This window comes from Lampetra fluviatilis, chromosome 38 (genome assembly GCF_964198595.1).
Source record: "Lampetra fluviatilis chromosome 38, kcLamFluv1.1, whole genome shotgun sequence".
In the NCBI taxonomy this organism is placed as follows: Eukaryota; Metazoa; Chordata; class Hyperoartia; order Petromyzontiformes; family Petromyzontidae; genus Lampetra; species Lampetra fluviatilis.
The window spans coordinates 4,113,658-4,185,746 of record NC_136312.1 but is presented as its reverse complement, the minus strand read 5'-3'; the positions used below and the strand labels follow the sequence as shown (position 1 = coordinate 4,185,746).

Here is a 72,089-nt window from a genome sequence, read left to right as displayed (position 1 = left end):
GTTCAGAGGTACGGGGGAAGGACAACAAACTAAGCACAAGCAGCAGTTCTAAAGAAGTGAGTTTGTCAATCTAGATAATGATTTAAAAGTGCAAAGCCCCAGTGAATTCCTACTATTGGGAGGAAGAGCGTTCCAGACGGCCGCAGAAGCTCATCTGAAAAGTGCCCGGCGCGGTGACCGCCGCCTTTGCTCGATGGCCGGCCAAAAGCCGCCGCTGCTTTTACCCGGCCAGCGACAAGCCGAGGGCGCAGGCGGTGAGCGAGGTCGTGGGTGGGAGCAGGCGCGTGCTGGCCACTCACTCGGCTAGGCGCGGCCCCACGGTGACGCAGGTGGCGTGCGTGTGGCACGCCAGGCCGGAGGTGCACATGTCCACGAGGGTGCACACGCTCGCCCCACGCGGCCCATCAAAGCCGTCCCGGCACTCGCAGTGAGACTGGGGGGGGGGGGGGGGGCACAAAGGGGGGGGGGCGAGGGGGGTGCTCAATGGCATCGTCGGTAGCAGCGTTTTAGTGTCATGGGAGCAAAGGGAGGGGCAAATGAGTAAGGTATGGGACTGCCTGAGCAGTGGGTGGAGCTACCTAAGTAGTGGGTGGGGCTACTCGAATAGTGGGCAGGGCTACCTGAGTAGTGGGCGGGGCTACTCGAATAGTGGGCAGGGCTACCTGAGTAGTTGGTGGACCGACCTAAGTGGGGCTTAGTAGAGGGTGGGGCTACCTGAGTAGTAGGCAGGGCGGTGGGGCTACTTGAATAGTGGGCGGGGCTACCTGAGTAGTGGGCGGGGCTACCTGAGTAGTGGGTGGAGCTACCTGAGTAGTGGGTGGAGCTACCTGTGTAGTGGGTGGAGCTACCTGAGTAGTGGGTGGGGCTACCAGAGTAGTGGGTGGAGCTACCTGAGTAGTGGGCGGGGCTACCCGGGTAGTGGGCGGGGCTACCCGAGTAGTGGGCGGGGCTACCTGAGTAGTGGGCGGGGCTACCTCAGTAGTGAGCGGGGCTACCCGAGTAGTGGGCGGGGCTATCTGCTGCCTATCTGCTGATTCCAGGCAGCAGCGTAGCCACCACCACAGATGATTATGACGACGACGACGAGGAGGAGGAGCATCCCCACCTTTCCGGGCCCGTCGTAGACGCACAGGGTGGAGTTGTCGGCGCAGCCCCCGTAGCCGTTGGCGCAGGGGTCCACGGGCACGCAGACGCGGCCGTCGCCCCGGAACCCCGGCAGGCAGAGGCACGTGTGGCGGCCGGGACCTGTGAAACTGCAGCGGGCGTAGGGGTCGCACGGCGGGGCCCCGTCCATGCAGGGGTTCACGACTGTGGGGGGTGCAGGGGGTGCGGGAGGGATACGCGGGGCACTGGGTTAGGCCATGTGGTGGAGGTGGGTGAGGGAGGTCACGTGGTGGAGGTGGGTGAGGGAGGTCACGTGGTGGAGGTGGGTGAGGGAGGTCACGTGGTGGAGGTGGGTGAGCAAGGTCACGTGGTGGAGGTGGATGAGGGAGGTCACGTGGTGGAGGTGGGTGAGGGAGGTCACGTGGTGGAGGTGGGTGAGGGAGGCCACGTTGTGGAGGTGGGTGAGGGAGGTCACGTGGTGGAGGTGGGTGAGGGAGGTCACGTGGTGGAGGTGGGTGAGCGAGGCCACGTGGTGGAGGTCACGTGACGGACGGCCGTGCCGGTGCTCACCCTGGCACGCGGTGCCGTTTCCCCGGTATCCCTGCTGGCAGCTGCACTCGAGTTTCCCGCTGGGCGCCCGCACGCACCGGGCCAGCTTGTGGCAGCCCAGGGCGCGGCACTCGGGGATCGCTGAGCCCGGCCACAACCACAGAGAGGGACACGGTCACGGGAATCCGATGAGCTGTGAAGCTCTTTCTCACAGATGTTCAGTCGGGGTGCACGGGGTGAGAACGTCACAACAAACGAACGCTGGTGGTGGGTGGGGGGTAGTGGTGGGTGAGTGGGGGGCTAGTGGTGGTGGGTGGGGGGGGTGGTGGTGGGTGGGGAGGTCTCACGCTGGTCACAGTGCTGCCCCTCGTAGGCGGAGGAGCAGGAGCAGACGCCCGTCCCGTTCACTCCGCGGTCGCAGTCCCCGTGCACACAGAGGCACCCTGCTCGCATCGCACACACACAGACAAAGGTCCCCCGTGTAGCCTTCAACAGACTGTGGGGGCAAGTGCTGTCGGCGAGTAGCAGCGCCACCTATGAAGACCGGCACGGTACACGGTGGCGACGATGGCGTCTGGACCTTCCCGATGAATATTGGGTCGGCCAAACGTTGACCCAACGTTGGGTCAACGTTGGCATATTCACTGGAACGTTCCAGACGTCATCATGGCCAGAGCCATGGGATGACGACTCTAGTTGTCATCGTTACTAGGTCTGCTTGTTGTTCGCCGAGGAAAGCCTCACGGAGTCTCACGGCTCTATTGCCAGGAGGGTCCTGCCGAGTGTTCGCAGTAGGGGGACGGATGGGGAGAGGGGGGGAGGGGTGATGACGGCTGCCCTGTCGATCCCAACGAAGTCATTTTTAAATCCTTTATATTAACTTCACTTGCTTGCGGGCTTACGACCGTGCAAATCTTTCGGTCGTTTTTTAACCCACTTCCCGTGATCCAATCGAGCTGACATTTTGCACACAGACTCGTTGTGCGTGACAATTTCTTTTCGTGATAAATTTTTTCCAAAATTTTACACTTTTTAGGTAAAAAAAACATGATATTTAATTACCAATTGCTTAATGGTGGCAGGCAATCATCTGACCCATAGGTGGCAGCCATCTCAAGCCAGAGGACGAGAGGACTCTAGCCGCCCGTTTCAAAGACCAATGTGGGCTGGGTTGTGGCCCATTGAACACGCATATAAAGGATTTATAGTGAAAAACTTTGTTTTTACGGGTTAATTTTTTTAATTTGTACATGCTCAAATCTTGTAACTCAATTTTAACCCATTTCCCAATGTGGTATGGACTGCAAACTTGGTATACTTGTGTCTTACTGATGAAAATACTATATTCTATCATAAAAATATATTTTTAAACAATCTTTTTACACACTTTTATTTAACTCACTCTGTCTGTTGTTGTTGTTGTTGTTGTCGTATCCTCAAATATTGTAACTCTATTTTAACCCACTTCCCAAAGTGGTATCGACTGCAAACTTGGTATAATTATGTCATTCTGATGACAATACTATATTCTATCATAAAAAACTATCTCTTTTACATGTTGTGTTTCGGCTTGGGTCTAATTGTCCGTGGTCAACTAACGTTGGCTGTAATTGGCCACGGTCCCTTACGCAGAGGTGTGGACTCGAGTCATGTGACTTGGACTCGAGTCAGACTCGAGTCATGAATTTGATGACTTGCGACTCGACTTGGACTTGCAAAACAATGACTTTGTCCCACCTCTGCCCTTACGTTATGTCAAGCTTCGGGGCCACTTACTGGAGTCGTGGAGTTCTTCCGTTACTAGTACGGTACATTTAATAAAATCGTGTTTTTAAAAAAGTTTTTAAAAATACTACTTATTCCAGAAGCTACCTGGTTCTCACAAATGATAGCTCAACGAAGTGTCGTCGGGTTCTCATCGTCATCATCACCACCACCACGTGGACATTCATAACAGCGGTCATCTACTCTAAACGGGTGACATTGCAGGACCCGGAGAAAAAATCCACGCGATCATGGGTGGAGAAAAATTAAGAGAGACACGCAAACTCAACATACACAGCAGCAGGCGTCAGGGTCGAGATCGAACCCACGACCTCCTGCGTACCAGGCGAGATAGTTAACATCCGGGCCTCTTATTTAATGCCGAGTTGACCTAGGGGAGTGCGCTCACTCTGAGTGCAGTTTGGTGAGAAGGCGTGGAGATCCTCGCAGTCCTCGCAGGCCGTGCCCGTGAACCCGTGCTGCCATCACCACCACCACCATCACCATCGTCAACATCACAAACATCAACATCATCACCATCAACATCATCAACATCACCACAACCATCGTCAACAACATCATCACCATCAACATCATCACCATCACCACCACAACCATCGTCATCAACATCATCACCATCAACATCATCATCATCACCACAACCATCGTCAACATCACAACCATCAACATCATCACCATCACCACAATCACCATCACAACCATCAACATCATCACCATCACCACAACCATCGTCAACATCACAACCATCAACATCATCACCATCATCAACATCATCACCACCACCACAACCATCAACATCATCAACATCACCACAACCATCGTCAACAACATCATCACCATCATCACCATCATCACCACAACCATCGTCAACATCACAACCATCAACATCATCAACATCACCACAACCATCGTCAACAACATCATCACCATCACATCACCATCACCACAACCATCGTCAACATCACCATCAACATCGTCCTCACACTCGCCTCACCCTCACCTGACACTCACCTGACACTCACCTCACACTCACCTGACTCTCACCTCACTCTCACCTCACTCTCACCTGACACTCACCTGACTCACACTCACCTCACACTCACCTGTCACTCACCTGTCACTCACCTCACACTCACCTCACTCTCACCTGTCACTCACCTGTCACTCACCTCACACTCACCTCACTCTCACCTGTCACTCACCTGTCACTCACCTCACACTCACCTCACTCTCACCTGTCACTCACCTGTCACTCACCTCACTCTCACCTCACTCTCACCTGTCACTCACCTGTCACTCACCTCACACTCACCTCACTCTCACCTGTCACTCACCTGTCACTCACCTCACACTCACCTCACTCTCACCTGTCACTCACCTGTCACTCACCTCACACTCACCTCACTCTCACCTGTCACTCACCTGTCACTCACCTCACACTCACCTCACTCTCACCTGTCACTCACCTGTCACTCACCTCACACTCACCTCACTCTCACCTGTCACTCACCTGTCACTCACCTCACACCTGCCACTCACCTGACACTCGCAGCTGCCGTTGTTCTGTATTCCGTCGAGGCACTGGCCGTGTCGCGAGCACGGCGACCCTGCCCCGCCCGGGCACTCTGCGTGCACACAAAGACAAAGGTCCCCCGTGTAGCCCCAACACACCGGGGGTAGAGACGCACCGCGTGGGTACAGACGCACGCGACTGTGATGACAGCGATGACGACGCCTCGTCACGATGTTGATGATGGTGATAATGGTGGTGGTGATGGTGATGATGGTGGTGGTGATAGTGGTGGTGGTGATAGTGGTGGTGGTGATGATGGTGTTGGTGATGGTGGTGATGGTGGTGGTGATGGTGGTGGTGATGGTGGTGTTGGTGACGATGGTGGTGATGGTGGTGATGGTGGTGTTGATGGTGGTGGTGATGGTGGTGGTGACAATGTTGATGATGGTGATAATGGTGGTGGTGATAATGGTGATGGTGGTGATGGTGGTGGTGGTGGTGATGATGGTGGTGTTGGTGACGATGGTGGTGATGGTGGTGTTGATGGTGGTGGTGATGGTGGTGGTGACAATGTTGATGATGGTGATAATGGTGGTGGTGGTGATAATGGTGATGGTGGTGATGGTGGTGATGATGGTGATGGTGGTGATGATGGTGATGATGGTGATGATGGTGATGGTGATGATGGTGACGGTGGTGATGTTGGTGATGGTGGTGGTGATGGTGGTGATAATGGTGGTGGTGATGATGGTGATGATGGTAGTGGTGGTGATGATGGTGGTAATGGTGGTGGTAATGGTGGTGGTGATGATGGTGGTGGTGGTGATGATGGTGATGGTGGTGATGATGATGGTGGTGATGATGGTGTTGGTATCTGCCCTGGCCACCGACCCAGGCAGTCGGGTCCCCAGAATCCGGGGCAGCAGTTTGGCTCCATCACCGTCTTCTTGCAGGTCTGGCGGCAGCCGGGCAACGACGTCGGCATGCGGAGAGACTTGATTTGGTAGCTGCGCGCACACACATCACGGTGGTGGTGGTGGTGGTGATGGTGGTGATGGTGACGGTGGTGGTGACGGTGGTGGTGGTGATGGTGGTGGTGATGGTGGTGGTGATGGTGGTGATGGTGGTGGTGACGGTGGTGGTGGTGATGGTGGTGGTGATGGTGGTGGTGATGGTGGTGATGATGGTGGTGGTGATGGTGATAGTGGTGATGGTGGTGGTGGTGGTGATGGTAGTGGTGGTGGTGGTGATGGTGGTGGTGGTGATGGTGGTGATGATGGTGGTGATGGTGATGATGATGATGACGATGGTGATGATGGTGGTGGTGATGGTGATAGTGGTGATAGTGGTGGTGGTGGTGATGGTGATAGTGGTGATGGTGGTGGTGGTGGTGGTGATGGTGGTGGTGATGGTGGTGGTGGTGATGGTGGTGATAGTGGTGGTGGTGGTGATGGTGGTGGTGGTGGTGATGGTGGTGGTGACGGTGGTGGTGGTGATGGTGGTGGTGGTGATGGTGGTGGTGACGGTGGTGGTGGTGGTGATGGTGGTGGTGGTGATGGTGGTGGTGATGGTGGTGATGATGGTGGTGGTGATGGTGATAGTGGTGATGGTGGTGGTGGTGGTGATGGTAGTGGTGGTGATGGTGGTGGTGATGGTGGTGATGATGGTGGTGATGGTGATGATGATGGTGACGATGGTGATGATGGTGGTGGTGATGGTGGTGGTGATGGTGGTGGTGATGGTGGTGGTGATGGTGGTGGTGGTGATGATGGTGATAGTGGTGGTGGTGATGGTGGTGATGGTGGTGGTGGTGATGGTGGTGATAGTGGTGGTGGTGGTGGTGATGGTGGTGATGGTGGTGACGATGGTGATAGTGGTGGTGGTGGTGGTGATGGTGGTGGTGATGGTGGTGGTGGTGATGATGATGATGGTGATGCGCCACCTGCAGTCACGTGTGCGCTCCCTGCGCCCCTCTGGGCGGTAGCCACGTGGGCAGCGCACGCGGTCTGCCGGGGAGCACGGGCGGCACGCGGTCTTGGTGCGCTCCACGGTGGGCACGTCGCAACGCCTCCTCGTCGCCGCCGTCGTCTGCTCGTGGTGATGACAACATCATCATCATCGCCATCATCGCCATCATCATCATCGCCATTATCATCATCGCCATTATCATCATCGCCACATCATGGCCATCATCATCATCATCATCGCCATCATCATCATCATCATCGCCATCATCATCATCATCACCGCCATCATCATCATGTGCACCATCATCATCATCTAGACCGTCATCATCATCGTCATCTGCATCGTCATCATCGCCATCATCATCATCATCATCGCCATCATCATCATCATCGCCATCATCATCATCGCCATCATCATCATCGCCATCATCATCATCGCCATCATCATCGCCATCATCATCATCATGTGCACCATCATCATCATCTAGACCGTCATCATCATCATCGCCATCATCATCATCGCCATCATCATCATCATCGCCATCATCATCATCATCATCGCCATCATCATCATCATCATCGCCATCATCATCATCGCCATCATCATCATCGCCATCGCCATCATCGCCATCATCATCATCGTCATCATTGCCATCATCATCATCGCCATCATCGTCATCATCGCCATCATCATCATGTGCACCGTCATCACCATCACGTGCACCATCATCACCTTGTGCACCATCATCATCATCATCGCCATCATCGCCATCATCATCATCATCATCGCCATCATCATCATCATCATCGCCATCATCATTTAGACCGTCATCATCATCATCATCATCGTGTGCACCATCATCATCATCGTCATCTGCACCGTCATCATCATCATCACCACCATCATCATGTGCATCACCATCATCATCACCATCATCATTGTGTGCGTCATATGCATGTGCACCATCATCGTTATCATTTCCACCACCATCAGCATCATAATATGTACCACCATCACCAACATCATGGGCATCATCAGCATCATCATCATCAGCAACATCATGTGCACCATCACCATTATCGTTATGATTATCATCATGTGGATCATAATCATCAGCATCATTGGCATCTGTCTAATCATAATCCCCATCTGTGTAACCATCGTCGTCGTCATCATGGACACAGTATTATTATCATATGTTCTTATGATTCAACGCATCATCGATGTTTTTTTTAATTTTACCGGGTAAGGCCCCACTGAGCTACTTTGTAACTCTGTTTCAGAAGCGAACTGGCTATCACAGACGACAGCTCAATGAAAGTGGCTCATAGCAGCAGCCGACTGCGCTGAACGAATGTTGATTCTAAATGTGGGAGGATGGACCCAGAGAAAAATCTACGCGACCACGTGGAGAGAGAGAGACACGCAAACTTCAAATATACAGCAGCAGGCGTCAGGGTCGGGATCGAACCCATGACCTCCTGTGTACCAGGCGAGGTAGTTAACATATCCTAGCCACCGTGATGATGATGATGAGAGAGACACGCAAACTCCAAATATACAGGCTTTGTCATGGTCGGGATCGAACCCATGACCTCCTGTGTACCAGGCGAGGTAGTTAACATCTTCTAGCCACCGTGATTACGATGATGATGAGAGAGAGACACGTAAACTCCAAATATTCAGGCGTTGTCATGGTCGGGATCGAACCTACGACCTCCTGTGTACCAGGCGAGGTAGTTAACATCTCCTAGCCACCGTGATGATGATGATGATAAGAGAGACACGCAAACTCCAAATATACAGGCTTTGTCATGGTCGGGATCGAACCCATGACCTCCTGTGTACCAGGCGAGGTAGTTAACATCTTCTAGCCACCGTGATTACGATGATGATGAGAGAGAGACACGTAAACTCCAAATATTCAGGCGTTGTCATGGTCGGGATCGAACCTACGACCTCCTGTGTACCAGGCGAGGTAGTTAACATCTCCTAGCCACCGTGATGATGATGATGATAAGAGAGACACGCAAACTCCAAATATACAGGCTTTGTCATGGTCGGGATCGAACCCATGACCTCCTGTGTACCAGGCAAGGTAGTTAACATCTCCTAGCCACCGTGATGATGATGATGTTGATGAGAGAGACACGCAAACTCCAAATATACAGCAGCAGGCGTAAGGATCGGGATCGAACCCACGACCTCCTGCCTACCAGGCGAGGTAGTTAACATCTCCTAGCCACCGTGATGATGATGATGTTGATGAGAGAGACACGCAAACTCCAAATATACAGCAGCAGGCGTCAGGATCGGGATCGAACCCACGACCTCCTGCCTACCAGGCGAGGTAGTTAACATCTCCTAGCCACCGTGATGATGATGATAAGAGAGACACGCAAACTCCAAATATACAGGCTTTGTCATGGTCGGGATCGAACCCATGACCTCCTGTGTACCAGGCAAGGTAGTTAACATCTCCTAGCCACCGTGATGATGATGATGTTGATGAGAGAGACACGCAAACTCCAAATATACAGCAGCAGGCGTCAGGATCGGGATCGAACCCACGACCTCCTGCCTACCAGGCGAGGTAGTTAACATCTCCTAGCCACCGTGATGATGATGATGTTGATGAGAGAGACACGCAAACTCCAAATATACAGCAGCAGGCGTCAGGGTCGGGATCGAACCCACGACCTCCTGCCTACCAGGCGAGGTAGTTAACATCTCCTAGCCACCGTGATGATGATGATGATGATAAGAGAGACACGCAAACTCCAAATATACAGGCTTTGGCATGGTCGGGATCGAACCCATGACCTCCTGTGTACCAGGCAAGGTAGTTAACATCTCCTAGCCACCGTGATGATGATGATGTTGATGAGAGAGACACGCAAACTCCAAATATACAGCAGCAGGCGTCAGGATCGGGATCGAACCCACGACCTCCTGCCTACCAGGCGAGGTAGTTAACATATCCTAGCCACCGTGATGATGATGATGAGAGAGACACGCAAACTCCAAATATACAGGCTTTGTCATGGTCGGGATCGAACCCATGACCTCCTGTGTACCAGGCGAGGTAGTTAACATCTTCTAGCCACCGTGATTACGATGATGATGAGAGAGAGACACGTAAACTCCAAATATTCAGGCGTTGTCATGGTCGGGATCGAACCTACGACCTCCTGTGTACCAGGCGAGGTAGTTAACATCTCCTAGCCACCGTGATGATGATGATGATAAGAGAGACACGCAAACTCCAAATATACAGGCTTTGTCATGGTCGGGATCGAACCCATGACCTCCTGTGTACCAGGCAAGGTAGTTAACATCTCCTAGCCACCGTGATGATGATGATGTTGATGAGAGAGACACGCAAACTCCAAATATACAGCAGCAGGCGTAAGGATCGGGATCGAACCCACGACCTCCTGCCTACCAGGCGAGGTAGTTAACATCTCCTAGCCACCGTGATGATGATGATGTTGATGAGAGAGACACGCAAACTCCAAATATACAGCAGCAGGCGTCAGGATCGGGATCGAACCCACGACCTCCTGCCTACCAGGCGAGGTAGTTAACATCTCCTAGCCACCGTGATGATGATGATAAGAGAGACACGCAAACTCCAAATATACAGGCTTTGTCATGGTCGGGATCGAACCCATGACCTCCTGTGTACCAGGCAAGGTAGTTAACATCTCCTAGCCACCGTGATGATGATGATGTTGATGAGAGAGACACGCAAACTCCAAATATACAGCAGCAGGCGTCAGGATCGGGATCGAACCCACGACCTCCTGCCTACCAGGCGAGGTAGTTAACATCTCCTAGCCACCGTGATGATGATGATGTTGATGAGAGAGACACGCAAACTCCAAATATACAGCAGCAGGCGTCAGGGTCGGGATCGAACCCACGACCTCCTGCCTACCAGGCGAGGTAGTTAACATCTCCTAGCCACCGTGATGATGATGATGATGATAAGAGAGACACGCAAACTCCAAATATACAGGCTTTGGCATGGTCGGGATCGAACCCATGACCTCCTGTGTACCAGGCAAGGTAGTTAACATCTCCTAGCCACCGTGATGATGATGATGTTGATGAGAGAGACACGCAAACTCCAAATATACAGCAGCAGGCGTCAGGATCGGGATCGAACCCACGACCTCCTGCCTACCAGGCGAGGTAGTTAACATCTCCTAACCACCGTGGCGCGTGGTGATCATCACCACGTGATCATCATTACGTGATCATCATCATCAATCTCCAGCACCGTCATCATGTCACGTCTTTTTTTGCTTTATAATCACCATCATCATCTTCCTACGCCATCGACATAATCTCATCGTCATCATCATGTTCACAGTCTCCCTCCTAACATCCCCCCCAGCGCAACTCAGATTTGCACGGCTGGCCGCGTACGGTGCGAAAGAAATCCAACACATATCTTAGGTTTTTTTCGGTAAAGTCACGTAGGTAAAAAAAATAAAATTAATAAAAGTAAAATAAAAATACAAATCACGACGTTTCGGAGGCAACACAAGCTTCCGTCTTCAGGTGTTTTACCTACGTGACTTTACCGAAAAAACCTAAGAATATGAATCCTTGCAGTCACGAAAGCTTCAAATCTAAAATCCAACACACACACGTCATCATCATCATTGTGCTCAGGCTGCAACCTTCATCATGATCATCACCACCACCTCTTCCTTATAACACCATCACCACCATCATCATCATTGTGCTCAGGCTGCAACCTTCATCATGATCATCACCACCACCTCTTCCTTATAACACCACCACCACCATCATCACCATCATTGTGCCCAGGCTGCAACCTTCATCATGATCATCACCACCACCTCTTCCTTATAACACCACCACCACCACCATCATCACCATCATTGTGCCCAGGCTGCAACCTTCATCATGATCATCACCACCACCTCTTCCTTCTCACACCACCACCACCACCATCGTCATCATTGTGCCCAGGCTGCAACCTTCATCATGATCATCACCACCACCTCTTCCTTATAACACCACCACCATCATCATCATCATCATTGTGCCCAGGCTGCAACCTTCATCATGATCATCACCACCACCTCTTCCTTATAACACCACCACCACCATCATCACCATCATTGTGCCCAGGCTGCAACCTTCATCATGATCATCACCACCACCTCTTCCTTCTCACACCACCACCACCACCACCACCATCGTCATCATTGTGCCCAGGCTGCAACCTTCATCATGATCATCACCACCACCTCTTCCTTATAACACCACCACCATCATCATCATCATTGTGCCCAGGCTGCAACCTTCATCATGATCATCACTACCACCTCTTCCTTCTCACACCACCACCACCATCATCATCATCATTGTGCCCAGGCTGCAACCTTCATCATGATCATCACCACCACCTCTTCCTTCTCACACCACCATCATCATCATCATCATTGTGCCCAGGCTGCAACCTTCATCATGATCATCACCACCACCTCTTCCTTCTCACACCACCACCATCATCATCATCATTGTGCCCAGGCTGCAACCTTCATCATGATCATCACCACCACCTCTTCCTTATAACACCACCACCATCATCATCATCATTGTGCCCAGGCTGCAACCTTCATCATGATCATCACTACCACCTCTTCCTTCTCACACCACCACCACCATCATCATCATCATTGTGCCCAGGCTGCAACCTTCATCATGATCATCACCACCACCTCTTCCTTCTCACACCAGCACCACCACCATCATCATCATTGTGCCCAGGCTGCAACCTTCATCATGATCATCACCACCACCTCTTCTTTATAACACCACCATCATCATCATCATCGTCGTCGTCACCGCCACCTTCACCACAGCTCACCTGCCCACCGCTCACCTGCGTCTGCGGCAAGGACGCGACGATGTGGAGGACGAGGAGGAGGGAGACGAGGAGGAGGAGGAGCCGCGAGGAGGTGAGGGAAGCGCGCCGAGTGGCTCCGCGAGCCATGGCGAGACGGCGGCTCGCGGCTTGCTGCCCGCTGGGCTGGCTCTGTGGGCCTGTTGGTCCGTCTGTGTGTGGCTGTCTGTGTCTGTCTGTGTGTGTGTGTGTCTGTCTGTGTGTGTGTGATGTGTGTGTGTGTCTGTCTGTGTGTGCGTGATGTGTGTGTGTGTCTGTCTGTGTGTGCGTGATGTGTGTGTGTGGCTGTCTGTGTGTGTGTCTGTCTGTGTGTGTGTCTGTCTGTGTGTGTCTGTGTGTGTGTGTCTGTGTGTGTGTCTGTTTGTGTGTGTCTGTGTGTGTGTCTGTGTGTCTCTCTCTGTGTGTGTCTGTGTGTCTCTCTCTGTGTGTGTCTGTGTGTCTGTGTGTCTGTGTGTGTCTATTGGCCTGTTGGTCCGTCTGTGTGTGTCTGTGTGTGTCTCTCTGTGTGTGTCTGTCTGTGTGTGTCTATTGGCCTGTTGGTCCGTCTGTGTGTGTCTGTGTCTGTCTGTCTGTGTCTGTGTCTGTCTGTGTGTGTGTGTCTGTCTGTCTGTCTATCTATCTGTCTGTCTGTCTGTCTGCCTGCCTGAGAGTCTGTCTGTCTGTGTCTCTGTCTGTGTGTGTCTGTCTGTGTCTGTGTGTCTGTCTGTCTGTGTGTGTCTGTGTCTGTCTGAGAGTCTGTCTGTCTCTCCGGTAGTCCGACTCCCTGACGCGAGCGTGCGCGATCTCCTCGGCGTGGACGACGCCGCCGCTGTCGACTGGCGAAGGGGATGGAGGAGGCGGCTCGAGAAGAAGGAGAAACGACGCCACGGACGACCCCCCCACACAGCCCCAGTGACCCCCTCTCAGCTCAGCAGCAGCAGCGAGTGGTGGGACAGAAGTGCGGGAGAGCGAGAGAGATGTGGGGGTCGGGGTGGGTGGGTCGGGGGGGCTGCAGGAGGATATCCTCATAGCCGTGGACACACACACACAGTGACGACACACAGACAAAGATCCCCCGTGTAGCCTGAACAGACTGCCGGGGCAAGTGCTGCGAGTAAGCACAAGACAAAGATCCCCCGTGTAGCCTTCACAGACTGTCGGGGCAAGTTCTGTAAGCGAGTACCTATGAAGGCCGGAACGGCACACGAGGGGATGGGTGGCCAGCGATGTGTTTACACATCGCACCCGGTACTCATTTCAGGCCGAGTCGACCTAGGGGAGGCCCAGGACCGGTTCAGACAATCGTCACCGGTGTTTGCCGTGAGCGGGAATCGAACTTGGGCGGCAGGGTTCGTAGCGCGAGTGCGCTAACCGCTGCCCCACCGCTCCCGCCGTTATTTAATTAATAATGATCGACGTTGTGCAAGATCGATGAGAGCGTGGGACAGTTCTTGAGCTGAGCGACGTCGTCGTTGTAAAGTGTCGAGGTGCAGAGAGACGGTGGTGGTGTTGGTGGTGGTGTTGGTGGTGGTGATGGTGGTGGTGGTGTTGGTGGTGATGTTGGTGGTGGTGATGGTGGTGGTGATGATGGTGGTGTTGGTGGTGATCATGGTGGTGGTGGTGATGATGGTGGTGTTGGTGGTGATGGTGTTGGTGGTGATGATGGTGGTGGTGATGATGGTGGTGTTGGTGGTGATGATGGTAGTGGTGATGATGATGGTGGTGTTGGTGGTGATGGTGGTGGTGTTGGTGGTGGTGATGGTGGTGGTGTTGGTGGTGATGTTGGTGGTGGTGGTGATGATGGTGGTGTTGGTGGTGATGATGGTGGTGGTGGTGATGATGGTGGTGTTGGTGGTGATGGTGGTGGTGGTGGTGTTGGTGGTGATGATGGTGGTGGTGATGATGGTGGTGTTGGTGGTGATGATGGTGGTGGTGATGATGATGGTGGTGGTGATGATGGTGGTGTTGGTGGTGATGATGATGGTGGTGGTGATGATGGTGGTGTTGGTGGTGTTGGTGGTGGTGATGGTGGTGATGGTGATGGTGGTGGTGATGGTGGTGATGGTGGTGGTGGTGGTGGTGATGGTGGTGGTGGTGGTGGTGATGGTGGTGGTGGTGTTGGTGGTGATGGTGGTGTTGGTGATGATGGTGGTGGTGGTGGTGTTGGTGGTGATGGTGATGATGGTGGTGATGGTGGTGATGATGGTGGTGGTGATGGTGGTGGTGATGATGGTGGTGATGGTGGTGATGATGGTGGTGGTGATGGTGGTGGTGATGGTGGTGGTGGTGATGGTGGTGGTGATGGTGGTGATGGTGGTGATGGTGTTTGTGGTGGTGGTGATGATGGTGGTGTTGGTGTTGGTGGTGTTGGTGGTGTTGGTCGTGATGGTGGTGGTGATGGTGGTGGTGATGGTGGTGGTGATGGTGGTGTTGGTGGTGATGGTGATGATGGTGGTGGTGATGGTGGTGGTGATGGTGGTGATGTTGGTGGTGGTGGTGATGTTGGTGGTGATGGTGGTGATGGTGATGGTGGTGATGTTGGTGGTGGTGGTGATGGTGGTGGTGATGGTGGTGGTGATGGTGATGGTGGTGATGGTGGTGTTGGTGGTGTTGGTGGTGGTGATGGTCGTGGTGGTGGTGATGGTGGTGGTGGTGGTGGTGATGGTGGTGGTGGTGGTGGTGGTGATGATGATGGTGGTGTTGGTGTTGGTGGTGTTGGTGGTGATGGTGGTGGTGATGGTGGTGGTGATGGTGGTGGTGATGGTGGTGGTGATGGTGGTGTTGGTGGTGATGGTGATGATGGTGGTGGTGATGGTGGTGGTGATGGTGGTGATGTTGGTGGTGGTGGTGGTGATGTTGGTGGTGATGGTGGTGATGGTGATGGTGGTGATGTTGGTGGTGATGGTGGTGATGTTGGTGGTGGTGGTGATGTTGGTGGTGGTGATGGTGGTGGTGATGGTGGTGGTGGTGGTGTTGGTGTTGGTGGTGGTGGTGGTGATGGTGGTGGTGGTGTTGGTGATGTTGGTGATGGTGGTGGTGGTGGTGATGGTGGTGGTGATGATGTTGGTGGTGATGGTGATGGTGGTGATGGTGGTGTTGGTGGTGTTGGTGGTGGTGGTGATGGTTGTGGTGATGGTGGTGGTGGTGGTGGTGGTGATGGTGGTGGTGGTGATGTTGGTGGTGATGGTGGTGATGGTGGTGTTGGTGGTGGTGATGGTCGTGGTGATGGTGGTGTTGGTGTTGGTGGTGGGAGGAGGGCACACCAGAGTGGAGCAGTGCGAGTGGAGAAGCAGAGAGAGAGAGAAGTTGTGGTGAGTAGGTGGTTGAGTTGCTGTGATGAAGTGTGTGGTGGTGGTGGTGGTTGACCACAGTGGTGGTGGTGGTTGACCAGTGGTGGTGGTGGTTGACCACAGTGGTGGTGGTTGACCACAGTGGTGGTGGTTGACCACAGTGGTGGTGGTGGTGGTGGTTGACCACAGTGGTGGTGGTTGACCACAGTGGTGGTGGTGGTTGACCACAGTGGTGGTGGTGCAGTGGTGGTGGTGGTGGTTGACCACAGTGGTGGTGGTTGACCACAGTGGTGGTGGTTGACCACAGTGGTGGTGGTCGTGGTTGACCACAGTGGTAGTTGTGGTGGTAGTGGTTGACCACAGTGGTGGTGGTGGTTGACCACAGTGGTGGTGGTGGTTGACCACAGTGGTGGTGGTGCAGTGGTGGTGGTGGTGGTTGACCACAGTGGTGGTGGTGGTTGACCACAGTGGTGGTGGTGGTTGACCACAGTGGTGGTGGTGCAGTGGTGGTGGTGGTGGTTGACCACAGTGGTGGTGGTTGACCACAGTGGTGGTGGTGGTTGACCACAGTGGTGGTGGTGGTTGACCACAGTGGTGGTGGTTGACCACAGTGGTGGTGGTTGACCACAGTGGTGGTGGTGGTTGACCACAGTGGTGGTGGTGGTTGACCACAGTGGTGGTGGTTGACCACAGTGGTGGTGGTGGTGGTTGACCACAGTGGTGGTGGTTGACCACAGTGGTGGTGGTGGTTGACCACTGTGGTGGTGGTGCAGTGGTGGTGGTGGTGGTTGACCACAGTGGTGGTGGTTGACCACAGTGGTGGTGGTTGACCACAGTGGTGGTGGTGGTGGTTGACCACAGTGGTGGTGGTTGACCACAGTGGTGGTGGTGGTTGACCACAGTGGTGGTGGTGCAGTGGTGGTGGTGGTGGTTGACCACAGTGGTGGTGGTTGACCACAGTGGTGGTGGTTGACCACAGTGGTGGTGGTGGTGGTTGACCACAGTGGTGGTGGTGGTTGACCACAGTGGTGGTGGTCGTGGTTGACCACAGTGGTAGTGGTGGTGGTAGTGGTTGACCACAGTGGTGGTGGTTGACCACAGTGGTGGTGGTTGACCACAGTGGTGGTGGTGGTGGTTGACCACAGTGGTGGTGGTGGTTGACCACAGTGGTGTTGGTAGTGGTTGACCACAGTGGTGGTGGTGGTTGACCACAGTGGTGGTGGTGGTTGACCACAGTGGTGGTGGTGGTTGTTGACCAGTGGTGGTGGTGGTGGTTGACCACAGTGGTGGTTGTTGACCACAGTGGTGGTGACTGAGACGAACCGAGTCCTCAACACGGGTGGAGGAGTCACCGAGTGAAGTTCACGGGAGCGGCAGCCACCACGGGGGTCGTCGCAGCGACAGAAGCGCGACGAGGAGGCGACTGACTGCCTGTGAGCGAGCGACTGGACCAATCAGTCAACCGCGGTGGCTAGGAGATGTTCACTACCTCGCCTGGTCTACAGGAGGTCGTGGGTTCGATCCCGACTCTGACGCCTGCTGCTGTATATTTGGAGTTTGCGTGTCTCTCTCATCATCATCACGGTGGCTTGGAGATGTTAACTACCTCGCCTGGTGTGCAGGAGGTCGTGGGTTCGATCCCGACCCTGACGCCTGCTGTATATTTGTAGTTTGACAGTCTTTCTCTCTCATCGTCATCACGGTGGCTAGGAGATGTTAACTATCTCGCCTGGTATACAGGTCGTGGGTTCGATCCCGACTCCGATGATGCTTGCCGTACATTTGGAGTTTGCGTGTCTTTTTCTCTCATCGTCATTAAGGTGGCTAGGAGATGTTAACTACCTCGCCTGGTGTGCAGGAGGTCGTGGGTTCACTCCCGACGCTGACGCCTGCTGCTTTGTATTTGGAGTTTGCGTGTCTCTCCCTCTGCCCGTGGCCCCGTGGATTTTTCTCCGGGGTTTCCCTCTCCATTTAGAATCAATATCACGCGTTTGGAGTATTTGGCTGCTAAATATGTCCACGTGATGATGATGATCATAAGCCACGATCATTCGTGATCGCCAGCGTTATAACGAGGAACGGGTGCTCCGCTATAACGCGGTTTGCGAACCGGTCCATGACGGACTTTCTGGGGCTGCGCCACCGAGCGGTGCAGCGATACGGTACGCGGAACGATACACTAACACGGCGGCGTACCCTCAAGTTAGCTGTCCCATCTCACCACGTGTTGTGTGTAGTAGTACGTCACGTCTCATACCACGTGGTGTAGTAGTAGTACGTCACGTCTCACCACGTGGTGTGTAGTAGTAGGTCACGTCTCACCACGTGGTGTGCAGTAGTACGTCACGTCTCACCACGTGGTGTGTAGTAGTAGTACGTCACGTCTCACCACGTGGTGTGTAGTAGTAGGTCACGTCTCACCACGTGGTGTGCAGTAGTACGTCACGTCTCACCACGTGGTGTGTAGTAGTAGTACGTCACGTCTCACCACGTGGTGTGTAGTAGTATTACGTCACGTCTCACCACGTGGTGTGTGGGGGCGATTAGCCCCCAGTGCCCCCCCCCCCTCTCTCGGATGGCCCCCCACTCCCCATCCCATCCTCCAACCTCCTGACCAAGCAGAGGCCACACAGCTCACGGATATTTGCATCGGCTTACATTTTATTTTATCAACGAATACATTCCAGTGCAAAGTGTCCATTCCTTCTGTGCAATACATCACTGTGTTTTTTGATATCGTGTTTGATAAACGTGGCAAAAGGAAAATATACATAATCTTTGAACTCGCCCGTGTATGCGTCTCCTGCTGACGAAACCACGAAAACGGGCTTGTTCCACCTTTACAGAGCATCATCAGCATCATTGGCTGTTGTGTCGGCATTAATAGCAGCAGCAACAGCAATTGAAATCAACAGCAGCATGAGCAGAAGCAGCAGCATTGGCAATTGTGTCGGTTTGGCAGCAGTCGCATCGGCGGCATGAGCAGCAGCACCTGAAAATTATCACGCCGGCATCCGCAGCAGAATTGGCAGCAGCAGCAGTAGCACCGTCAACAACCACCACCACCTCCATCATCATCATCATGAGAAGCATAAGCAGCAGCATCACCACCATCATCAAAAGCATAAGCAGCAGCAGCATCACCACCTCCAACATCAAAAGTATAAGCAGCAGCACCATCACCACTACCATCAATACGCATGAGCAGCAGTAGCAGCGCCATGAGCATCAAGAGTCACTTGGAACTCAGTCTCAAATATTTGTCTTTATATTTGACCAGTTAAGACCGACTGAGCTCTTCGCTAGGCGTGATGTGGCCACAAATGATAGCTCAACGAAGTGGCTTGCCATCAGGTGGACATTCATCGCAGCCAAATACTCTAAAAAGCGTGATGATGTTGATTCTAAATGCGGAGGGAAAAAGCGGAGGACCCAGAGAAAAATCCACGCGACCACGGGGGGCAGAGAGAGACACGCAAACTCTGAATACGCACCAGGCGTCAGGGTCGGGATCGAACCCACGACCTCCTGTGTACCCGGCGAGGTAGTTAACATCTAGCCACCGTGGCACCCCAGAACCTCGTCAGAAGCTGAGAGGGGGGCTCAATGAGGGGGACAAATAGACCCCCTCCAAAAGGGGGGCCTACATTGACCCCAGCAGCCAGGCGACGTAAAGACGCGGGGGGGGGGGGGGGGCTACACACACACACACACAAAAGTCAAAGATCCCCCGTATAGCCTGTAACAGACTATTAGGACAAGTGCTGTTTGCGAGCATCTATGAAGGCCGGCACGGCACACGAGGGGGTGGGTGGTCAACACCACGCCCGGCCGCCTTTGTCTCCCCGGTGGCGATGTTGTTACACACCGCACCAGGTACTCATTTGAGGCCGAGTCGACCAAGGAGAGGCCCAGGACCGGCTCAGATAATCGTCACCGGTGTTGGCCGTGAGTGGGAATCGAACTCGGCCCGCCAGGTTCGTAGCGCAGCGTAGCGCTGACCGCTTCACCACCGCTCCCCGTTACGCACACACAGACAGACACACATAGACACACACAGACACACACACACACAAGACACACACACACACACATAGACACACATAGACACACACAGACACACATACACAGACAGTCACACACATACACAGACAGACACACACACACACACACGACTCATGTACAATTACAGCGCAGAATGCATTTGCACAGCGCAGAGTCTGAACGCGACTGAATTCCAAGAGGCTGCAGGGCCCCGCGGGGCCACTGGGGGCCACTGGGGGCCCCTGGAGGCCCCTGGAGGCCCCTGGAGGCCCCTGGAGGCCTCGAGTGCGGCCCCCGACGACACACAAAGACGATGCCGCTCGTAGCTCATGGCGAAACGTCGTGCTCGGATTGTAAATGTTTGTGGATTTGCTCTCCAACACACAAGCGGTGTGGTGCTGTACTAGTGACGAATTGGCACGTTCTGTTTACGTGACAAACCTTACGGGTTGGCTGCGTCGTGTGGTGGCGGGTTTAACGACACGATTATCCATCAAACAGGTTTCATGGGTGAGATCACCGTAAATATGTAAATGTGTCATTAAACTCGCCACCACCCAACACAGCCAACTAGTAAGGGTTGTCACGTGAACAGAACGTGGCCAATTCGTCGCTAGTACAGCACTAACCGGTGTGTTGGAGAGCCAAGCCGCAACATATACAATTTGACACGTTTATATTTACGTGATCTAACCCAAAAACACCCTGTGTTATGGATGGTATTGGTCGCGAAAGCCCCAGTGCGTGTTAAATACACAAAGAGTGAACACACCACATCATGCTGCTCTCTAACCCCCAACGGTTTCAAATGGTGTGGCGGGCATTTTGGCCGATGTCTTATCGGCGAAAGTGGTGTCCCCCCCCCCTACTCCCCCCTCTGAAAGTGAGTGAAGAACACCGCTGTAGACAACCAGTTCGCACGCGTGCTTTGTAAACACAGAGAGGCAGTCATAGGCAAGGGTAGGAGGGTAAGGCCTTGAGGCTGGACTTGCCAACAGAGGCAGGGAGTGGACAGCACGGATAGCTTGGGAGGGCGGTGGTGGCGGTGGTGGCGGTGGTGGCGGTGGTGGCGATGGGGATCTCCACATCAACGGGGCAGGGGGGGCTACGACAGATGTCTGGTGCGAGAGGTTGGGTCAAAGGCTACGCGGGAGTGTTTCTGGCCCGCGTCTTGATATCCACTGCTACCCTGTCTGACGAATGCCGCTGCCGGGCTTGAAGGTCAAGAGGCCGACGTTTCCGTTCCATCTCCGGGCGCGGGCAGATCAAACCACGTGGGGGGATGGTTGGGGGGGGGAGATTGTTAAATCCGCCGCCTTCCCAAGGACCCCCCCCCCTCCGCCCACCCTCCCCCACAGCGCCTCCGCCGCCCGCCCAGCAGGCGACGCGGGTTCACGCGGCCGGCAGGTGCCGCGTGCCGCCCACGGGGCAAAGAGCGGCCGGCCCCAGCGCGCTGCCGTGGCCTCCGCCTGGCCGGTGGTGCCGCGGGGCTCCAAGGCCGTGTGGACGTGGCCCCGTGGGACGGCCGCAGACAGGAACGACGCCGCGCGCGCCAGTGAGCTGGCGCCGCCGCCGCCAACTCTGGGCGCGCTCCGCACCAAACGCACGCCGCCCTTGCCCTCAAGAAAGGGCCCCCCCCCGCCGCTGACAGTGAACGTCGCTACCCACCGTTGCCCATCGCTCCTTTCCCCCCCTCGAAAATGGCCACGGACAGACGGACGCGGTGGTGGAGTCATCGCGTTGTCGTTGAGAACGCGTCGAGGGTTCGGCGTCGTGGCCTCGGAGAGAACGGAGGAACCACCACCGCTGGGGCTCTCCTCTCTCAGTCACTCTCCTCTCTCTCCTCTCTCTCAGTCTCTCTCAGTCTCTCTCTCCTCTCTCTGTCTCTCTCAGTCTCTCTCCTCTCTCTCAGTGTCTCTCTCTTTTTTTTTTTACAGTTCGACCATTCTTTATTGACAGGCACAGGCAGAGAGAGAGGAGAGGGGTGGGATGGAGTCTTCTCTCCACTCCCCTTCACGCCATGAACTCGTAGGGAATGGGCTCCAGCAGCTCCGGTGTGTTGTTCTTGGTGCTGACGAAGTGAGCCACACGAGGTTGGGCTGGCTGGCGTTTCAGGGTCACCCACTTGCCCGCCAGCTTCGCCTTATCCTCTCTCTCCAACGCAGGCCCCTTCCGCCAGCGGTGGCCCGACCAGGCAGTCGCAGGGCTGCACCTTTAACTTGCTGACACTGCTCCGAGCATCAAACGCGTCGACCCGAAAGCGCCCCCCCCATCCCCCCGCCCCCCCACCCCCACCGCGTGAGTCCGCACCGTAGTCCGGTCGTGAACATCCCTCCCTGCCGGTCCCAGGCACTGTGTGTTTGTTGTTGGTTACCGACACCGCTGGGAACTTTGCCGGGCCGCGGTTGAGACCGGTGTGAGATGGAACTGTGACCCCACTGAGTTTGAAACCCCGGGGGAGTCTGAAAACCAGAGTCTTCAAACTCCCGCGGTACAAATATTATAGCAAATGACTTCCTCCCCTTACCGCTCACCCTCTCCCCGCCGTCACCGGAATTTAGAATTAGCTTTGGCGGTTAAGCTACCCTCGCGGTGGGGTCAAGAGGTGTTCAAGTAACACACAGCACATTCTGTGGGGTTCAAGATGCAATCTCACACTGGCCAATAGCACCGCTAACACCTAAAGCGTCAAACCAGAGTTGTTAAAGACCGTCGGCCGCTGGCGCCCGTGTGAAATTCAGCGTCCGCCTGGCACCAGCGGGGTCAAGTTAGTGGTCAGCACCACCGCCTCCCCCTCCTCCCTCCTCCTCCTCCCTCCTCCTCCGCCACCTCCACCTCCTCCTGCTGCTGCTACTGGCGTCACGAGGGCAGCAGCCGCACGGGCAGTTCGTGCGCGTGCACGTTCCGCCAGTGATGCGCCAGCAGCGACACGAGACGCTCCCTGCCGGCTGTGCTGGGCGCACGCAGCAGCCAACGCTCCTCCTCCCCCTCCTTCGCACCACCACCACCATCGCCACCACCACCACCACCACTCCCGTCGTCATCGTCGTCATTGTCACGGCTTTCTTCTCGTCGTACGCCATCGGGAGTTTTACTCTCCTGCGCGCCGCTTTGTTGTTTGGCAGGCTTCTGCTGCTGTTGCTGCGGCCGATCGTGACTTTTCTTTTGCCGACTCTTTTGCTGCTGCTGCTGCTGTTGCTGCTGCGGCTGCTGCTGCTGCTGCTGCGGCTGCCGCAGCTGCCGCGGCCCCCCCCCGCTGAACACGAGCGCCAGCGTGTGCGCGCAGCCCTCCCGCCCCTCGAGCCGCGCCAGCGCCGCCACCCTCCGCACCGCCACCGCGCCAAAATGCGGGCGCGGTGCGGGCGCCTTGGCGAACGGCGGCAGCGGGTGACCCACGGTGTCCTCGCTGCACAGGCAGAGCAGCGCCGGCGTCAGCACCAGCGACCTCGCCGCCCCCGCCGCCGCCGCTCCCGCCTCCCCGCGCGCGCCGACGTCTTGGAACACGAGCAGGTAGAAGAGGAGGCTCGGGGGCAGCCGCGGAGACGGCGAAGAGGGCGGGCGGGGCGAGGAGGGCGAGGAGGTGGAGGACGAGGACGAGGAGGAGGAGGTGTCGGGGGAGTCGGCCTGGCTCACCGTGAAGAGGAGCTCCCCGATCAACTCTTCGTCGGGGTACACGAAGGAGGTGTGGCTCGCGGGACCGGCGCTCCCCCCGGGACCTGCTGCGGGGCGCGGAGTGACGGGGGAAATGCATCAGAGCAGCGACAACAACAGCAGCAGTGACGACGACGATGTCGACGGCCGTCATTTGTATTCCACCGTAGCACGGGCGCGTGCAGACGCAGACTTAGCGCGGAGAGCCACAGACCTAGGGCATGCGGGAACAGAGAGACGTGGGCGACAACAACGTCAAAGAACAGCCGTTAACCATTCCATTCCGATGACGTCTGTGTCCGATGACGTCCGTGTACGTCACCGGTGGTGTGACAGTCAACTTGCCCGGAGCGTCGTTCTACTCTGGGGATGTTCACAGCTTGCTGGGGCTACCCCACTCACCTATGCCTCTACACTCTGACTGTGTACTCACTGTGTGTACTCACTCTGTGTGTACTCACTGTGACGTCACTGTACTCTGTATGTACTCACTGTGACTCTGTGTGTACTCACTCTGACAGTGCGTGTACTCACTCTGTGTACTCACTGTGACTCTGTATGTACTCACTGTGACTCTGTGTGTACTCACTCTGACAGTGTGTGTACTCACTCTGTATGTACTCACTGTGACTGTGTGTACTCACTCTGACAGTGCGTGTACTCACTCTGTGTACTCACTGTGACTGTGTGTGTACGCAGTGTGTGTACTCACTCTGTGTGTACTCACTGTGACTCTGTGTGTATTCACTGTGACTCTGTGTGTACTCACTGTGACTCTGTGTACTCACTGTGTGTGTATTCACTGTGTGTGTACTCACTGTGACTCTGTGTGTACTCACTCTGACGGTGCGTGTACTCACTCTGTGTACTCACTGTGACTCTGTGGGTACTCACTCTGTGTACTCACTGTGACTCTGTGTGTACTCACTGTGACTCTGTATGCATCGACTGCAATGCATTTTCCAACTCTGTGGCGCAGCCGTTAAATATTGAGGGATCGTCTTTAAACGTGCAGTGCCTACAGGTTAATTCGTAATAATAAAAATAATAAAAATGACGAGGTGTGACCTTGCAAAATAACAACTTGAATTTTTGAGTTGCACCCTAACACGCAGATTCACAAATGCATACCAGGTTCTCGATTGTAGTGGATTCATGGTCTCAGCCCAGCCACAATGGTTTACATAGACCAATACAAATAAATACATCGATTATTTTTAATTTTACCAGGTAAGGCCCACTGACCAACGTAGCTGTTCTTCAGAAGCGACCTGGCTATACAATATGATGGTCCAACAAAGTGGCTTGTCAAAGGGAAACGTATAGCAGGCAAACACTCTAAACGCGTGACGTCGATTCCAAATGTGGAGGGGAAAACCGGAGGACTTGGAGAGAAATCCACACGACCACGACGCGAACACGCAAACATATACAGCAGGCGTCAGGGTCGGGATCGAACCCACGACCTCCTGCGTACCAGGCGAGGTAGTTAACATCTCCTAGCCACCGTGATGATGATGAGAGACACGCAAACTCCACATACACAACAGCAGGCGTCAACGGTCGGGATTGAACCCACGACCTCCTGTATACCAGGCGAGGTAGTTAACATCTCCTAGCCACCGTGATGATGAGAGAGAGAGACACGCAAACTCCAAATATACAGCAGCAGGCGTCAGGGTCGGGATTGAACCCACGACCTCCTGCGTACCAGGCGAGGTAGTTAACATCTCACCACAGAGAGAGAGTGACACGCAAACTCCAAATATACAGCAGCAGGCGACAGGGTCGGGATCGAACCCACAACCTCCTGCATACCGGGCGAGGTAGTTAACATCTCCTAGCCACCGTGATGATGATGACAGAGAGAGACACGCAAACTCCAAATATACAGCAGCAGGCGTCAGGGTCGGGATCGAACCCACGACCTCCTGCATACCGGGCGAGGTAGTTAACATCTCCGAGCCACCGCGTTGCCAGAGACCAACAGGCCTACATAGAAACCCACAGACCGAAGCCTTCACCACACTGGTCAGTGGCGGGGTTAGCGAACGGGGAGTTCCAAGGCCAGCTCAGATATCTATCACCGCACTGGGTCGGCGTCTTGTCCGCTGCCGATTTGCCGTGCCGAACCGGAAGGCGAAAAAACCGTGATACGGCGGCCTCGCAAGAAGACGTCCGAATCGGACTAAGCAGGGCCAGGGGCCCGGGGCCGACGGTGCGTTCGTTGCGGCGCATGACGCGAGAGCCACGACCCAAGCGCGGCTTCGCCGTGTAAACCTGAACGCGTCGGGGGGAGTGCTCGTCGCGAGCGATGTCAGCGGCACGGGTTGACTCCTGCAGTGGAAAAACAACCCTTGGGGGGCTGAGCTGAGCTGCGCCGGGGTGCCTCGTGCGCGCGCGGGAACACGCAGGTACACGCAGGAACACGCAGGAACACGCCAACACAGACGCACGCTCGTCGCTATCATTATTATCTCATCGAGCGCACGCATCCTGTCACATGACCTCCCGCACCGCCCCCCCCACCGCCCCCCGTGGGGGATCTCATGGTTTTTGTAAAAATGTGTTGCAGGCACAATGAAAGCAGCAGCAGCAGCAGCAGCAAAAACAACAACAACAACCAACAAGGATTGACCATTCCCAGCGACCACCATCACACCCCCACCCCACCCCCCACAAACCGCACCACCACCATCCCACCCACTCCTCTCCGGGCAACACAAACTGGCCAACCCTACCGGATTCACTGGTCGGCTATCAGGCTTAAACCCTCTAACCGCACACCACCACCACTACCACCACCTCTACCACCACCTCTACCACCACTATCACCGCCACCACTACCACCACTATCACCTCCACCACTACCATCACCGCCACCACTACCGCCACCACTATCACCACTATCACCTCCACCACTACCATCACCGCCACCACTACCGCCACCCCCACCACTATCACCACTATCGCCTCCACCACTACCACCACCGCCACCACTACCGCCACCGCTATCACCACTATCACCTCCACCACTACCATCACCGCAACCACAACCACTATCGCCACCACCACCACCACCACGATCACCGTGACGACCATCACCAACACCACCCTGACGAACCCCCCCGACCCCCACTACCACGGCCGCCACCCTCCCCCCTTCCTCGGCCGTGGGCAAGTGGGACAATGAATCTGTCCTGCCGGGCTTCCTGTCGGCAGTGCGAGACCGGGCGCAGTCAGCACGCATTGCAGCGCGGCTGCTGACGTAGACGTCTGCAACTTGCGAAGGTGGGAGGGGGGGAGGAGGAGGCGGGGGGCGGGTGGTGAGACGAGGGGTGGGGGCGGTGTTGGCTGGTTGTGTCGGTGTGTTAAGTGAACGGTTACGGCGTTTGTTTTTTTTGCCCGTGCGGCGAGCGTGGCCATTAGACGCGTGCGATGATTGATTCGGTGAACTGCGAGGCCGAGATAGTCGCTCGCCGCCGATGTAGGACGTGGTGGCTGGGAATCCAGCCTGCTGGAACAAGTAAACTTAAGAAATAAAAAAATAATAAAAATAAAACATAATAAAATAATTCTCACGACGTTTCGGCCACAACGCAAGCAGCCGTCCTCAGGTGAAGACCAGGTCTGTCGGGGAGACAGCGTCTTCACCTGAGGACGGCTGCTTGCGTTGTGGCCGAAACGTCGTGAGAATTATTTTATTATGTTTTATTTTTATTATTTTATTATTTCCATTCTACGTGACTTTACCGAAAGAACCAAGAAGATGAATCCCTGCAGTCACGAAAGCTTTAAATCAAAATTTAAACTTAAGAAGTCAACACTATCGTCAATAATGATGTGGCCTCAACAGAAAATATACATTCACATTGTCAATGTTCAGATTGTAAATGTCGTGGCTTGGCTCTCCAACACACCGGTTAGTGCTGTACTAGTATACTACACTATACACTACACTACTATACACTACACTATACACTACACTACTATACACTACACTATACACTACTACATACTACACTATACACTACACTATACACTACACTATACATTAGCGCTGTACTAGTGACAAATTGGCACGTTCTGTTTACGTGACAACCCTTACTAGTTGGCTGTGTCGGGTGGTGGCGGGTTTCACAACACATTTATATTTACGTGATCTAACCCAAAGCCGACGTGTTAAATAAATTCCTGTGTTTCACGAATAACGTGATGCCATGTCTCTTTCCCTTCAAGCCCACGCACAGAGTGACACCGATAAACGTGTTGGTTGTCACGTTAACCGTGCTCATGCAACGCCGCCAACGCAGCAGCGTCGCACAAATAATTTGAGTTGAACCAAGGCGGCCAGTTTGAAAACGCAGCACGCTAACCACTGCGCCAACGCTCCCCGCTGTGCTAATAAAGCCTGCCAGCAAGGCACGACGATTGCTGTTTGCGATCCCTGTTGAGTAATTTGCGGTGTAACTATATACACATTTACGACAAACTTAGCACACAACTCAATGGCCTTCTCATTTCAGACGACGTCGCGAGCATCTCAGACGCCCACCGAGGCCCAGTGGATGGCGCCTAGCACTAAAAATGATATACTATTACTAAGCCATGCACCACTGGATAAACTTCCCCTGTACATGAAGCAGTCCCCCTCCTTCACCTCCTTCCGTTCCTCTCTCAAAGCCTCACCACCTCTTCTCCCTCGCCCATTGCCTTCCTTTTCCCTCCCCTCGCCCCCTGCACTCTGTCCCGTCCCTCCGCTGTAGCCCTTCTGTGACCCCCACGTGACCCCCAAGTGACCTCTGTCACGGTCACTCATTCTTTTTCGATTTAAAGCTTTCGTGACTGCAGGGATTCATCTGCTTGGTTCTTTCGGAAAAGTCACGTAGAATGGAAATAATAAAATAATAAAAATAAAACATAATAAAATAATTCTCACGACGTTTCGGCCACAACGCAAGCAGCCATCCTCAGGTGAAGAACAGGTCTGTTGGAAAGACAGCGTTCTTCACCTGAGGACGGCTGCTTGCGTTGTGGCCGAAACGTCGTGAGAATTGTATTATTTATTATGTTTTATTTTTATTATTTTATTATCTCCTTTCTACATGACTTTACCGAAAGAACCAAGAAGATGGGTCATTCATTCCTCAGCATTGTGCGTCTGCCATCTAAATCACTCGATTGCCGTCACCGCTTTTAGAATACGTACACAGCGCCTTGAGCTAAGGCGCTCTATCAATATATAAAATGAGAAAAGACAAGATGCACTCGCAGGAACAACCACGGCGGCTTGACGGGCGCACGCCGCAAAGCTCTGCAACAATTCATAGAACTGATAACAACGATAATGATGAAAGCTTATATATAATGTCATTTACTTGATACAGCAAGCGTGCTGTGACGTTTCCACCTGAAGACGGAAGCTTGTGTTGCCTCCGAAACGTCGTGATTTTTATTCTATTTTTATTTTACTTTTATAAATTTTTATTTTTTACCTACGTGACTTTACCGAAAAAACCCAAGAATATGAATCCTTGCAGTCACGAAAGCTTCAAATCTAGAAATATATAATGTCTTTCATTATACAATCCCAAGACGCTTAACGTCAATGGCAATGAAGTGGCTATGGTGGTGGAGGGGGTGGGGTCGCGTGGAGGGGGGGACGGGGTCAGGTGCGTGTGGGTGTGGGGGGGGTTCGTGACGTACCGTTAGCGGCGCTCAGGTAGGGCTGGTAGAAGTCATTCTCGAGCGAGTCGGGGAGGGCCGGGGAGGCGAGCAGCGAGAGCGCGCACGTGAGCTCCGTCACAAAGTGGTGCGTGCGCACGCTGTCCCGCGTCACACACGCCACCACGCTCTCCGCCTCGCGCCCTGCGCACGCACGCACAGACATCCCCCCCCCCCCAACATCGTGGTGAAGCAGGCTCCGTCTGAGACCGTTGGGGGCAAGTGCTGTGAGCGAGCGCATGTTGATGAAGGACGTATGAGCGGGTACCAGAAGTCGCAACCCGGTACCCGATACCCGTACCCTACCCGATACCTGGCTACCCGTACCCGGCTGGGTACGGGTAGCCGTTTGCGACCCTGGTGCAGCCGGGTACGGGTATGGGTAAGGAATCAAAACCCGTTTGCGACCTCTGGCAGGTACATATGCATGTATGGCAGTAATGGTAGTCGTGGTGATGATGATTGGTGGAAGCGGTGGTAACAATTATAATCGTGGCGGTGATAGTGGTGGTGATGATGACGCTGACAATGAAAGTGACAATGATATTTGGCACGAGCGATGTGTGTATGTATGTATGTATGTTGAACTCCTATCGCACCGTACGTAGCCAACCGTGCGAATCGGAGGTGCGGGCGGGAAGGACAACAAACGAAAAGCAGTTCTAAAGAAATGAGTTTTCAATCTAGATGATGATTTAAGAGTGCATGGCTCCCAGGGGTTTCCTGATATCGGAAGGAAGAACGTTCCAGACAGCCGCAGAAGCATATCTGAAATCGCGCGGTGCAGTGACCGTCTTTGTTCGACGATAGGCCAAAACTTGGGTAGTGTGGCCCGTACTGCCACGCCCGTTGTACACCACACCAGGTATTTGTTTAAGGTTGAGTTGACCCATGGGAGGCCCTGTACCGGTTTCAGATAATCACCGGTGATGTAACGCAGCGCACACGTCAGTGCTTTGCATGAGATCACACGACAGGACAACGAACCGAATGTGATCCACCGCACCATTCAACCCCAAACCCCACCACTCCCCACCACGCCACAACCCACCACAGCATCCCACCGCACCCGACTACACCACGCCTCACCAGACCCCACCGCCACCACCACCACTCGACTACCATCACGTCACGATCCACATCACCGAACCCTTACCCGACAGTCGGAAGTGCTGATCAAAGAGCCCCATGTGCACCGCCATGAGGTCCTGGAGGCCGATGGCCACGCACCGCCCCCTCCGTCCCTCCTCGTCCTCCTTCACCTCCTCCGCCTCTTCCGCCGCCCTCCCGCACAACCAGGCGGTTTGTCCCACCCACCGCCACGACCCCGCACGGCCACCGCCGCCGTTGCCCCCCTCCTCCTCCTCCTGCTGCGTGACCGGCGTGACGACGTAGATGGCGGAGGACGAGAGGAGGACGCAGGCGGGGAGCTCGCGGTCGGGCTCCGCGTAGAACACCACGGGGCTCCACAGCGCGTGTCGCAGCTCCTCCTCGGAGCTCTAGTCACCGGGCGAGAGGTTTGCCGAGCGACGGTTAACCCGTCGGCGTTTGCGCTGTCCTTGTGCCGTTTGCCTTTCGGCGGCCTTTCGTCGACAGCACCGGTGAGACTAAGTCCAAAAGGAGGCTGTCTTTGGTGTAGGCCAATCAGTTTCAAACATTACCAAAGCATGTTAGTTTGCATTTTTTATCACAAGCATTTGCGGTTAATTTAGTCTTAACATCGATGAATCATTTCATGAATCGATGGTTACATCCCGGCCCTTTCCGTGAGTGAGTCAGATCCACATCCGAGCGAGTGGTTGCGCAACAATGATCCCGCGTTTAGAACCAGTGTGTGTGTGTGTTTGTGATGATTTCAATTGCTGGTAATCATGGTGCTGTCAGCTCTTGCAAACGACGGCTTCATTAATGAACAAAATGCACAAGAATCCCAAACGCATTCACAGGATATTAAACGGCGCATTGTTCATGGTCGTAACGACCAATCGTGGTCGAGCAGATGCGCCGTGAGTGGTAACGACGCGACCGGTTGCGCGGAAGCTTGCAACCGATTACGCGGAAGCTCGCAACCGGTTGCGCGACGGCTCACAACCGGTTGCCAACACGTTCACGTGCAAGCAATTCAGGCTGCGTACCTGCAACCAAAAAGTTGTGTAACCGATCGCTCAGGTGTGGACGCGGAATTACACAACAGGTCAACGGTGCGCGGAGAGAGTTTGGGGCAGAGGTCGCAAACGGGTTTTGATTCCTTACCCGTACCCGGCCGCACCAGGGTCGGAAATAGGTACCTGTACCCGTACCCGGCCGGGTACGGGTACCCATTCCCTACCTGTACCCGTACCCTACCCGAAATGAGTGACAAACGGCTACTCACCAGTGACTCACGGCCTACCCGTACCCGTACCCGGCCGCAACAGGGTTGCAAACGGGTACCCGTACCCGTACCTGGCCGGGTACGGGTAGCCGGGTATCGGGTAGGGTACGGGTATCGGGTACCCGGTTGCGACCTCTGGTTTGGGGTGGCAGGGGGATGGGCAAGGGGGGGCGGAGGTGGCGGGGGAAGCGCAGTGCCCCTCACCTGCGCCAGGTGTGTGCGGAAGTAGACGTCCAGCTGGGGACCCGTGAGGGCAACCATCGTGGCAAGAGGCTCTGGCAGGGGCAGCAGGTACGAAGGGCAGGACTGGGCAGGGCTGGGCTGGGCAGGGCAGCTAGGGGCAGGGCAGCCAGGGAAGTCGTCGGACGGCGTGCTGACCAGATCTGAACAAAAAATTGATGTCCGTTTTTGTCGCGAATTCCTCTTTTGCATCACGTGACAACCAGCACCGTGGAGACTACTTGGTCTCATAAAGCAATCACGGTTGGTGGGCGCAGTGCCCCCAAAAAGGCCCAAGTTGCCAAGCAGCCAGCAACAAACAGCACAGTTGAAGTCTCAACAGACAACACGTGTCTTGGACTGAGCCAGGTTATCGTTGCTGTAAGAGCTTGGGGGAAGAAGAGATGATGGCGATGACGACGGTGGTGGTGGGAGGAGGTTGATTTCAGAGCAGGGTAGTGTGAGGGGAGAAGCAGAGAGAGAAGTGACTTGCGGTGTGGTGAGTGGGCGAGTGGTTGGGCGAGTGAGCGAATGGTTGGGCGAGTGAGCGAGTGGTTGGGCGAGTGGTTGGGCAAGTGGTTGGGCGAGTGAGCGAGTGGTTGGGCGAGTGGGCGAGTGGTTGGGCGAGTGGTTGGGTGAGTGGGCGAGTGGTTGGGCGAGTGAGCGGGTTAATAAGGGAGTGAGGGAGTTGTTCGGTTGAGTGAGCGGGTGTTATTGTGACCTGCAGTGTAGAGTCATTAAAACAAAGTCCAAGTGATTTCCTTCTCAAATGAGCATTCAGGAAGTACTCAAGCATAATAGAGGTTTTTTGTTGGGTTACATCGCGTAAATATATAAATGTGTCATTAAACCCGCCACCACCCGACACAGCCAACTAGTAAGGGTTGTCACGTAAACAGAACGTGACCAATTTGTCACTAGTACAGCGCTAATGTATAGTGTAGTGTAGTGGTATAGTAATGTATAGTGTAGTGTATAGTAGTGTAATGGCATAGTAGTGTATAGTGTAGTGTATAGTGTAGTGTACTAGTACAGCACACCGGTGTGTTGGAGAGTCAAGCCACAACATTTACAATCTTAGAACGACGTTTTGCCAGTAATTAGAGCTAGCTTCATCAGGCGTGGTGGACACTACATGTGGTGGACACTGCCGTGGTGGATCACGGCTCACGGTCGACGCTGGTATCGTTTGTCATCCCAGGCGGTACCGACCAAACGAGCTACGTTGATAGTTTCGGCCCCGCTCACTAATGACGGAACAACAACAACAACAACTAAGAAAACTCAACGATAAAATTATAAAATAAAAAAAAATTATTTCACAAATTTCAGCTCAACTTCAGCACAACAGAGAATTCAACGTTTTTCAGTTCGATTGGCGTACGCACACAAGGTGGGACCACGGACCCACTACGCTGGGCAAGCCGGTTTAATCGCCCTTGCTTGGGGCGGCCTAAAGCCCTGCACCCAATCCCTGGATCTCCGCAGTGCCCACTCAGCATCTCCGACACGGCCATTGTGAACTCCGGTGGCCAGAAGCAGCTATTGTTGCCGCTTTCACGTGATTACAAATCAGAAAATTAGCCGAGGAATGAGTTTCCGATGACAGCTCCTGACGAGTCATGATGGGGGGGGGGGGCCTTCCAGAGGGTGGCAAACAAGAGGAGGAAGTGTGAGCGGAGAGTAAACAGGACGCCCGCTCTCGGCGGGGACAACGCGCCGTCAACATTCTGGCCGCGAGGGCCTGGTTCCGGCGTAAAGGTTACCAGCAGCAGCAGCAGCAGCGCAAATCACCACCACCGCGGCTGCGTTTAAGCTCAAATATCTGTGACAACGCGAACAGCCGCTTGGCATTTTGGGTCGTTGATTAAATGAGATAAATAAATATATCACCACCGTTATCAGTATCACCACCAACAACAAGCCATATGACCGTTACCAACGTCACCACAACCATGCACCATTATCACATCCACAACTGCCAGCGTCACCACCAACACCACAAATAACACCACCACCATCACCACTATTGCCAACCGCCACTATGACTGCTATTGCTGCCATCGCCACTATAGCAATCGGTATCGCCGCCGCCACCACGATCACAAGCGCAACCGGTTAGCGAACGCGCTCCCACCCACCTGAGCAGCTCCCGGCTGAGCCGACCGACGTCACGGCGCCGTCGGTGCTGCCCGGGGCAGGGCAGGGGGCAGCAGCGGCCGGTGGTGCGGCGTGAGCGGCGCGAGCGACGCCGCCGCACGGGGCAGCGTAGACATCGCACAGGGCAGAGTCGGCGGCGGCAAGGGCAGCAGCAGGCACATCGGGGGCAGCGGAGTGCAGCCACCGGGAGGCGGCGTCCGTGGCATCGGCGGCGTCGACGCCGGCGGTGGCGGCATCACGGCGGCCTTGGGCGGGGAAGGAGCTTCGGGGTGGACACGAGGCAGGGTGGGCGAGGTCGCCCGTGCCGACCGCGGCTTTGCGATCGTCCGTCAACGAGCCGCCCGTCCCGGGACCGACCGCCTTGCCCGAGTCCGCCCCCGCGGTGGAGTTGTTGGCGTTGGCGTTGCTCGCCCTGTGGTTGTGCGCGTCGGGAGTCTTGGGGGGGTCCCTAGAGGGGGCCGAGTGGGGGGCCGCGTGGGGGTGCGGAGCGGCGTGGGCCGGCACCGCCGCCGTGGGGGTGGCGCCGCGCCGGCAAGCGTCGCGAGACTTCTGCAGCGCCTTGAGGACCTCCACCGTGTCCAGCTCCTTGCGCGAGGGCGCCACCCCATCCAGACACACCTGGCGCGGGACACACAGCGGTGGCGTCGGTGGTAGCGGTGGCAGCAGTGGTGAGTGTGATCGTGGTGGTGCTGGTGGTATGGATGTTGAACTTCTTTCGCACCGTTCGTAGCCAACCGTGCTCATCGGAGGTGCAGCAGTAATGGTGTTGGTAGTCATGGTAGTAATGGTTATAACTGGTGGGGGTGGTGGTAACGATGATGATAGTGGTGGTAACGATAACACTGACGATGATGGCACGAGTGATGTACGTATGTGTGTACGTACGTAGCCAACCGTGCTAATTGGAGGATGCGGGCGATAGGACAGCAAACGAAACATAAAAATCAGTTCTAAAGAAAACTACGAAAATTTTCATCAAGATTTAAAAGTGGGCAACGGCAACGAGCCCCTGACCCCTGACCTCGGCCGCGCGGTCTCCGGCGAGCGCGAGGGTCCGCGTGCGGTAGTCCGTTGTGATGCACACCGGGTTGCCGCTGAGCGAGAGCCGCTCCAGGCAGGGCAGCCGTGCGACGTGCCGCACCTCCTCCATCTGCAACGCGCCGCCACCGCTGGCGTGAGACAGAGGTCCACATCGCATCCTCCATCGTCTGCCCCGCACACTCGGACGCCCTCGTCCACCTGCCCACACCTGCCCACTTGCCCGCCCGCCCGCTCTTACACCCGCCGCCTACCTGCCCAGCCAGCCTGGCCCTGTTACATTTAATGACAGTAAAAAAACATCGAGTTATTATTATTGCTGCTGCTGCTGTTGCAAAAAAATCGGTAATTTTCCCACAATTTTATCCCGATTGTGGGGTCAAGGGTCGGGCCACGAGACGAATTGTCCACTTGGAAATCTCGCGAGGCAGCGCGACCCTGCATCAGCATCATCGACGTCATCGTCGTCATCATCATCGTCGTCGTCGTCATCGTCGTCATCATCATCGTCATCATCGTCATCGTCGTCATCGTCGTCATCGTCGTCATCATCGTCGTCGTCGTCATCGTCGTCGTCATCATCGTCATCGTCGTCATCAACGTCATCGTCGTCATCGTCGTCATCATCGTCGTCATCGTCATCAACGTCTACGTCGTCGTTGCCTGAGCTCTGTGGTCCTTCGTCGGGTTGTTTGGCCAACTCTATTCGTGACGAGTGCTTACACATCTGGGAGGACAGCGGAGTTCCTGGAGAAAACCCACAGGTGCTAGGGGAGGGTAACACTCAATCCCCGTACAGCAGCAGAACAGACAGAAATCAACCCACTTGCTGTACTGCCACATTCCGGACAGCTGGGAAGATGGCGACCTAGACGCGCACGGGGGTAGGGAGGGAGTTTCACGAGTCCGTGCTCGCGGTCCACCGACCACCTCCACAGTGCCGGCTTACAGGACACGTGCAGCGATGCAGCACCACCAGCGGCCGCTCTGACCGCTGCTGCGTGCGATGAAGAGGTCGCAAACGGGTTTTGATTCCTTACCCGTACCCGGCCGCACCAGGGTCGCAAACGGGTATCCGTACCCGTACCCGGCCGTACCCGTACCCTACCCGGCCGGGTACGGGTAGGATATGGGTATCGGGTACCTGATTGCGACCTCTGGGATGAAGCCATGTTGCAGGCGCGGGTGGGTTGATTCTAGGAACTTGAATTGTGAGAAGAGACAAGACGTTGGGAAATGAGTGACAAACGGTTACTCACTAGTGACTCACGGTCTACCCGTACCCGTACCCGGCCGCACCAGGGTCGCAAACGGGTACCCGTACCCGGCCGGGTACGGGTAGCCGGGTATCGGGTAGGGTACGGGTATCGGGTACCGGGTTGCGACCTCTGGTGCGATGTGGAGGCAGCGTGGGTTGGTTGATCACCCGCGCACATTCGTGAAACTCCCTCCCCACTTCCCCGCGGCGCGGGTGCCTCGGTCGCCGTCTCACGCCTTGCAGCGCAGCAAGTGGGTGGGGTTGATTTCCATCCGTGTTCCATCTGTACGGGGATTTTGCGTCGTCGCCACCCCAAGCAGCTCACGTGGCTCTCCTCCAACCACTACTCCTACTGCTCCGGGTTTAGCAAAAAAACATCCCTGGCGGGCCCATCAAATCTCCCTTGGGTAACGTAACAAACAAACAAAAATCGCTAAACAAATTCCACATTCCTATGCCGGGGCTCGGTCACCTGCTCGACGCCGTTGTGGGACAGGTCGAGCGCTGCGAGGGAGTAGAGCTTGGCGAGGCCGGCGAGGTTGCGCAAGGCGTTGCCGGCGAGGCTGAGCGTGCGCACGTTACCCAGCGTGCCGTGCAGGCGCACGCACGCGCCCACACGGTTGTGGGACAAGTCCAGGTGCACCAGGCTGTAGAGGTGCTGCTCACGCCCAGCCAGCGGGCGCACGGGGAGAGGGGGGAGGGGGAGCCATCAACAATGTAGGACCATCTTCTTGGTTCTGTCGTGACTTTACCGAAAGAACCAAGAAGATGAATCCCTGCGGTCACGAAAGCTTTACATCGAAATGTAGGACCACACGGAGAGTTTGGGCGATTGTCAATGTTGGGGCTTGATGCCTCATCTGCTCGTTTGTGGTGTATCGCATGCCTCTGAATCATTCTGTCACTCACTCTCTGAATCGTTCTGTCTCCCTCTCTCTCTGAATAATTATTTCTGTCTGCACCACTCTCTCCCTGAATCACTCTCTCTCTCTGAATCAGTCTCTTTCTCTGAATCATTCTCTCTCTCTGAATCGTTCTCCCTCTAAATCATTCTGTCTCTCTCTCTGATTCATTATTTCTCTCTGCACCATTCTCTCCCTGAATCGTTCTCTCTCTCTGAATCACTCTTTCTCTGAATCATTCTCTCTCTCTGAATCGTTCTCTCTCTCTGAATCGTTCTCTCTGAATCGTTCTCTCTCTGAATCATTCATTCTCTCTGAATCCTTCTCTCTCTGAATCGTTCTCTCTCTGAATCGTTCTCTCTCTCGGAATCGTTCTCTCTGAATCTCTCTCTGAATCGTTCTCTCTCTGAATCATTCATTCTCTCTGAATCGTTCTCTCTCTGAATCATTCTCTCTCTCTGAATCGTTCTCTCTCCGAATCATTAATTCTCTCTGAATCGTTCTCTCTCTCTCTGAATCATTCCCTCCGAGTCATTCTCTCTCGTCCCCAGGAGTGTATACAAACCGTGCGTGTTACACATCCTGAGTTAAACATTTTTTTTACGAAAGACCAAGATCCCAAAATGGAAATGTTTTGCCATTATCAAAGTATGACAAAGTATGAACAAATAAGAATCGGTTGTACCCTTTCTGTCAATACAACAGGAGGTGTTAAGATGTTTGAACACCAAATAGAAACCTTTTGCAAGGAATCATGCCCCCCATGTAGCCTGTAACAGAGTGTTGGGGCAAGTCCTCTTAGCGAGTAAACATGAAGGTCGGAATGTCGCACCGAGGGGGTGGCCAGCACCACGCCCGGCCACCTTTGTCTCCCCGGTACCGATGTTTCCGCACAGCATTGGGTACTCGTTTTAAGGCTGAGTCGACCTAGGCGAGACGGGGCGGGCAGGGCGCTGCGTGTGACGGTGTGCGTCAAACCTGCAGATTCGCAATCTCCGTGATGGCGTTGTGACTCAGGTCAAGAAATTCCACTTTGGGGATCAGTTTCTGCAACACAAAGTAGCGCATTTGTGGTCACAAAACCCGTCACTGTGAACCTCAGTGGACACCTAAAGCTCTATAATGCAAAGTGACATTCGGAGGGAGTTGAAGCCTCCCATAAACCACGTGACTTGTGTGTGGCCACCCCCTCCCCTTCTCCCCAGATGCCGCTCCTCCTCCTCCTCCTCCGTTTCAACTCCCTTCTGCGCCATCCTTCCTGCTATGCTCTCTCACTCTCTTCCCCCCCCCCTCCATCATCATCAACACCCTCCCCTCAACGACAGCTTAGCACAGTCATTCCTGCTCCCCCCCTCCTCCTTCCCCCCTCCTCCTCCTCCCCCCCCCCTCCTCCTCCCCCCCCCCCCTCCTCCTTCCCCCCCTCCTCCTTCCCCCCCTACTCCTCCTACCCCCTCCTCCTCCTCCCCCCTCCTCCTTCCCCCTCCTCCTTCCCCCTCCACCTCCTCCTCCCCCCTCCTCCTTCCCCCTCCTCCCCCCCACCCTCCTCCCCTTCCTGCCCAGAGCTCCGTCTTCCTCACTGCTGCTCATCTTCAGCCGTGCCCTCCTCTCTGCCCCGCCTTGGGGGACTTCCCTCCCAGCATCCCTTCCCTTCTCATCGCACCTCCGATTAGCACGACTGCCTACGTACGGTACAAACCAAGTTACAGGTACACACACGCATCTTGCCGCCCCCCTCCCCCCACCCGCTGTCTGCTGCCTTTTTGCCCAACTGCCTCCACTCCCCTTGAGCCACGGTGACTAAAGTCTCCTAACAACGAAATCATCTCCTCGCTCTTGGCATTCTTCCCGTTCATGTGGGGCCTGCCTTCCTGGTTCCCCCTCCTCCTCTCTCTCTCTCCACGTATTCCTGTCCTGGGTCATCGACACGGTCCTCCCGCACAGTCCTCTCTGTTGTTGTTGTTGTTATTGTTGTTCTGCTTGTTTACACAGGAAGGCCTCAACTGAGTCTCAACCCTCGTTTTCAGGAGGGTCCTTCCAGGTGTTTGCAGTCGGGAGCGATGTTGCGGCTGCTGCTGCTGTGTGTGACCCCAATTGAGTAATCTGCAAGTCGCTTTTGAGCAGTGGGATGTTTGGCTGATACCAGTTCCACTGTGCGTTTTTTTTTCTCACTATGGGAGGAAACCCCTGCAGAACAGGAGAGAGAACATACCAACTCTATAGAGAAAGTCTGCAATCGAACCCTGCTCGCTGTGAGGCACAACCACTGCGCCACCCTGCCGCTCATATCCCCGATATCTGAATACCTTTCATCTGCAAAAGCGCAAACTTGAAACCCGTCCCCAACGTGCACGCAGCAGTATTTGTGGCGACCGTGAGCAGCAGTTGCTAGCAGAGCGACGAGGAAGGGGCTCGGCTTGACGGCGAGCACGAGCGGCACGGTTGGCTACGTGCGGTGCGACAGAATCCCGGCGGGCACACGCGACAGGGCGAGTGGCCGCGCGCCGTCTAGCCGCGGTCGCCGCTCACCACCGCGTCGTCGATGCGGGAGATGCGGTTGTGGGACAGGTCCAGCGTGATTAGGGACCCCCAAGGGGGGAGCTGCACGCTCAGCAAGTGCTCCCCCTCTGCAGGGCCCTCGCCCTCCACCACCCACTCGCCCGCCCCCAGTCCCTCCGGCTCCAGCACATCCTAAAGGGCGGCAGTGCGTTGCGGTGGGGGGGCGGGGGCAGGGCCACAACACATCACAACTCGCGCTCTTCTGACACGGGTGTTGTTTTATTTTCGCGGCGACTTTCAATTTGCAACTCGCGCAGCGTTCGCTGACGGAGGGGAGGCGGGAGGAAGAGAGAGGGAAGAGAGCAGGAAGGAGGAAACAAAAGTGAGCTGCAACAGAGGAGGAGGAGGAGGAGCGGCGTCTGTTTTCAGAGGGGCCGGGGAGAGGGGAGGGGGTTGGCCACACACAAGTCACGTGGTTCATGGGAGGCTTCAGCGAGCTCTCTATCGTCACTCGCCCTCGCAGGGAGGGGACGACAGGCGAGCGGGAAGGCAGCCACGGGATGAGCACAGCTCTGCTGTGCTCCATACGTTCACCCTTTCCCGTCGCGAGACGTAATGCAAGTTGCGGGGTGGTGGGCGACTCGTTCACCGCTGAATCTCGGAACGCGTGAGAGGCTCAGCGTTCAATCTATTTAGAGAGGTGCAGTAGCGCCGTTGTTTTTAAACACGTTGCACTCACCGCAGAAAACTGCAGCGACACGACCGCCCAGAACTCTACGATAGCCGGAGCCAAAACTGTGCCACAGGCCCTCCCGCGCAGCCTTGTGGAAGCATCGGTACCGGTAAAGATATTTTATTTTTTCTTCTGGTGTAACGGGATTACATTCCTGGTACCACTCCCAGAGCCGCCCCCATTCCTTGGTGCCACCCACAGATTCATAATGCCGCCCCCATTCCGGGCGCTGCCATAACTTCTCACACTGTCCCCTTACCCTTGCCGCCCTCACCCCAGGCGAACCTGCAGGTTGTCGGTGGAGTGGTGCATGGCGAGGGTGGCCAAGGAAGACTTGAGATTGGCGAGGCCCTGCACCTGCTTGGCGTCGCTGTGGTTGATCTGTGTACAAACCACCACCACCACCACACAAAATCTACAATACACACGAGGTGTCCACCATCGCGGACACAAACACGCCAGCATACACACCGTTACCACGCCACATCGGCGCATCCCAAATCGAGTGGCACAGCCTAGCAAGAGCATGCTCTGGTGGTGTGGTAATGCAGTCATGTGGTGGTTTGCCAGTGTGGTGGTGCGTCGGCGCAGGCAGCGGTGTGTTAGTGGGGTGATGTGTTGGTGTGGTGTGTTGGTATGCGAGAGGTGTGGTAACGTGGTGGGTGTGTTGGCATGCTCGTGGTGGGGCTGTGGAGTGGTTAGGCGCTGTGCACACACCTCCACATGGTGCAGCGAACGGAAGAGCGACAGGTCGAAGGGCAGCCGGCATTCCTCAATGTTGCTGCTGCCAACACCATCTGGACGACCGCATATCTGTGGGCGGCAGGGTTCACTTAAACAAAAAAAAAATCATGCATTCGCATCCGTTCTGTAACGCTTTCTGCCGTGCGTTTGTCCTCAGGATCTCCCTTGGAAGAGGAGATATGTGGAGGGCCATGATCATTTTGTTTCCAGTAGGCCGCGATGATTGCCACGCGTTTTTGAACCAAGTAGGATTTGCGGCGTAGTTTGTCGAATTTGGTCAAAGGTGGACCGTGACGCTGCCACGCCGTGGCATCCTCTCGTTCGAATGACGTCACAAGTTCTTTAGCGACCACCGTTAAGCGGGTGGCACGCACACACACACCGCAGGTTTTCCCCTTTAGAATCAACATGCATTTAGATGTTAACGACCTCGCCTGGTTTACAGAAGGTCGTGGGTTTGATCCCAACCCCGACGCCTGTATATTTGGAGTTTGCATGTCTCTCTCCCAGTGATCGTGTGGATTTTTCTCAAGGATCCTCCGTTTTTTTTCCATCCGCATTTAAAAAATCAACATCACACGTTTAGAGTATTTGGCTGCTATACGTTTCTAGGCGATAAGCCATTAAGTTGTGGACAGGTCGCTTCTGAAAACGATCTACATAGCTTGGCGGGCCTTACCTGTTTAAAAACAAAAATAGTATTAACCAGCGCGGCCTGCCGGATTCAAACCGCGAACCTCTGCGACAAGACGACGAGTCACCTTGAGGTACTTGAGTCGGCACGCAAAGTCCAGGACGTGCGCCAGGTCCCGGCGAGCGTCGAGCGGCAGGGACGGAGGACCCCCGGCGGGCTCTGGGGGGCCCGTGGCGGCGAGGTGGGGCTCAGAGAGGCGCAGGCGACAGGTGATGGCGTGCAGCTGCAGCGGCGTGAGACTGAACGCCTCTCCCCCCGCCAGCACCTCCTCCCCTGCCACACAAAGATCCCCCGCGTAGCCTCAACAGATTGTTGGGGCAAGTGATGTTAGTGAGGGGCACCTATGGAGGCTGGCACGGCACGCGCGGGGGTGGGTGGCCAGCGCCACGCCCGGCCGCCTTTGTCGCCCCAGTGGCAATGTTTACACACCGCACCGGGTACTCATTTAAGCCTGAGTCGACCTAGGGGAGGCCCTAAACCTGATTCAGATAATCTTCAATGGTGTTGGCCGTGAGCGGGAATCGAACTCGGGTCGCTGGGTTCATAGCGCAGCGCGCTAACCGCTGCACCACCGCTCCCCACCGCACTAGATGCTCACACAAAGACAAAGATCTCCCGTATAGCCTTAGGAGACTGTTGGGGCAAGTGCTGCTAGCAAGTACCTATGAAGGCCGGCACGGCACACGAGGCCAGCATCACGTCCGGCCGCCTTTGTCTCCCCAGTGACGATGTTCTTACACACCGCACAAGGTACTCAGTTGAGGCCGAGTTGACCTAGGGGAGGCCCAGGAGCAAGTTCAGACAATCGCCACCGGTGTTGGCTGTGAGCGAGCGCTGCCGATACCTGTAGTGAAGAGCTCCTCCGCCAAACTCGCCGTGATCCCGTTCACCTCCTGCAGAGATAATCGTGCCGGGGGTGAGGGTTCAGGGCGATCAGGAGAAAGATGCATTCACGCACAAGCGTGGCACATCTTCTTGGTTCTTTCGGTAAAGTCACGTAGAAGGGAAAGAATAAAATAATAAAAATAAAACATAATAAAATAATTCTCACGACGTTTCGGCCACAACGCAAGCAGCCGTCCTCAGGTGAAGAACAGGTCTGTCGGAAAGACAGAGTCTGAATGAGTCTGGAGTGTGTCATTCAGACTCTGTCTTATCGACTGACCTGTTCTTCACCTGAGGACGGCTGCTTGCGTTGTCGCCGAAATGTCGTGAGAATTGTATTTTATTATGTTTTATTTTTATTATTTTATTATTTCCTTTCTACGTGACTTTACCGAAAGAAGCAAGACGATGAATCCCTGCAGTCACGAAAGCTTTAAATCGGAATTTAAGCGTGGCTCACGTAACGCTCTCGAACGCGCGTTTGCCTTCGGAAGTATTCTATTAGCGGCACGGAAACCGGCGGGAAGTCGTCGGGCCAAAATTCGCCGTCGCCTAGCGACCAGCTCCCTTAAAGTCCTTACCCAGCATCCTCTTGGGTTGGAGCAGGGCACGCTCAACTTGCAAAACAGTACTTCTTTTAGCTCTGGTTCATCTCTTCAAGTTTTGGGCAGCCCGCTGATCAATGTGGCCGGTTTTCAAAGGGGCGTGTCCCTAATCGCCACACAACTTCATACCCAAGATGCATCAGTTTAACTTACAGATGTACAGAAATAAGCGTGAACCTCTGCAAGACAAATACAAAGATCCCCCAAATAGCCTTAACAGACCGTTGTGGCAGGTGCTGTTAGCGTGCAGCACCTATGAAGGCCGGCACGGCACACGAGGTGGGTGGGTGGCCAGCACCACGCCCGGCCGCCTTTGGTGAGGCCCTCCTTGACAACCGGGTGGGAGGGGGCGGAGGAGGGGGGGGGGTCACTCACGTAGAAGTGGAAGTGCAGGAAGGTGGCGAGTGCCGGGGGGAGAGGCCGCCCCCTCCGCACCTCCAGCAGGGCCTGCAGGTACTGCTCCAGCTCCCGCTGTCGCCTAGCAACCAGCGCCCGCGAGTTCTTACCCAGAATCCTCTTGGGCGGCAGCAGGGCACGCTCCACCTGCTTCTGCAGAACCAGCTGAGGGTGACCGCGGGGGGGGAGGGGGGGGGGTGGAGGGTCAACGAGGTCAAAGATAAAGGCGCAGCCCTGCAATCTCTTCCTCAAGCCGCTGCTGATGCTGGAACGGCACACAGAGTGGATATTTTTGGCCTACTCTTCCGCGAAAGGACTGCAATTCTTATGTTATTTTAATTCACGTAGTGCCTTAATTGCTCATTTGCACAGCGGAATAGTGCGATGAGATGAGATGAGTTCATGGGAGGTGATGGTCGTGCGTGACGAATATGACGATGCGTGAAATCAACGATGATGAGAGTGACAAAGAGTGGTTAATGATGAGTGAGTGCGACGGATTGGTCGGGAAGTTGGGAAGAGGGACGGAGTTAGCGATGGGGACGGGAGCTCAGAGAGAGAGAGACTGCAGCTCGGATTGTGAACGGAGAGGGCGAGGAGGAGCGCAGAGTGAAACGAGGTGAAGCGAGATACGTTGGGGCGAGAACGTGCGCAAGTTTTGTAAACCAGGGTGAGGAATTTGCTCAGGGAGTTTAAAGTTTCGTTTTGTTGAACCAGGCCAGAACTCAGAGAGACTGGGGGGGCCAAGGCTTGTCGCCAGTAGGAGGCGACTGCTATATAAATAAATATATAAATAAATCCCGCGGTGACGCTGGCACAGGTCGGCCGACTCTTGCGAATTACGTCACGGGATCTTTTTAAATTATTATTTTTTTCATCGAGGCGATGCGCAGGCCGCGTTACATCACGTTGTGACTCACGCGCATGCCGCACGCCGTCGGCATAAACTACACCGGTGATGAACAGCAGGGGATGGAAAGATGGGGGGGAGCATACCGCCTGCCCCAAAACAGATGGGGCCCCACTGAAAGGGGGTGAGGGTAGTTTTTTTTTGTAAGGGAGGGCATGACAAGGAGAGGGAGGGAAATAATCGAAACAGCGCCTATCTAAATATATAAAATGGAAATTTGTGAATGTGTGTCTGTTCGAAATGTTTAGCGTACTTCCCAACATGCAACAAACTTGAAATTTGGCATGTGGGTAGCTTCCAGACTGTACACAATGCTAAAAGTCTAAAAATAGACTTTTGTATTTTGGGGGGGGGGGCGCAATAATGTATATACTTTGCACGGCAAGTGATTGGTGCTTTGTGACGTCACCACATTTGTGGGGCTATCTGCCCATGTATCGTGATTGATGATGATGATGGTGAAGCAGGGTTGATCCTGCACAGTTCTGCTGTGCGGGGGAACCACCATGCATAGAAACAGAAAGAACAGTAAAAAGCCATTGTTCCACTGTACTATGCTTCCACGTCTATGCTCCCCACTTTCAAGAACCCACACTCACCAGCCGCGATAAAGGATGGCCAAACGGCCCCCACGACTAACACGGCAAGCCTTCATTTGGCAGTGCACAGACCATGGCTGATGATGATGACGATGATGACGATGATGATGATGATGACGACGACAACTTCTTACCACTGGCATTGTGGGACAGGACAGTGGTAGGCGCACACTCACTCGCTCGTGGAGATCGTGGAAGGCGCTGTAGCGATGTTTTACGGTCCAACGGTGTCTTCCGACCCGCACCTCTATGATGTAAACCTGGAGGCAAGACACACAAATATGAAGATCCCCCGCCCTGTGAAGCCTTAACAGACTTTCGGGGCAAGTGCCGTTAGCGAGCAGCACCTATGAAGGCCGGCATGGCACACGTGGGGGTGGGTGGCCAGCACCGCGCCCGGTCGCCTTTGTCTCCCCAGATGGCAGCATTTACACGCCGCACCAGGTACTCATTTGAGTCTTGAGTCTAACTCGGGGAGGCCCAGGATTGGTTCAGATAATCGTCACTGGTGGTGGTCATGAGCGGGAATCGAACTCGGGTCGCTGAGTTTATAGCGTAGCGCGGTAACCACTGCACAACCACTACTTGACACGTATCTACACACACCCATATATATAGATATACCAGATGTACCAGATGTATACACACATACTTGAACCAAATCTCCCTGGATGGACCCACACGTGTCAGTCTCAGAAGCTAAGCAGGGGGGGCTTAAACCTGGACGGTGCTTGTTCGGGAGCCCACCATAAATACGGCACTCCCATTATTGCACTGTACTTCTATGCTCCCCACCACCAATCCGCACTGACCAGTATGGTCAAGCATGGTCGAACAACCCCATGACTGGCATGGGGAAAACATCGTACGGCAGTGGATTGACAATCATTAACATCAGCGAGAGGAGTCAAACATTAGCCGGCACTCAGACACGCCACTGTCCATTCCTATGCACACGACCACCTCCGTTGCCCTGTAAGGTTGACGTGACGCTCAGTCAAGTGAGCACTTCTACGCAAACACAATGACGGAAAAATGATGACAGTGAAGGAAAAGGCGAACTTGTGAATTGTGACCCCACGTTTATATCTAACGAGTCAAGCCCGTGCACTAAGCCTGGCAATGATTGATATCTTCTTGGTTCTTTCGGCAAAGTCACGTAGAAGGGAAATAATAAAATAATAAAACATAATAAAATAATTCTCACGACGTTTCGGCCACAACGCAAGCAGCCGTCCTCAGGTGAAGAACAGGTCTGTCGGAAAGACAGCGTCTGAATGAACACCAACAGGCTTGGCAGCGTATATTTAAGCTGGGTTAGGGGAGGAAGGGCGCCTTGACAAAATAATTTGCATATCAAGAGGAATTTAGCATATGATTGATATGGTTTACTGTCCAAGCCAAGAGAGTAAGTTCTGCGGCCTTAGGACTTCTTTCTTCAAACTGTGAGACATTAACATTCACTACCTGAAACTATCTTAATTTTTGCCTGTGAATGATTGAAATTGAAAGTGGCGTCACAATGTGGTCCATGGTTTCAGGTACAGACTCACATAGACTGACAATGAGATCCACGGACTCCCATAGACGTCCATAGAATCACGTGTGAGATTCGTAAACTTCCGACACCAGACCTGACGACTCATAGAGACCCATAGGCAGTGGCGTTACTATGTGGTCCCGTGGTTCGAGATTGGTGACTGCAGCCGCACTGCGGGCGATAATAACTTTCCATCGGTGCAGGAGGTAGCCGCATCCGATTCGGTTCAGCACAGAACATTGCTTCTTGGGTAAATTGAAAACGAGAGGCTCTTCTTTTGGGCGGCGATTAACTCTTTCCCATTCTGAGACGTCTGCAAGTTGCAGGGTGGGTGTCCCGTCCACCGCCGAATCTCGGGACGCGCAAGCTGCTCAATATTACTACAGGTAGGAACAACAGGTTCCACACTGCTCACCAGGGATTATTTGTCTGTCTGTCGTGCATATTTGTCTGTCGTGCACGAATGCGCTGTCCAACCAAGTTCCTACCTGCCCACTCCGAAGGAACGTGTTTTTATTAAGAGAGGCGTAGCGCCGTTGTTTTTTAAAACGTTGTTTTCACCGCAGAGAACTGTAGCGACACGACCGCACTCTGCGATAGCTGGCGCCAACCTCTGCCACATGCCCTCCCGCACGGCCTTGTGGGAGCCTCAGTACCGGTAAAGTTATTTAACTCTTTCTTCCGGTTCCGTTTTGGAATCGTTACACGTATGTCATTGGAACGGGGGAGGGTAAAAAGTGCACATTAGCAATGCTGGCAATGTACCAGGTTGCTTGCTCTACACGGGGTCTCCTGATTGAATGAGGATGCACGTGAGTCTTGTAAAATTGTCTCGTTAAATAGCATGGTTCATGCAAACCGCGTCTCACAACCCTGCACGATCCACAACACAGAGAGATGCCAACGAACTAAGATGTTTTCAGCCAATTAATGAGGGTTTATATACGTGGGGGAAGCGGAGCACCCTGAGAAAACCAACACGCAGGAAGGGGGCAATGCTATCCCATACAGATGGAACAGATGGCGATTAGTCCACAATTTCTCTACCACCTTCTCCTGGCAAGCCAGTATTGGTTTGGCCATGTTTGTTTGTTGTAGTTCAGAGTTAGACTGATGGCCTTAATCTAAGTTGCCTTGTGGTTGTTGTTGTTTGACTTGCATCCCATTGGGATTTTTGCACACAGCGTTGGTGTACGGTGCTTTTTCTGCAATATTTTGCTGTCTTTTCTTGGATTTTCTGTTTGCACTAAGTCACATAGTCACTTTAAGATGTTTTTTGCTCATGTTTTTGTTTTTTGTTTGTTGCGGTTGCACCCGATTCAAGAGCCGAATGGCTCACAGGGCTCTACCTAATAAATGAACTTGAACTTGAACAGTGCATGTCGCCTGGACGCTCACGGGAACGGAGTTTCGCAACATTCGCGTGATCCGGCAACCCTCACTGCCTCCATCGTTGGATTGCAGCTGTGCCGAGCCAAAACTACCAAGCGGTGGTACACGATGCCCGTTGCTTTTAATGGCAAGGGTTGGTGGATCACGCAAAGACTTGTGCAACTCCCAAAGGCGCTGGGCTGTGATGTGGCGAGGAGGCAGTAAAGACACTGAGTTTCTGAGCCCGTCTGTGCAGCTGTTCTCGTGTTATCCCATTTGACGAGATGTTAACCTGGAGGTCGTGCGTTTGATCCCAACCCTGACGCCTGCTGCTGTGTATGTGGAGTTTGCGTGTCTCTCTCTCTCATCATCATCACGGTGGCTAGGAGATGTTGACTACCTCGCCTGATATGCAGGGGGTCGTGGATTCGATCCCAACCCTGACGCCTGCTGCTGTATATTTGGAGTTTGCGTCTCTTTCCCCGTGGTCGCGTGGATTTTTCTCCAGGTACTGCGGTTTAATAAGTAGATTATCATTGTAAACAAAACCATAAACACAGCACCACCCCGCCGTGTCACGAGGCTCTGGCGGGGGGCCCTCGCACCTGACGCGGCAGAATTCTAGGCAAGAGCGTAGGCTCTGCTCGGCCTTTGGTTTCTCTCGCAGATGAGGAAATGCGACGGCAATTAACAACAACAACACTTCGATTTAAAGCTTTCGTGACTGCAGGGATTCATCTTCTTGGTTCTTTCGGAAAGAACCAAGAAGAACAACAACACTACCACCACACGTACAAGAATGACACAGACATCCTACACAGCGACACTGATCTAACACACACACGTGGTGCTGGTGGTGGCTGTAGTGGAGATGTATTAATGTGGATGGTGACAGTGGTTGTGGTGACAGTGGTTGTGTGGTGACAGTGGTTGTGGTCACAGTGGTTGTGGTGACATTGGTTGTGGTGACAGTGGTTGTGGTCACAGTGGTTGTGGTGACAGTGGTTGTGGTCACAGTGGTTGTGGTGACAACGGAGATCGTGTGGAGGTGTTCGTGGTTGCTGTGTGGTGGTGATGATGATGACCAACGTGGTGATTGTCCATGGTGATCGTGGCGATGGCAGTGGTGAAGTGGTGATGGTAGTGGTGGTGATGGTGGTGGTGAAGTGGTGATGATGGTGGTGGTGAAGTGGTGATGATGGTGGTGGTGGTAGTGGTGAAGTGGTGATGGTAGTGGTGGTGATGGTACATGCGTTGATGATGACAATGACAGCTGTGGTAACGAGTTTAATGTGAGTGGCTGTGTGAAAGCGATGATCCTGCTGCTGCTGATACTAGTGCTGCTGATGATTCTGCTGATGACGATGATTCTGCTTGTGATGATGTTGATTCTGGTGCTGATGAGGTTATAGCTACTAATGTTGTTGCTTCTGCTGATGATGTTGCTGTTGCTTGTGATGATGATGTTGCTGCTACTGCTGATGTTGCTTGTGAAGATGTTGCTGATGTTGTTTCTGCTGCTGCTGATGTTGCTTGTGAAGATGTTGCTGATGTTGTTTCTGCTGCTGCTGATGTTGCTTGTGATGATGATGTTGCTGCTGGTGATGATGCTGCTGCTGATGATGTTGCTGATGATGATGTTGCTTGTGATGATGATGTTGCTGCTGTTGCTGATGATGATGTTGCTAATGCTGATGATGTTGATGATGATGTTGCTGCTACTGCTGATGTTGCTTGTGATGATGTTGCTGATGTTGTTTCTGCTGCTGCTGATGTTGCTTGTGATGATGATGTTGCTGCTGGTGATGATTGCTGCTGCTGATGATGTTGCTGATGATGATGTTGCTTGTGATGATGATGTTCTGCTGTTGCTGATGATGATGTTGCTAATGCTGATGATGTTGATGATGATGTTGTTGCTGCTGCTGATGTTGCTTGTGATGATGTTGCTGCTGATGAAGTCGCTTGTGATGATGATGTTGCTGCTGATGATGATGTTGTTGTTGCTGCTGCTGATGTTGCTGCTGCTGCTCCTGATGATGTTGCTGCTGCTGATGATGTTGCTGCTGATGTTGCTGATGTTGATGCTGCTGCTGATGTTGCTTGTGATAATGATGTTGCTGATGCTGATGATGTTGCTGCTGCTGATGATGCTGCTGATGTTGTTGATGCTGATGATGCTGCTGATGTTGCTTGTGATGATGTTGCTGCTGCTGATGTTGCTGATGATGTTGCTTGTGATGATGATGTTGCTGCTGCTGATGTTGTTGCTAATGCTGATGTTGCTGTTGTTGCTGTTGTTGCTGATGATGATGATGTTGCTGCTTGTGATGTTGCTGCTGATGATCATGTTGCTGCTGCTGATGTTGCTGCTGCTGATGTTGCTGCTTGTGATGTTGCTGATGATGTTGCTGCTGATGCTGTTGCTTGTGATAATGATGTTGCTGATGCTGATGATGTTGCTACTGCTGTCTCCCTCACCGTGTACGAGTCGACCGCCTCGGCCCCCCACCACCCGCACGGCTCTGTCCACGCCGTCGCCCTCCGCCACGATGGCCATCGCCTCCTTCCCCCGCGGCCGAGAGGTCGACAACGACCACGACGCCGAGGAGGACGAGGAGGAGGAGGACGAGCAGAGGTGGACACCGTCTCCCTTCAGAGCTGACGATCTCAAGGCGCGCCGGGGCCGCGTAGGGCCGTGGCCGCTGCGGCCGACGTTCACAAGTGCGGGGGCGATCGCGGCGGCCACACGGGGGCGCGATCTGACGAACATGGACCCACCCCCCACAACCCCCCACCCCCCCACAACCCCCCACCTCCCCCCACCTCCCATCCCCGCTTCCTCCCCCCACGCCTCCTCCCCCACGCCTCCTCCCCCCACCTCCCCCCCCACCTCCCATCCCCATCTCCACCCCCCACACCTCTTCCCCCCACACCTCCTCCCCCCACACCTCCCCCCCCCCACACCTCCCCCCCCACCCCCCCCCACCACCCATCCCCCTTCCTCCCCCCACACCACTCCCCTCACCTCCCCCCCACCTCCCCCCCCACCACCCATCCCCACCACCTCCCCCCACACCTCCTCCCCCCACACCTCCTCCCCCCACCTCCCCCCCCCACCCCCCCCACCTCCACCCCACCACCCCCCCCCCACCTCCTCCCCCCACACCTCCCCCCCCACCCCCCCCCCCCACCCCCCCCCACCTCCATCCCCACCACCCCCCCCCCACCTCCCCCCCACAACCCCCCACCTCCTCCCCCCACACCTCCTCCCCCACACCTCCCCACCACCCCCACCTCCCATCCCCACCTCCTCCCCCCACACCTCCTCCCCCCACCTCCCCCCATCTCACCCCCCCCCCACCTCCCATCCCCACCTCCCATCCCCACCCCCATCCCCACCTCCCATCCCCACCTCCTTCCCCCACACCTCCTCCCCCCCACCTCCCCCACCTCCCATCCCCACCTCCCCCCCCCACCTCCTCCCCCCACCTCCTCCCCCCCACCTCCCCCCCACCTCCCCCCACCCCCACCTCCACTCCGACCTTCCCCCTATCTCCCCCCCCCACCTCCCCCCACATTCCCCCCCCCCTCCCCCCACCCCCACCTCCTCTCCCCACCTCCCCCCCACCTCCCCCCACCCCCACCTCCTCTCCCCACCTCCCTCTACCTCCCCCCTACCTCCCCCCTACCTCCGCCCACATCCCCCCACATCGCCCACATCCCCCCACAGCCCCCACATCCCCCACCTCCTCACCCCACCTCCCACCTATCTCCTCCCCACACCTCCCCCTTACCTCCCCCCCCACATCTCCCCCACCTCCCCCCACCCCCACCTCCTCTCCCCACCTCCCCCCTATCTCCCTCCCCCACCTCCCCCTACCTCCCCCCTACCTCCCCCTACCTCCCCCTACCTCCCCCCCACCTCCCCCCTACCTCCCCCCCCTACCTCCCCCTACCTCCCCCCCCACCTCCCCCCACCTCCCATCCCCGCTTCCTCCCCCCACACCTTCTCCCCCCACCTCCCCCCCACCTCCCCCCCACCTCCCATCCCCACCTCCTCCCCCCACACCTCCTCCCCCCACACCTCCTCCCCCCACCTCCCCCCCCCCACCTCCCCCCACCTCCCATCCCCACCTCTTCCCCCCCACCTCCTCCCCCCACACCTCCTCCCCCCACCTCCCCCCCCCACCTCCCCCCACCTCCCATCCCCACCTCCCCCCCCCCACCTCCCCCCCCACAACCCCCCACCTCCTCCCCCCACACCTCCTCCCCCACACCTCCCCACCTCCCCCCACCTCCCATCCCCACCTCCTCCCCCCACACCTCCTCCCCCCACCTCCCCCCCATCTCCACCCCCCCCACCTCCCATCCCCACCTCCCATCCCCACCTCCCATCCCCACCTCCTTCCCCCACACCTCCTCCCCCCCACCTCCCCCCACCTCCCATCCCCACCTCCCCCCCCCACCTCCTCCCCCCCACCTCCCCCCCACCTCCCCCCACCCCCACCTCCACTCCCCACCTCCCCCCTATCTCCCCCCCCCACCTCCCCCCACATTCCCCCCCACCACCCCCCACCCCCACCTCCTCTCCCCACCTCCCCCCCACCTCCCCCCACCCCCACCTCCTCTCCCCACCTCCCTCTACCTCCCCCCTACCTCCCCCCTACCTCCGCCCACATCCCCCCACATCGCCCACATCCCCCCACAGCCCCCACATCCCCCACCTCCTCACCCCACCTCCCACCTATCTTCCTCCCCACACCTCCCCCTTACCTCCCCCCCCACATCTCCCCCACCTCCCCCCACCCCCACCTCCTCTCCCCACCTCCCCCCTATCTCCCTCCCCCACCTCCCCCTACCTCCCCCCTACCTCCCCCTACCTCCCCCTACCTCCCCCCCACCTCCCCCCTCCCTCCCCCCCCTACCTCCCCCTACCTCCCCCCTACCTCCCCCTACCTCCGCCCAATGATTACTCAATTTGTATCCATCTTCCGGCCGGGTACGGGTAGCCGGGTATCGGGTAGGGTACGGGTATCGGGTACCCGGTTGGGACCTCTGTCATGGAGTCAACATGGGGGGGGGGGGGGGGGGGGGACCAAACTTCCAGGGGGTCTGGGGGTCCCAACCCAGAAAAATATCTCAATTTGAAAACTAATTTCCTGCCTAAAATATTGAATAATAACACATGGGATGGACTTTTTTTTATACAATAATGTCTAATAGTGTATTGTATTACATTGCTCTGTTTTTACTTTTTTTTACCATTTCTTGTTTCATTGTATGTAATGGCAGAGATAAAGGATGAATAAAGTATACAACCATAACCACAATCATATAAACACTAGCAGGAAGTACCCGGCGTTGCCCGGGTTTTAAAAATATTTCAAAACTACTCTTAATAATGTAACTGCAGTGCGTACTGACTGTGGTGGTACCTGCTTTCACTGCAGCAGTGCATACTGTGGTGGTATCTGCTATGATTACAGCAGTACATGCTGACTCTATAGCAGTATTTATGGACTGTATAGCACAAAGTACTCACCTGTCAGAGTGGCGTGGTGAGGCCTAGTCCCGTGCAGAGCCTCCGGCCTCGCCTAGATTACCCAGCCGGCCAAGGTGTCACCTTGGCAGGCTGGGGTTGGGCTGCTACCCCTGCCCCCCCCCCCGCCCCAGCCACGATCTCCTCGGCCACTCTGCAGTAATAAATAATAAGTATAACCCGTAAAAACAAAGTTTTTCACTATAAATTCTTTATATGCGTGGCAGCGAACTTAATATAAAGGATTAAAAAATATATTAAAAAATATATTCGCGTGTGAAGGACGCGGGGATCGATCCCGCGACCTTTGGCATGGGAAGCGAGGGCACTACCAACTGCGCTACTCCGCCACGCCCTCGATGAACGGGCCAATCGCAGCGCTAGGAAAACCAAACGGACCAATCGTGTTTCGCAAATCCCTCACATTTCGTCCAATGAAACTGCGTATGGTCCGGCGACACACAGACACACACACAGACAGACAGATTTGCGATTTTATATATATAGATAAATCTATGCGTTGATTTATATGAAGACAAGTCCAGATATTGTGGCCAAGGTTTAGCAAATTGTTTTTATTTACATGGCATAGCAAGTATTATTACTGTTTATAGCAAAATATTGGGGAGACATTTTGAGCAAATTTGAATATGGGGGGGGGGGGATGTGTCCCCCCCCCAATATTTATTATAATTACGACCTTGGTGTACAGTACAATAGATAAAACAAAGATTAAGTAGGAAAAATCGCGTGACCAAACCTCACCGTATGCTGGGAACACGTGACCTGGGACCTGCAATGGGCTGCACGTGCCGCAATGTGGCAGCGTCATCGCGAGCAGTGCAGTAGGAGGACTTTACATGCAGGAATCTCGCGATAGAAATTTGGTGCTAATGGTTAAATCCACGATGATGGGCAAAGTTTGAGTGTGTGCATGCCAAATACAAGAATTAATAGGATTTCCCGAAAGAGTGCCATTGAATTGAATACTGTTGACTATCCAGGCTAAATATGGTGATGGGGGCATGGGGAGAGATGTGGGACTCCGCACCGCCATTTTGTACACAAGGCCCCGGTGTCTCTCGACAGGCCTGCTCATGACGCACTCTCTGCCGTCACAGATCACGTGCCACGTACAATTGCCTTGCTATACATTTGATCATTTAATCATAAGTACCGCACCAAGCCGTGTAATTTTCGTGAAGAATAGATTGCATGCAGTACGGGGCCGTCCATAAATGACGCGATTTTGGACGACATTTGACCCCCCCCCCCCCTTCGTCACACGACGTCACATAAAGTCAGACCCCCCTGCAAATATGAGGTCACAAAGCTCTGCCCCCCCTCCCCCCCCAAAAAAATAAAACATGCTTCAAATCGCTTTAAACTATTGTCATTGTAGTGCGTATTTAATGTGGCGCTGCACTCTGATGTTGTAGGATAAAACATTTATTAAAAAGTCTATTTAATTAAGTAGAACGTGTTGTCTATATTTGTTTAAAGTTGCGCATTTTGATGTGACGTCATATTTCTCAACCCCCCCCCCCTCGTCACACATCGTCACAAATGTCTGACCCCCCCCCCCCCCCCAGGTGCGTGACGTCATCTATGGACGGCCCCTACATGCGCCTGTGTAAGCGAGCAACCAATTTTTGTCAAGGTAAAATTCACACCGGGAATTTAGTTTTGCGTTGTTACACAATGCGATAGAATCTTAACCGATGGCATTCACTTCGATCGTCTCCACCACGTGCACGTTCCCACGGCCATCGGCGACAACTGCGCGAACTCGCTCCGCCACCACAGCCTGACCTCGCACACGGTCAATTATGACCGCTTGTTCCACATTGGCGGCCAAAACTCGGGGTTGTGGAGGCGGAGCGCGGCGTTGAACTCTGTAGTCACGAGCTGGGGTCCAACGCGTGAAGCAGGCGCGTGCGGTTGGAGGGGGGGAAGAGGGGAAAATACAAGATACAAATATCACTTGGTCACAACTTGCACACCGGGTGTCGCATCCCTCGATCTACGAACGTTCGGATTATGGAAATTTAGCGTGAGCGCAAATGACAAAATACGGACACTTTTCGATCAACGAAATCTATTATTTTGCATTTACGAAAATTAACACGGCACATGCCAGGAGATCAAACAAAAAGCTCGCGGGGAGGCTGCGTCATCTATCCGCGGCAGCGTCACGGTGTCCCTGCAGTGCAACAATAACTACTCCATATCGCCTTGCCAGTCATTCCAACATGCAGCAGATCTTTTGGTCAGTTCCCTGAAAAGTTGACATGTTAAATCTTGACTTAAAGCTTTCGTGACTGCAGGAATTCATATTCTTTGGGTCTTTCGGTAAAGTCACGTAGATAGGTTGAAATAAAATAACAACCGATCTACGCGACTTTAGTTAAAGACCTAAAGAATAGGTTACATATTGTTGTTTTAAATTAATATTATTAAAAATGTTATTATCTATATTCCATATTATTAGTTTTGTATTGTGAAAAGTAACATAGGTGTATATTTGTACGTTAGGGGTAGAGTTGTCATGACTGTCCAAAACACAACCCTCATTTTTTGTATTAAGTTAATGGCGATAAGCAGTTCCGAGTTACGAACTCTCGTTTTACGCATCACTTTCATGAACCGGGAAATACTGCCTGTATTCTGTGCAGTAAATCGACAGCTGAGTTCACACTGCGAATGCTTCGAGAGAGAAAACACCCCTCAGGAATAGTCCACGAAATGGTACAACCCCACGTCACGTCACTGGTCACAAGGAGAGAGACTCAAGCAGCCATGTTTTGGAGGCACGAGGTGTAGTTGAAGAATTGGACCAATTCTTAAACCACATCAATTCCATACACCCAGCTATCAAATTCACCATGGAGGTGGAAAAGGATGGCAAGTTACCATTCTTGGATGTTTTAATCTAAAAATGACCTGATGGCTCAATGGGACACTCTGTCTAGAGGAAAGCCACCCATACGGATGGATGCCTACCTAAAACCTGACTCCCACCACCATCCATCCCAGAATAATTCCCTCATCAAAGCTCTACACCACAGAGCTCGTTGTATTTCCGACCATCACCACCAAGCCAGTGAACTGGAGCACGTACACCAAGCTCTCCAGATGGATATTCGGACTACACAATCCGTAAAGCTATCAACCCAACCGTTGGGAGAGAACCATCTGAGGATCCAATCAAAACAATCACCTTGTCATACATTGCAGGGGTTACCGAAAAGATTTCCAAAATCATGAGCAAACACAAGATTCAGGTACGATTCAACACAGTACATACAATTCGTGATTTGATCCCTTCTGTGAAGGATGCGACCCCCGACATGCAATACCCCGGTGTCTACAAAATAAGCTGTGTCTGCGGCAGCAGTTACATTGGGGAAACTAAGCGACATGTCTCAGACCGGGTCCGTGAACACAAGGCGGATCTGAAACACGGTAGGACCAATACCCCAGCCGTGGCTGGTCATTGATTTAACGCTGTGGGCACACACGAAATTGATTTTGCCAAGACGAGGGTACTCTACAATCCCACTGGCTATCAACAAAGATTCGTTCATGAAGCCATCCAGATATATAAACACAGACACATACTTTCGGCAGATTTGATTTAGTACAAACTCTACACAGATGTAATATGAGGATCCACCCGGGGGGGGGGGGAGGTAACTGATAGGCTCTGCCGGCCTCAGCCCACAGCCAATGGGACGGCGAGCCAGGGGCGTGGCCCTGTGGCTGCATAGCAACATCTGGAAGGTTCCAGGGGAGAGGCTGAGGATTGGCTGGGGGTATCACGTGGGCCAGGGGATATAAGGGGTGGAGAGAGACGGCGCGTGGCAGAGTGGAGAGGGGCTGAAGGGAGAGACCACGTCTGCGCCTCGGGCACGCCAGCGGCCACGTGGCAGGCCGGAGGCTGTCTCCCGCACGCCGCCGTCAGCCAGCGGCGTGAGGGAGCGAGCGAGGGGGCGAGCGACGCCACGCTCAAGCAACGGGAAAAAGGGACTCGGCATGTGAGGGAGCCGTGTAACCAGAAAACGAATAAAGAAAAGACAACACGGGCATATTATGACTCTGAAACCCTCCGCCCACCTCCTACGCATTCCACAATTAATGACTAATCTCATATCTGCATTTCCCATAAATATGCTAAATTCCTCTTGATATGCAAATTATTTTGTCAAAGCGCTCTTCCCCCTCCAACCCAGATTAAATATACGCTCCAAGCCTGGTGGTGTTTCATTCAGACGCTGTCTTTCCGACAGACCTGTTCTTCACCTGAGGACGGCTGCTTGCGTTGTGGCCGAAACGTCGTGAGAATTATTTTATTATGTTTTATTTGTATTATTTTATTATTTCCCTTCTACGTGACTTTACCGAAAGAACCAAGAAGATGAATCCCTGCAGTCACGAAAGCTTTAAATCGAAAAAGACAACAAGACACTATATCGTCCGGAGCGGGTTTATTACACAGGTGTTGACAACAAATATCGGTGCTATATATCGAGTCAGGCTTGAACCGTTGCGGGTGAGGGTCCTCCCCTCCTCTCCCACCCTTCCCTCTGTGTTTATCTTAAGAAAAGTTCAGCCGACCCTGAGAAATCTCCTTAAACTATAAAGAATCTATTTATATTTTACCAGGTAAGGTCACACTGAGTTGCGTAGCTTTTTTTCAGAAGCGACCTGGCTCTCACAAATAATAGCTCAATGAAGTGGTGGCTTATTTCTATATTTTTATACCAGACAAATATTCTTAAACGGTGATGTTGATTCTAAATATGGAGGGGAAAACCGGATGACCCGGAGAAAAATCCACGTGACCATGGGGAGAGAGACAGGAAAAGTTCAAATATACAGCAGCAGGCGTCAGGGTCGGGCTCGGGATCGAGCCCACGACCTCCTGTAGACCAGGCGAGGTTGTTAACATCTCACTACCGCGGCACACGCCCTCGCCAACTTGCCGCCGGGGCTGCAAGTTGTTTTGTTGGAAAGCACCGTGCGTCTGACGTGTGAATAAATAAACTATTTTAAAATTAAAAGATGACATTTGCCAATATATCTTGCACACATCTATATATTTTTTTTCTACCGCCGCCCAAAATCTGTCCCTTTATTACAGACACGTCCGGGCATGACCGTTTGCCTGCGTCCCTAAACCCCATTGTTAAGTACGAAGAATGTAATACGAGCATTGCGGAAAGGGAATTGTTGAGTTGGCTGGTATCACCTGGTTGCCTGTTGACTGGACGAGGCACGTCCACAAAAGAGACGTGTGTTTGACGCCGCTCTTGATCTTCGCGTTCTTCTTCATCGTTGGCCACTGCAATGGCATCGCAAAACGTATACGCTTTTATAATGGACTTTTTAAATATGGAGTGTCTTTAAAAATATAGAAATTTACAGTAAGATAACACAATTCAAAACAAAAAATTATGCCAGAAAAGTTACTGTTAATTTACAGATCCCATTTTTTTTTTATAGTCATGGGATATATTGTTTTTTTTACTGAATCCAAAAGTGTCTTTACGGAGAAATTACTGTAAAAAAACACGGATGGTATTACGTGAAAATACAGCAATTACTGTAAATTTATGTACATATTTCTGTAAAAAATGGGATTTAATCTTCCGTATAATTACGGTAAAATTCACTGGCAACTTTCTTCCAGAAAAGTTACTGTAAATTTACGGAATTATTTTTTTACAGTGTACCCACGATGATGTTGTTTTACTCTGCCTACATGGGGCAATTCAAACGTTTGAGTGTATCAAAACTGAAATGGGAGGAAGACTGACGTGGGGCGATGACTTGCGTTGATATGCAGGCTCTCGAAATCCTTGGTGATGGTATGGAGAAGCTTTCACCCAGCAGTGGATAGACCACGGCGAATGACGACGTACAAACCGACATTTCATATTCTTAGGTTTTTTTCGGTAAAGTCACGTAGGTAAAAAATTAAAATTAATAAAAGTAAAATAAAATGAAAATAAAATTAATTTTCATTTTTTACCTACGTGACTTTACCGAAAAAAACCTAAGAATATGAATCATTGCAGTCACGAAAGCTTCAAATCTAGAAACCGACATTTGCTAATCTCGTCAAAGGGCATAAACTATCACGCAAACTCGGGTCATCCTTGCCGCGGCGTTTGGCTGGCCATAAATGGTTGTTTGGGGGCGCCATAGACGCCATTGGCGCCCCCGAACAACCCCTAGTGAATATTATAAATGTTTAATATGTGAATATTATACATGTTTTAACGATTGGGAACCGAAGGGGTGCAAGGCTGCAGTAAAGATTCAGAGCCACTGCTCTAGAGCGACCGTGATGGCATGGAGAAGACTTCATCGAGCAGTGATTGAAGGGCGCTGATGTGGCTTAGACGTAGTGCGGTTCACGGTTCGAGCCCTGGCAACCGCCCTGGTTAATACTGCGGGCGCATTGCCGTAAACACGGAGCGCTCTGCTGTACAGCGGACCTCAGGAGATTCCGTGGCGCCGTTCGTAAGAGGTGAGCATTCGCTGTGTGCCAGCGTCATGGTACAAATTTGTGGAATTTAAAAATAAAAGTGAACACCGCATATTTTGCCAATTGGAAGATACACGGCAATGCTTTAAATCTGTCATCACGCAGTCCTGAAAAAGAGTCCTGAGACTCGGTCGAAAGCTTTCCGACGTAAGCAAGCCGAACGATAACAGTGGACAGACCGTGGCTAAGGATTGTGATGATATTCTTAGATTTTTTTCAGTAAAGTCACGTAGGTAAAAAAATTAAAATTAATAAAAGTAAAATAAAAATAAAATAAAATTCACGACGTTTCGGAGGCAACACAAGCTTCCGTCTTCAGGTGGAACCGTCACAGCGCGATAGCTGCATCAAGTGACTTTACCGACAAAACCTAAGAATATGAATCCTTGCAGTCACGAAAGCTTCAAATCTAGGATTGTGATGATGTACAAACCAACATTTATATTTGATCAACTCGATTGTATTTATGTTTAAAAAAAAACACTTTAAAACGTTGTTCTATCCACAAGCTTAAGTCAAAACAAAAACTTACACCACCAGCAAATGAGGCAGGGAAGAAATGGGAAACATATCGTCCCAACCAGGCAGCGGGAGCACGTCCACTTGCAGCACATTCTCGCGAACTGACTGTGATCCTCACCTCGCATCCACTTCCAGTTCTCACACAGGTAGAGAGATGCACGGAGGCGTTTAGCCAATGAGAGCGACGGACTATCTGCCCCCCACCCCCCCTCTCAAGCCCACTCCCCGCGATTCGATTATTACGATTCTTGGTCACGATTACGTGAATTGTTTAAGCCAGGCGAGAGCTCACGAGGCCAGGGTAGAGTATTCTTAGGTTTTTTCGGTAAAGTCACGTAGGTAAAAAATTAAAATTAATAAAAGTAAAAAAAATAAAATAAAAAATCACGACGTTTCGGAGGCAACACAAACCTCCGTCTTCAGGTGGAGGCTTGTGTTGCCTCCGAAACGTCGTGATTTTTTATTTTATTTTACTTTTATTAATTTTTTACCTACGTGACTTTACCGAAAAAACCTAAGAATATGAATCCTTGCAGTCACGAAAGCTTCAAATCTAGAACCAGCGTAGAGTCTCAGTCTGCATCTAAGAGACCTCACTCACCACAGACATTTCGACGGAGGGCGTCAATCACTGTCCTGCCTGGAGCTCTTCTCTGAGAGTGAGCCCGGAATGGGAGTGCAGAAGCTCATCCCACCTCGTCTCCCACCTCGTCTCTAACCTCGTCACCCACCTAGCCTCTCACCGCTGACGTGCAGGAGTGCAGTAGAATGCATTTGTGAGAACATTCCATTATACTTCCTGATGTTATTAAATGTTTTTTTTATTTACGAAAGAATGTTTAACATTTCTATTGTTATAATTTGATTATTAGCGCTATTACTGATACCCCAATGAAGCCCCCGTATGTTGCTCACACGTAAGAAATGACGCCGTCGGGAACGCATCCCCATACGTACAATGTTGTAACGACCCCATTTAGCGCCGATTCGATTAGCGCTAAGAGCAGCGCCAAGCGAGGCGTCGCGTGCCTGTATTTGAACGCGTGTTGTGCTTTGTTGTTGTTAAACCTGGCATTGTTTGCAGTCGTGGTAACGCTGCCGGGAGATTCGGGTCACGTTCACACGTGGGAAATCCCCTCGGGTGCACAGCTACTCGTGATCACTTCCTCGTTTCACACGCCCACTCTGTGGACTCTCAATCAGCAAACGAAGACCGAGGGAGTCGCTGCACGTTACATTCGAAGATTTGGGGTCCTTGTACGGCTCTATGGGAGACACCACATTCCCGGTACAGCACTTTAAAATACGGCACTTGCACAACACGACGATGTGAAATACAACGATGTGAATGTTACGTTGAGCAGATCGGCATCAGGGAACCGAGCGCTGAACGATTTCATGCAAATCGAGAAACGGCGCAGACTCAGACTCATCCGAACTCGGTTCCACGCTGGATTCGCGCGGAAAAAAATAACCGCACTTGAAACAACGAAAGTTATGGGCTGTCGAGACTAATCCGTAAATCCACAATTACTAACTTAAAAACAGGTAGGCGCTCTCACCATGGCTTAGTCCAGCAGTGGAGAGACCACGATTCACATAGAGACCCATAGACTAAATTAGAGACTAACAGACTCACATAGAGACCCATAGACTAAATAAGAGACTAATAGACTCACATAGAGGCCCATAGACTCAACCAGAGACTATAGACTCACACAGAGACCCGTAGACTCAACTAGAGACTAATAGATTCACGTAGAGACCCATAGACTCAACCAGAGACGAATAGACTCACATAGAGACCCATAGACTCAACTACAGACTAATAGACTCACACAGAGACCCATATACTCAACTATAGACTAATAGACTCACATAGAGACCCATATACTCAACTAGAGACTAATAGACTCACATAGAGACCCATAGACTCAAATAGAGACTATTAGACTCACATGGAGACCCATAGACTCAACTAGAGACTAATATACTCAAACAGAGACCTATAGACTCAACTGGAGACTAATAGACTAACACAGAGAACCATAGACTCAACTAGAGACTAATAGACTCACACAGAGACCCGTAGACTCAAATTTAGACTACACCACTCGCATAGAGACCTAGAGAAACGTTTAAGCAGTTTCACTGCTGTGATTGTCTCACCTGATGGCGGTCGCTTGTGTTGCGATCGAAACGTCGTGAGCCATTCTTTTTTCCACCTGTTTAAACTGATTAAATACAAAATATACAGTAAAACCTTGGATTGCGAGCATAATTCATTCCGGAAACGTGTTTGTAATCCGAAGCACTCGTATATCAGTTGTGATCACATGACGCTCGGCAGACAAAGCGTAGACACGTACTACTCGTATTGCAAGACCTCGCTCGTTTATCAAATTAATGTACGTATATTGTTGGTTATTTCGGTAAAGTCACGTAGATAGAAAACAAAAATCAAGAAAAGAGCTTTTTTTCTCTCCACCTGAAAAAGACCGCTTGTGTTGCGATCGAAACGTCGTGGGTTTTTTTTTTTGCTTTTAATTTAGAGTTCTGTTTTCTATCCACGTGACTTTACCGAAAGAACCAAAGAGTATGGATTCCTGCAGTCACGCAAGTTTCAAATCGAGCTTGCGTTGTTTTCGGTTCTATTCCGTATGCTCGCCGATAGATGGTGGCACGGCAATCAGATCGGGTCTCGAGGAGAGTTCTCTACCGCAAGGCCCCACGGCACCACCGTCGGCCCCTGGTAGCTCACGATGAGACTCCTCTACCGACGAACGAGTTTGGAACCCCATGTCTGTTCGTAAGTCTGTGTACTGACACCGTGAACGGTAATACACGAGTGGCATTGCGAACTAAGGAGTGAAATCGTCGCGCAGCGGTGAGACTGCAGGCAATAGTGACGGGTGGCAGAGCAAAGGGTGACAATGTGAGACACTGAGCAGCCATACAGAGACTCCTCTACTTACGAACGAAATGTGTTCCAGAGGTCGAAGTCGATGCGTTCGTAAGTCGAATCGACTTCATCCTCCCTCACCCCCCTCCCTCCCCCTACCATCACCCTCCCTCACCATCCTCCCTCACCTCACCCCCCTCCCTCTCCCTACCATCACCCTCACTCACCATCCTCCCTCACCTCACCCCCTCCCTCCCCCTACCATCACCCTCCCTCACCATCCTCCCTCACCTCACCCCCCTCCCTCTCCCTATCACCACCCTCCCTCACCATCCTCCTCACCTCACCCCCCTCCCTCCCCCTACCATCACCCTCCCTCACCATCCTCCCTCACCTCACCCCCTCCCTCTCCCTACCACCACCCTCCCTCACCATCCTCCTCACCTCACCCCCCTCCCTCCCCCTACCATCACCCTCCCTCACCATCCTCCCTCACCTCACCCCCCTCCCTCTCCCTACCACCACCCTCCCTCACCAACCTCCCTCACCTCACCCCCCTCCCTCCCTACCATCACCCTCCCTCACCATCCTCCCTCACCTCACACCCCTCTCTACCATCACCCTCCCTCACCATCCTCCCCCAACACTCAAATCCCATCCCCCTTCAGCCAATACCGAATGCGCCATTTTTTATTCTCGTCAAGCGCTTTGTCCAATCCGAGACGACATCCACGTGCCCAGCAACGCTCAGGCGCCAGATGGCGCTCATTCGTTGGCGTCTCGTGGACACCCAACTCCTCCTCCTCGATTAAAATCAAACTCTTCGGTTCTTTCGGTAAATTCACGGCGATAGAAAATTAATGGATCACGACGTTTCGATCGCAACACGAGCAACCGTCATCAGGTGAGACAAACCACGTGACTTTACCGAAAGAACCAAAGAGCATGGATCCCCGCAGTCACGAAAGCTTCAAATCAAGATCGATTAAAACCATTTCCGCACATACCGTATTCATGGCGGTTGTTATCAAAAACCTCACCATCACCACCATCACCACCACCACCTCCATCGTCGTCAAATCATCATCGGTAATAAAAAAATACACATTGTTCTTCATGTTTTATTATTTATTGTAGCACTGAAACATTTACCCCTCCCCCCCACACCGATGTTCACTCGTACCAGGAACGTATCCCCAGTTTTCCCACTGAAACAAGGTTTCCGCATTCGTGAATTCTGCATCGGCGAGCGTTTTCAAGAACGTAACCCTCGTGGATGGAGAGGCTTTCCTGCGTTCATATTTTCTGGAGAGTTGAGTATAACGCGTACTGCACAATATATGTAAAAATATATAATAACAATCATGCCACTGAACCTCACCGGATGCTGGGAGCACGTGACCTGGGACCTGCAATGGGCTGCACGACACAAGGTGGCAGCGTCATCGCGAGCAGTGCAGTTGGAGGACTTTACATGCAGGAATCTCGCGATAGAAATTTGGTGCTAATGGTTAAATCCGTGATGATAAAACCCGCGATGATCAAAGTTTGAGTGTGTGCATGCTAAATACAAGAATTAATAGGATTTCCCGAAAGAGTGGTATTGAATTGAAGACTGTTGACTATCCAAGCTAAATATGGTGATGGGGGGATGGGGAGAGATGTAGGACTCCGCACCGCCATTTTGTACCCAAGGCCCAGGTGTCTCTCGACAGGCCTGCTCATGACGCACTATCTACCGTCACAGATCACGTGCCACGTACAATTGCCTTGCTATGCATTTGATCATTTAATCATAAGTACCCGCACCAAGCCGTGTAATTCTCGGGAAGAATAGATTGCATGCAGTTCATATCATGCGCCTGTGTAAGCGAGCAACCATTTTTTTTGTCAAGGTAAAATTTACACCGGTGTAACAGGCCGTAGCATACCCACAGGCCGTAGTATACCCGGGGTTAAAACGGCCTAGGCTAGATTATACCCGGGTATATTATGGCCTAGGCCAATTTATACTCTGGGTATATTATGGCCTAGGCCAAATGATGCCCCTCTAGGCCAAATCATACCCCCATGATAGTAATCGTGTTGAGCGATATACACATGAATTCGCTGTGGCCATGATCTCGGCATCTGTTGCCCAGACTCTATCGCGAAAGATGCCAGAGGTGTTTACATATTCATTGACATCTTGGTCCAAGTAGTCCTGTAGTTCTTAGTTCCTAACCCTATTCCGTGACTTCCGACAACACTTCAATGGAATTGCACGCGTATTCAACTTCACTGGATTTGACTGCTTCTAAAAATGCTTCAATTGATCAAATTGAGATACTTACTTCCATTTATACGCTTCTTAGATATCGATTGAAGTCCGTTGTCGGCTGTTCTCTGTATGGATAATAGCCTTTGAACTTTCACATGGGGCATATTCTGGCCTTGAGGGGTATGGTCTGGACCAGTCTAGTTTAAACCCCCGGGGGGTATAGTTTAGCCGAGGACACGTTATCCCCCCGGGTATACTCTGGCCTGGGCCAAACTATACCCGGGGTTAATCGGGGCAGGGGTTATTTTAGCCTGTTACACCGTGGATTTAGTTTTGCGTCGTGCTACACAATGCGATAGAAACTTAACCGATGGCATTCACTTCGACCGTATCCACCACGTGCACGTTCCCACAGCCATCGGTGACAACTGCGCTAATTCGCTCTGCCAACACAGCCTGACCCAGCGCACTGTCAAATATGACCACTTGTTCCACATTGGCGGCCAAAACTTGGGGTTGTGGAGGCGGGGCGTATAGTTGAACTCTGTAGTCATGAGCTGGGGTCCCACGCGTGAAGCAGGCGCGTGAGGATGGAGGGTGGGGGGAGGGAAAATACGAGATACAAAAATCACTTAAAAGTATGTTAAAAAGTATTTTAAAACAGAAATATATATTAATCTTGATCCGGCAGCCAGCTCAAGGTCGATGGGGCAGCCGTCTTGAAAATGTCCGTTTTTATCTTAAATGACATTCTGCGATCTTGATTTGAGGCTTTCGTGACTGCACGAATCCATACTCTTTGGTTCTTTCGGTAAAGTCACGTAGTTAGAAATAAAATCAAACAAATCACGACGTTTCTATCGCAACACAAGCGTCCGTCATCAGGCAAAGAAGTCAGTGATTTTTCTATTTTATTTCTAACTACGTGACTTTACCGAAAGAACCAAAGAGTATAGAAATATCATTTTTTTATTTTACCAGGTAAAGCCCACTGAGCTACGTAGCTCTTTTTCCGACGTGGCGTGGATGTAACAAATTATAGCTCAACAAAGTGGCGAATCAAGCGGACATTTATTGCAGCGAAATACTCTGGACGCGTGATTTTGATCATAAATGGAGGGGTAAACCAGAGGACCCGGAGGAAATGGGACAGAGACACCGCGAGCTCCAAATATACAGCAGCAGGCGTCAGGGTCGGGATGGAATCCACGACTTCCTGCACACCAGGCGAGGTATTTAACACCTTGACACTGCAGTGCCCAACTTCGACTTGGTCACAATGTGCATATTATCTGAGTTCACACGTGCCAGTGTATTCCTTAATGCTTTCCAACAAAGATTGAAGGCGGGAATGCATTAGCTCTGTCTGGCTGTCCGTTTGTCTGTAACATCGTTCATGATGACTCTTATCAAGATCCAATTAAAATTTGAGTAATAAAGTTGTGTTCCCATTAGGAACTTCTCCTATGAAAACGCGGACAACATTGATTCAAAGGTTTGCCCAAACGTGGCCATGGAACAGACAGCGACAAATCCTACATAATGCACGGGCATAATATGACTTTGAAAACCCCCCGCCCACCTCCTACGCATTCCACAAGTAATGACTAATCCCATATCTGCATTTCCCATAAATATGCTAAATTCCTCTTGATATGCAAATTCCTTTGTCAAGACGCTCTTCCCCCTCCAACCCAGCTTAAATAAACGCTGCCAAGCCTGGTGGTGTTTCATTCAGACGCTGTCTTTCCGACAGACTTGTTCTTCACCTGAGGACGGCTGCTTGCGTTGTGGCCGAAACGTCGTGAGAATTATTTTATGAAATTTTATTATTATTTTATTATTTCCCTTCTACGTGACTTTACCGAAAGAACCAAGAAGATAAATCGACAAGGCGTCTAAGTCACACGCCGTACGTATAACGCGTGTTGAAAACTTGCACACCTACAAGTGCGACACCGAATGGATCTCCATCGGTGGATAATCATCAATCCTACCGTGCTTTTGACTTGGCGCTGCAATCACGGCTGGCGCATACGACGATCGTGACGCATCTCGATCATAATTCTACCAATCATAACTAGCTCGCCTGGGATGCAGAAGGGCGTGGGTTCGATCCCGACCCTGACGCCTGCTGCTGTATATTTGGAGTTTGCGTCTCTCTCTCTCTCATCATCATCACGGTGGCTAGGAGATGTTAACTACCTCGCCTTGTCTACAGGAGGTCGTGAGTTCGATCCTGACCCTGACGCCTGCTGCTGTATATTTGGAGTTTGCGCGTGTCTCTCTCTCATCGTCATCACTATGGCTAGGAGATGTTAACTACCTCGCCTGGTATACAGAAGGTCGTGGGTTTGATCCCGACCCTGATGCCTGCTGCTGTATATTTGAGTTTGCGTGTCTCTCTCTCATCATCACGGTGGCTAGGAGATGTTAACTACCTCGCCTGATCTACAGGAGGTCGTGAGTTCGATCCTGACCCTGATGTCTGCTGCTGTATATTTGAGGTTTGCGTGTCTCCCTACGGTCGCGTGGATTTTTTTTTCCGGCTCTTCCGGTTTTTTCCCTCCACATTTCGACTCAACATCACGTGTTTAGAGTCTTTGGCTGCTCTAAATCTTCACGTGATAAGCCACTTCGTCGGGCAATCGTTCGTGGCCAGGTCGCTTCTGAAAAGGGAGCGATATCCAGCTCGGTTTGGCCTTACCTGGTACAATTAAGAAATGTGTTTTTTCATTTCATACGAGTGTAATAAGAGCCTATGTCAGATCCACGTGGTGATCGGCTTTGCCGGTCCCGCTTTACAGCCAATGGGGGGAGAGCCTGGGAGCATGGCCTCGGCGTGATCACGGGATGTCAGCTAGGTGATTGGTTTCGCTGGTCTTGGCCTCAGCCAATGGGAAGACAAGTCAGGGGCGTGGTCCCGGGAGTTGATGGGGAATCTGGAACATTCGGCGCAGGCTATTGAGGATTGGCTGGAGTGTACCACGTGACCCAGGCGTTAAATAAGGGGAGAGAGGAGAGACACGTGGTCAGACACGGAACGAAGAGAGAGAGAGGGGCCACGCGCGAGTGGGGCTCCGGGTGCCACGTGGCGGTGTGTCTCTGGTGGCTGTCTGCCCGCTTCCCGTTGCCTGCCAGCAACGGGGAGTGTTTGTGAACTGCAAGAAGTGAAATAAATGGACGGATTCCACAAGCCATCTCCAGCGTGTTATTACACGAACAATGCATTCGGTCTCACCCGGGCGAGTCGGCACGTCCACAAAATAGGCGGGTCGATTGCGATCGCCATATTCGTAGTAGTCGTCGTCACTCTCATCTTCAACGACGTACGCTGCAACGGCAATGTTTGCCACAATGATGTCGTCGTGATAAAAAAAAATGTGCCACCTTGTATCAATGGCGCATCACAATGATTCAAGAGAACAGTCGAGGCGGGCGGCTGGAGACTGGACCAAGGAGGACGAGCAGAACGGCGATGGAGCGACGGAGATCAGTGCCACGAGCAGCAGCGTCTGGACTTTAGAGCGACGGCTCTTCACCTGGGGCGCACGCTGCAACGCACTGGGGGTGTGAGAAGCCCTTTCTGGGGGTATGGGGCCGTCCATAAATGACGTCACGCGATTTTGGACGATTTTTAACCGCCCCCCCCCCTCCCTTCATCACGCGGCGTCACAAAAAGTCAGACCCCCCCCCCCTCAAATATGACGTCACAAAGCTCTGCCCCCCCCCCCTAAAAAATAAACATGCTTCAAATCGCTTTAAACTATTGTCATTTTAGTGCGTATTTAATGTGGCGCGCCGAACTGTTGTAGGAGAAACATTTATTAAAACGTCAATTTAATTAAATAGAACGTTTTGATTTAAAGCTTTCGTGACTGCAGGGAGTCATATTCTTGGTTCTTTCGGTAAAGTCATGTAGAAGGGAAATAATAAAATAAGAAAAATATAAAACAATACAAATTCTCACGACGTTTCGACTGCAACACAAGCAATCATTATCAGGTGTGAAATCCACAGCAAGAAAATTTGAAAATAATTCTTTTTGCTGTGGATTTCACACCTGATAATGATTGCTTGTGTTGCAGTCGAAACGTCGTGAGAATTTTTATTGTTTAATATTATTATTATTTTATTATTTCCCTTCTACGTGACTTCACCGAAAGAACCAATAATATAGGTAGAACGTGTTGTCTATATTTATTTAAAGTTGCGCATTTTGACGTGACGTCACATTTCTCACTTTCCCCCCTCGTCACACATCGTCACAAATGTCTGACCCTCCCTCCCCCTCGGTGCGTGACGTGTGGGGGGCGTCAGGATTGATCGCGTTGGGCCATAGGCGCGAGTGGAGTTCTGACTTAACGCCGTATGCGTTGTGGCTTTGTGGTCGTATTTCTCTGGAGGACGTGGAGCTGAGTGGACTTGCCGATGACTGGTACCAGCGGTGTCAAGATCGGCCTCAGTGGAGGAGGCTCGTGAAGGACGCTGCTACTGGGCAGTTGGAGGCAGTCGCCCTCCACCAACAACGGAGGACAACGAGCGGAGCGTCGGGTGGCTAAAGCACAGCAAGTTGGCACAGTAGGGGGCACAGGTGGTGCATCAGCCAGTCATCTCGGTCATCTCGGTCAGTCGACCCGTGGCACCTGCTGGGTCTGCCCCGTGACCTCCTGCCAGCGGGCGTTCGACACTTCACGTGGCCTCAAGGTGCACATGGCCTGGCACAAGCGTCGTGGTGACGTCACCGCCACTTAGTGGCGAATGGCGGTTGTTGTGTTTCTCTGGGGTGTGTGGCACCATTCGAGGTGCTGCTCGCATCTCCCTCTTTGTGTGCGTGCGTCTCATTATAAATATATAAATACACATTTATATATTTATAAATACACATTTATATATTTACGCGATCTAGACCGGGCGTGTCCAGTTGCCTGCATTCCTACGCATCATTGTTCATTGCTATTCAATGTTAACAAGTATAACCCGTAAAAACAAAGTTTTTCACTATAAATCCTTTATATGCGTGGCGGCTAGAGTCCTCTCGTCCTCTGGCTTGAGATGGCTGCCACCTATGGGTCAGATGATTGCATTGCACCATTAAGCAATTGGTAATTAAATATAATATTTTTGTCCTAAAAAGTGTAACATTTTGGGAAAACATTTCACGAACATTAATTGTCACGCACAACGAGTCTGTGTGGAAAATGTCAGCTCGATTGGATCACGAGAAGTGGGTTAAAAAAACGACCGAAAGATTTGCACGGTCGTAAGCAAGCAAGCGAACTTAATATAAAGGATTTAAAAATGAGCAATGCAGAATGCCATTTTTTTGGGGGGGGGGGGGGAATGAATGCGTCTCACCTGTCTTCTTGGTTCTTTCGGTAAAGTCACGTAGAAGGGAAATAATAAAATAATAAAAATAAAACAAAATAAAATACAATTCTCACGACGTCTCACCTGGTTGCCTGTTGACTGGAGGTTGCACGTTGACAACGGTGATCTCACGACGGCCCGACTTCTCTTCTTCGTCGTCAATTACTGTAATCGTGAAACATGCCCACAATATCGTGAAACATGCCCACAATATTTTATTGTGCAAAGAATATCCAATTTATATTCTTAGGTTTTTTCGGTAAAGTCACGTAGGTAAAACATTAAAATTAATAAAAGTAAAATAAAATAAAAAATCACGATGTTTCGGAGGCAACACAAGCTTCCGTCTTCAGGTGGAACCGTCACAGCCACGACAGCTGTATCAAGCAAATGAGTTGCCTCCGAAACGTCGTGATTTTTATTTTATTTTACTTTTATTAATTTTAATGTTTTATTTCGATT

At 52.9% G+C, this 72,089-nt stretch overlaps 2 protein-coding genes across 2 annotated transcripts in view; both read right to left on the bottom strand.

Annotated features, from left to right (window-relative positions):
- The window catches only part of LOC144945679 (stabilin-2-like), a 106,241-nt gene extending 92,839 nt beyond the window's left edge, over positions 1 to 13,402 (bottom strand). Inside the window, exons 1-9 of the mRNA XM_078874246.1 lie at positions 12,846 to 13,402; positions 6,894 to 7,039; positions 5,843 to 5,958; positions 4,978 to 5,063; positions 3,827 to 3,896; positions 2,001 to 2,096; positions 1,675 to 1,794; positions 1,106 to 1,308; positions 300 to 433 (exon numbers count right to left, since the gene is read on the bottom strand). Of these exons, the coding sequence (XP_078730372.1) occupies positions 300 to 433; positions 1,106 to 1,308; positions 1,675 to 1,794; positions 2,001 to 2,096; positions 3,827 to 3,896; positions 4,978 to 5,063; positions 5,843 to 5,958; positions 6,894 to 7,039; positions 12,846 to 12,956 (1,082 nt within the window). The 5' untranslated portion in view covers positions 12,957 to 13,402. The remainder of the gene's footprint in view (positions 1 to 299; positions 434 to 1,105; positions 1,309 to 1,674; positions 1,795 to 2,000; positions 2,097 to 3,826; positions 3,897 to 4,977; positions 5,064 to 5,842; positions 5,959 to 6,893; positions 7,040 to 12,845) is intronic.
- Positions 13,403 to 23,016: 9,614 nt separating this feature from the next.
- Positions 23,017 to 51,251, bottom strand: NISCH (nischarin). The gene is given in 17 exon segments (XM_078874245.1): positions 23,017 to 23,898; positions 29,537 to 29,698; positions 30,711 to 31,053; positions 32,133 to 32,311; positions 34,289 to 34,925; positions 35,329 to 35,457; positions 37,076 to 37,261; positions 38,484 to 38,552; positions 40,032 to 40,193; positions 41,020 to 41,115; positions 41,452 to 41,547; positions 42,240 to 42,445; positions 43,017 to 43,065; positions 44,038 to 44,223; positions 45,744 to 45,827; positions 50,960 to 50,986; positions 50,988 to 51,251. Coding segments are annotated over 17 exon segments (3,735 nt in total). The 3' UTR covers positions 23,017 to 23,038.
- Between the last annotated feature and the right edge of the window lie 20,838 nt (positions 51,252 to 72,089).